At 34.6% G+C, this 72,089-nt stretch overlaps 1 protein-coding gene across 3 annotated transcripts; it reads left to right on the forward strand.

Moving 5' to 3' along the window:
* The first annotated feature begins 3,740 nt into the window (after window positions 1-3,740).
* LOC125778271 (allatostatin-A receptor-like) lies at window positions 3,741-39,177 on the forward strand. Of its 3 annotated transcripts, XM_049455062.1 has the most exons (7): window positions 3,741-4,380; window positions 9,123-9,408; window positions 9,506-9,656; window positions 19,269-19,387; window positions 35,813-36,364; window positions 38,211-38,584; window positions 38,953-39,177. In XM_049455062.1, the coding sequence occupies exons 1-5, from the start codon at window positions 3,996-3,998 to the stop codon at window positions 35,814-35,816; spliced, it is 945 nt and encodes a 314-aa protein (XP_049311019.1). In that variant the 5' UTR covers window positions 3,741-3,995; the 3' UTR covers window positions 35,817-36,364; window positions 38,211-38,584; window positions 38,953-39,177. The 3 variants fall into 3 exon arrangements, with proteins under 3 accessions (XP_049311019.1, XP_049311018.1, XP_049311017.1); XM_049455061.1 differs by lacking the exon at window positions 38,211-38,584; XM_049455060.1 differs by lacking the exons at window positions 35,813-36,364; window positions 38,211-38,584.
* The last annotated feature ends 32,912 nt before the right edge of the window (window positions 39,178-72,089 follow it).

Genomic DNA, 72,089 nt, shown 5'->3' on the forward strand with positions numbered 1-72,089 from the left:
TAGCTCAAAATTTTGCTGTCAAACTAAAATTTTCATATTTCGAGCTACAATACTAATTTCAGCAGCACTAAAGGTCACTTCATTATGTTTCCTACTAATTTTGCACCTAGTTGCAATAATTGCACAATTTGCTTGCTACTGTTTTGCAAATTAGTGTGTGTGTGTGGGCAGCATGGTATACGTTGTTTTATGTTTCAGTATAGTACAAGTATGTATATCAATGTGGATCTAAGTTGCATATGTGAACCCGGCTATCAGCGATAGTAACCAATTTATTCATAGATGCAGCTCACCACTGTGATGAACAACGAAATAGCTTAATGAAGCCATTTGTAATTAATCAATGTGTAATAATTTTACAGGAAGAGACCAGTTATTTCCAAAATAGTATTTAATTATCCATAGTATGTACAACAAGAAGGGTAAAAAGGTTCATAATACATTTTTGAAAATAAAACCTATTATTTAAAAAAAAAAAAATCTATTCATATCATATCGTCAACATAGTTGCCACGAGACAAATGACCTGTTGTAGCCAAATTTGATATTATTTCATATCGTTTTAATAGTAAGGCAAAAAAGCAAACAGCAAACAGTTACAAACATATAAAATTAAATAAATCTACAAAAATGTTTCCACTGAACCTAGAATTTTTTATTAATCTTATACAAATATTTTTGAAGTAATTTATGCAATGAAATTCAAAGATGTGTAAATAAAAAATGTTTGACATGCAAAATTTCACTGAAAATTTTTTTAATTTTTTGCCACACATCGCTTCAGGCGATTCTAGTCTGCCTCTATTTATCTAAACAACAAAGGTAACAAAGAACGTAATAAATGCATGACGGAATGCCAAAATGTACAACATTATTTACTTTCCCGGATTTTTTAATTCAAATGTTACCTATTCGTGCTTATTATTCGTCATTTGTGGGATTAAAAGCAGTGAATAGAAAATTTCTTTTATTTGGCAGAATGTTTGTATTAATTTTCTTTATTAAAATGTTTAATATTTCTCACGCTATGTACATTTTTTACTTCCTGGTTGTTTGCACTACATCTGGCTCAAAAATTTTTGGTTCAAAATGTAATTAAATATTAGAGTTTTTATTAAAAAGTAATTAAAGTAATTCTAACGCAATATACTGGGTACTAATACGCATATTCAAACAACAAATAAGTCTACATGCTAATAATCTTCATACAAAGAGACCACAAGTGTGCGTTGCATGCTACGTATTGTGTACGAGTATGTTGAGAGCAAATGAGCAAGCAAAACGCTCAGCTGCCAAAGGAGCAAACGCGAACAATGAAAAGCAGCTGACTAATTGGAATTGTTGAAATTATTACATCGAAATGACAGCTGAGCTAAACCGATAAAGACAATGAGGCAGCAAACAATTAAATTAACAGGCGCTTATGTGAAAGACTCGTAAAATGTCAATCATTTCACTCAAATGTACGTCAACGGCAGCCACTAAAAATCATAATAAAATCCGCAGCTTGTTCAATTTGCGCAGGAATTTCGCACAAAAAGGATGTGTAGAAACACACTGGCAACAGTTTAATTATTTCAGGGAACGCATTCTCACATCCTTTCCTTTCTCTATTCGCGCTTTACTGCCACCCAGGCACCAAAATTTGTCAAGCTATAATACCAAACTCATTAATAATAATTTGAATGCCAGTATAAGGGCAGTTACTTAACAAATACTAATGAAAAAGCAAATCTGATGTGAATAATTTTTCAGCAGTTTTTTCAAAATAGAAGGAATGTCTTTAGATAGAAAGATTATGAGTTACTGTTGAATAGAACACGCTTGTATGCTTGACAGACGGCAGCGTTAATCCGGATTAACTGCATTAATCCGCGTGTCTGCCCCTGGGTGACAGAAATGAAACAAATCTTTGATAAAGTAACCTCTCATACCTTAATCTCCAGTGACCTTAAATTGGATTTGAAGAAACAAATTGACGAAATTTTCGCCTCTGCTAATGATAATACCTTCCTCGTGAAATTTTTCTGTAGAATATGTGTACATCTGAAAACAGCGAAGACCATAGCCTTAGAAATGCTTGCAAGCCTGCCCATGGGTATTGGCAGTTTGGTGGGTAGACCTATCATCCGAGCCCCAATTCTATCTGCCGTTCCCGAGCCGTCTGTATAGCATAGCATAGTGCTCCTGACGATGTACTACTCAGGAATGGCTCTAGAGACGAGTACCTTCGATAGATTCTTCTCAATGACTCTATGCTTTTATACGCTTACTACGAAGTTCTTTCCATGGTCCCAGCTGACCATACGAGGTATGACAATTAAGTAATGAGATCCATAAAAACCGTATATTTGAAAATTATTCTACAACTCTGCCATCCCCTTCAAACTAGTCCCCTTGGGCAGCTATACAGCGATTCCAGCGCGTTTTCCATGCTTCGTAACATTTCTGGACGCTTCGACTGTGATGTCCGCGAGTACCCTCATCACGGCCGCCTGGATGTCCGTAGTGGACTCAAAATGGGTTCCTTTGACCACCGATTTTGTTTTAGGAAACACACACAAGAAAGCCACAGGGTGACATGTCGGGCAAATAAGGCGCTGTTTGCAACACGGCATTACCTTTAGAGGCCAAATACTGAGACACGCTGAGGGCTGTGTGGCACGGCGCGTTGTCGTTGATGAAGGATCCAGTTACGAGCAATGTCTGGGCGCACCCTATTGACTCATTTTCGCAATCTTTCGAGTACTTGGCAATAGTAGACTTGACTCACAGTTTCCCCGGTGGAAACGAATTCTTTGTGGACGATTCCACGGCTATCAAAAAAGGCAATAATCATCGTTTTCACCTTCGAGTTGCTCATGCGAGCTTTTTCGGGCGGGGGACGGGCGTAGACAACTATTGTGAGCTTTGGCGTTTGGATTCCAGGTCTAAGAGCACTATCACCATACACTCTTACAATCTTAGCGTACGTTCCGAAGCTGTTTCGCCCAATCTGGCGAAAAATTTTTATCGCGACGCATTGCTCTTGATTTCGTTATTCCATTTTCGTGACTAGCACTACAAACACACGTCTACTCAACTTGACGCAGCAGGCCAACTAAACAAGCTAAAGCGATGGCACATACATCAATGGGAAGGGAAGGGATGCCGGAAAAAGAGAGGAAGTGAATTTCCAAGGCCACAGGTTTTTACCACAAGCGAGGCAATAAAATAAGTCTCCTTACTTAATTGTCAAAACCTCGTGTAGTCTTTCTAAAGATCAAAAAGTGATCCCTGGCAAAATACTTCGCACAAATGAAGAGCTTAAAATGAAAAGAAATGGCTGTTTTAAAGGCTTCGAAGATCTACACTATCAAACCGACATCGAAATATAGAAAGAGCGTTGTAATACAACTTCTCTCAATACTCTTCAGCCTATGAATATGTAAAACAACACAAAATAAATAAAAGTACATTAATTAATCATTTGGAATAATAATAAATTTAATCACCATCGCCTCCCTACATTTCATAATACTGATTAGAAATGAACGTGACCCATTAATCTCCAGCGAAATTTATTTTTATCGTTTATCTCAATATTCAACGTGACAGTGAAAGTCAAAATATGTTTATTGCCTATATTCGTTAAAATAAATATTTATAATACCTATGTATATTGATATCGCGATTTTATGCCTCTTAACAGAAGATTAATTTTATTTACTGTTTTCTCCCACGACTTTTCTTCACAGCAATATAAAATTGGATCAAAGAAACCCAAGCGAAATCTGCTCCTCACACTTACAACCGAAATTTGTCGTAATTATCAATTCTGGTCACGGCGCAGACCCGACGCAAAACACACAACCAACTAAGCATTGAGTTTCGGCGCTCTAACGCTCTACAGCTCCCACTATCACTAAATACCTTTAGGCGTATTTTCGCATTACTTTGTAGCCAAATGCAAACAAAGCACCATCAAATACGAGGAATACACGAGTAAACGAAATATGCTGCACAATCAGAGCGTCGCGCCCACATTGAGTCCGACGGCGCCCGTTATGGTCGCGCTGACGACATCGTTCGTTGTACGCCCCACCATGGCAGTGCTGCCGGGAGTCTGCCCGCCCAATTGGAGCAGCAACAACACCTATGACTGTATTAACGCGACCATGGACAATGGTGTGGGCACGGGAGGCACTAGCGCAAGTTTCACCGGATTCCCTGGACAAGATGGCGCAGCGGTGGGTTATGATGGAAATTACTCTTTGCCACGGGATGGTCTGTTCGAATTCGAAATGGACCCATTGGAGCACGTTGTGTCAACCATTGTGCCCGTATTTTTTGGCATCATCGGCCTCGCGGGCCTTTTGGGAAATGCGCTCGTCATTTTAGGTGAGTACAATAATGAAATAATGAAAATCAAGTGTATGCCGCATACAATATTTGCGTACGTGTGTTGACTGACTGAATCTATTTGTTTGTGCTCATTTGGATAACTGACCTTGCAAACACTCATCTTTATGTACCCATATGTTTTTATAGTTAAGAAATGAATGTAGGCCGTGGGTGTGTGAAATAACAGCTTAATGGATTTGTGGTTGCCAGCCCAAATCCAAAATCAATAAAAATATTATCCCACTCTGACTGTATTACATAAAATTGTAAATTTTTGAATGGGTTCATGATTTTCCATAATTCTAAGAGTTGCTTTGGTATTTTAATCATAAAAGATCTGCGGTTTTTACGCGGCGATTATAGAAATTTTAAATGAAAATACAATTTTAATTTATATACTGGCTGCTCTTATAACTCGACACTCGAACTGACAGCTCGAGAAGACTGCAGAAAATGTCCAGGAGAAACCACCAGGAAAACAATGGAGCACCTCTTGTGTTCTTGTCCCACATTGGCAAGACTACGCTGTGAGCATCTAGGTTCCCCACTGGAAGAGGTATTGATAGTGAGTCTGTTGAAATTTTTATCAATCGCAGGCATCCTAAAATATGACTGCTCCTCATGGACCTAATTTCTGAACTCCATCTGGTTTCGCAAAGGGTCAAAACTGGTCTGTGCGTGACTCATTGGCATACCAGGTTACCCTAACCTAAGCCTTGTTCCAGATATGATATATACTTACAAAAGAAAACGAAACGTTAGGACCCAATATTTATTCTAACTTTTACCATTACATTCCAACAAATAATTGTTTGGCATTTTAAAGAAATAATTAAAAAAAAGTGTTATAAAATGCAGCCAAATTATCCCTCGGTCCTTTAATTTCTTCCGTTCGCAATCAGTGTTGCTCAGCAACAAAAGTGAATGTAATGAAAATTGCAGTAAAATATGTGTAATAAATGAGTGCTTACGTAAAACGCAGGTGTAAAAGTGTTCAGGCGTGTACAAGCGTGCCGACGTTGAGGGCTCTTCACGTGTAGAACCTACAAGTACTCAGGTAAAAGAGGATGTATACTACGGATGGAACAACTGTCAGTATATACCCCACATGTTGTGTACTTATGAACGCATGTGTGTAAGATTGAGTACGTGAACGGGCTAGTCAGGTATCAGGCTACAAACCAACCGCGCTTTGTTGAGCACCTACGTTATTTTGGTAGCAAGTGGGAAGTCAAGGCCATACAGTAGTAATAGTCTCTTTGTAATTTCCTTTTTTTGCAAACCAATTCAACCGATAGCCATTGTGCCTTGCAATTGCATGTAGTCCACCATGGTATATCGATTAGCCTGGTACTTATCACAGTGGTTGTTTTCGGCCATTCAAGGCAATCCTTTGTTGTAATTGCATTCTTGCTTTCACACAAGTCTATAAGTTTTATGTGTACAATTGCAGCTTGAAAAGTCGGAACATTTTCGAACATTTTTTTTTTTCAAATCGAAAATTTGGTTCAGATGACTTCCTTAGAGAGGAACTCTTTATTTACCACAAAAACTATATTTATTACAAAAAGAATACATATTCACTCATTTTAGAGTCACATCTCGTTACTGGAAATAATGACAAAATTTTATTCAACACGAAATTCGCAGGTGTACATATGTATATATTAAATGAGCCAAAAATGGATTTCTGGCCACAAAACAGCACTTGCAATTCACACAACAATCCCTGGACGGGAGAGTGTACTTCCAAACGGATGTGAATGTAGCCACAAACATATGTCCCCTTAGGTACATACCTGCACACAGATTTACAGTGTGGGCTACTAACATACCATATAGCCTATATTCCATCAAACTTTTACTAGTTTATTGAATTTTTCCCTTCCTAAAAGAAGCCTTGGAATGCATATTTTTCAACGAAGGTCATTTAAAAAACAATTTAGAAAAGTTCATTGCATGGAATAAGTTTAAAAAGCCGGGGAAACCTAAGGGAAGTTAGTGAATACACAAGAGATCTCGCTCGAGCCATAGAGATCCGAGGAAAGCCACTAAGGGACGCGGACAGCCAGTGAGAGCTCGGAGAAAACGAAAATGCCGATAAGAGCTGAGGACATAGCTCAGTGCAACGCAATCCTATGACAGCAGAGTAGGGTGAGCGAGAGCAAGTGAGGGCCGGTGAAAAATACATAGCCCCAGTGAGAAGCACAGAAAGCCGAGGGAGGCAATGAATATCGGTAATGGTAATAGAAGCCGCTGAAAGGCAATAAATGAAAGCTGATAAGAAGAAAAAAGAAATTCCTTTTTTATAGTAGGATGCAAATTTACTAAATTCGAGCGTAGTCAAAGCCGATAAGAGCCACTGGGACCCGGGAAAACCGAGCGAGTTCAGTGAGATTTTATAACGGGTGATTCAAGTAGAGATACTTTTTTCCATAGCCTTTCCCTCATCTTAGAGTGTACACGAAGACCGTGGAGGGCCGACTTAGGGCCTCTTAGCTGCAACTCGGACTGACGTATGGAACGACTTGTGGCAGTTTAAGTCGAGATCTTAATTTGAAAGCGTACAAAATACAGATTGTGCAAGAGCTGAAGCCGCTCGAGCTTCCCAAGCGATATCGCTTCACTCTATGGGCTTTTGAAAAGTTCAAAGAAGATCCGACGTTTCCGAGAAAACTCTGGTTCGCCGATAAGACGCATTTTTAGCTCAGTGGCTATGTAAACAAGCAAAAGTGCCACATTTGGGACGAAGAGCATCCTGAAGAGCCGCGATTTCATCCAAAAAAAATAACGGTTTTGTGTAGTTTGTGGGCCAGTGGACTCACTGTATTTCTTCAAAAAGGATATCCGTGAGAACGTAAACGTCAACGGGGATGATAACTGACTATTTGATGTCTGAAATTGTAGCTCGTGTTCTCGACAAGACGGCGCCAATACCTACACATCGCATCAATCAGTGAATTTATTGAGAGAACACTTCGGTAAGCAGATAATTTCAAGTTTTGGGACGATCGATTGGCCACCAAGACCGTGTGATATCGTTAGATTCACGCCTTGGCGCAAAACAGCACGCGTGTCTTATGCCAGTTACCAGTCATTTCGACTCGAACGAGTCATCGAAAATTGAATTCAACAGATGGACCATCTCAGACGTAGAATATTCTTTCGAATGATAATAAACATTTTCTATTAAATTTGAAGTTTCTGTTTTTTTTTTCATTAAACAATTAGAGAACCTCGAATTGGATCGCCGACTGTATGCTCTTGCATTTTCTACCGGAATACGTATTTTATTTTGTTAAAATGTTACAACATTTTAGAGCGTCACTTGTTTTTACATTGATTTCACACTTACATACAACACAAATGGATGAGTTCCTGTCATATCTGCCGATGTTATAATTAAACACACACCATGAAATAGTTAGTGATACATAGTACACATGTGTGTTAATATAAATATTGAAGGACTTAGCCATGTGCGAGTAGTTGCTTTAACTTAAATGACTTAGAAATTTGTTTTCATACTATCTCGTTCCACTAAGTTTCCGAAAAAAGTTCAAAGTGAATTGAGTTTTATAGTTCGGGATAACCGAAGAGTTGTAACAGGTTGTTTTAATTTACATAAATTCGTCACATATCTATGGAGGTACTATATACCATATATAAAATTAATATATGCAGTATATAACGACACATGGATTAATTTGTTTACATGCAACAAAAGATCTTTGGGATTTGAAAACCACAACTTTGACATGGCTTAGCTTGTTTTTCACTCATGTCCTCTGGATACATACATATGTTCATATATCGTTGTATGTTTGTATCATCCTATATTTGCGTAACAGCTTATACGAGTAACAAAGCAAAAAGTTTAAATTCGTGTCAAAACTTGGTTGAAATTAGTATGTTTGTGTGGATGCGTTCGAGGACACAAATAAGCCCAAACAAAAAACTGTCAACGCAAAAGTAAAGTAAGCGTTTTGTTCTCTCTAAGCACTCTTAAAAACTCTTCTGACTTTGTTTACAATGACGCTGAAGATGTGTCACTCAGCGCAGCATGCTTTATGGGCTCTCTAGGAAAAAATTAGCATTTGGTTAGAGGAAAAGTGGCTGCATTTCATCAAGTAGAGTGGTCATATGGTAAATGACACTTCGACTTAAAAATTTTAATATCTACGAATATTTGTATACGCTGACATAGTGGAGATAATACTTTGAGCAAAAAATATTTTAGTAAGACTTTGCTCATAATTTTGCTGGTCTTACTAATGCCTATAGTTGTCTCAATTTCACGATAGGTCACAGGATGATGTGTCAATATCAGATTGAGCACCGTTAATCGTCGTCGAAAGTTGGAAAAAATAATCGCTCGAACATTTTCGAGATTTAATTCCATTTTTTGGCTGAGAAGAATATTTTAAGTTACTGTAAGCAACACAAATGGCGGTCGTATGTCATAATGATCTGAGCATGTATACCATTAAAAATATTAAACTTTACGATAAAGTTGTGAGTTGCCAGATTGCAACATTAGGTTTGCCAAATTACGAAATATAAAAGGCAACCAACATAGTGTAACGCTTACTGAAGGTGAAACTTTTTTTGAAGTAGAGGTAGAGTATATATCCTAGTATATTAAGTATAATTAAAAATACTGTATTTCTAACCTAAACAACCAATAAACAGAGCAATTATGGAATAAATGCCAAATTCATTTTATCTTATTTTTACAGTGGTCGTCGCCAACCAGCAGATGCGCTCCACCACCAACCTGCTTATTATCAATCTAGCCATTTCCGATATACTCTTCGTGATTTTTTGTGTGCCCTTCACCGCAACCGATTATGTGTTGCCCGAATGGCCATTCGGCAACTTGTGGTGCAAATTTGTGCAATACATGATTGTCGTCACCTGTCATGGCAGTGTCTACACACTGGTGCTGATGTCTCTCGATCGTTTTTTGGCTGTCGTACATCCGGTCACGAGTATGTCCCTACGCACCGAACGCAATGCGATGCTGTGAGTACAATACAAGACTTAAAACAACCTACATACCGCTAATTGAATTGGGTACTAGGAGAGAGAAAATGTCATTAACACATTTATCTTTTTGCAGTGCCATCATTTGTGCTTGGGTGGCCATTGTGACATCGGCCATACCCGTGGCGTTATCGCACTCCGTTCAACTATACTATTTCAAAGGACGCAATTACACAGCGTGTGTCTTTTCATCGCATGAGGGAATCTGGAATCTCGTTGCTTTTCAGGCAAGTGACATACTTTTTCTCCTTTTCTTTTCCGCTGAACATCGACACATTGTTCTTGCGTTAGTGCCGATTTTCTTTAGACAAGTTAGATTTAGAAATAGATGTAAGTTTTATTTCATTGGTGTATGACACAAGCAAGTAACTTTTAACAAAAAAACCGTCGTTTTTCTCAAAGAATTTTCTTAATATGTCGGTCTCAAAGTTAAAATATTTCACCTACGAACCCGATATCTACACTTATATACAACCTACATCGGGATTTTCTGTTGTAGATAATTCTTTCAATAGGTAGGTTAGGAGTGTCTGAAGATATAATCTCTTATTGGTTGTCATCAAGTTCTCAGAATGAGAATACATAGGCGAGTAAACTATCGATCAACTGAGCATAATGCGACTAATGAAGGCGAAAGTGTGACGAGTTGTTAATAAAAAGGAAACAAGTGTCCTCGATAAATAGCGTAGACCTTTTGAAAATGTTTCGATGGGGAAAATAACACTGCAGAGATATCAGATAGAATAGAATAATTTACAAGATCACTCGGATTCATCGCGCGCGACGCCGTAACTTTTAACCAACGCACAATATGTAAGAAATTGGTGGAACTACTGAAGCAGAAACATTCATCACGCACATTTCTATACACTCTAAACTACAACAAACAAATAGGACGAAATATTGCTCCATGTAGAAATCAAATCATTGCAGATAAGTATATTGACTGAATTGCCAAGAGTACTTGCTACTTACTACTACTTAAAGGCACTTGCACAGCTGTGGCAGCCACTTGTAAGCATTTATATGTACGAGTATACATGGATTTGTGTCATTGGAGCTTACTATAAGCATCGTGGCATTTTTTGCAGATTATTCGCACAATTGTCGTGCTGATATCGCTCTTCTCAGCAGATCAGTAAATAATCTAGGTTCAATATATGTATATAAAAATTGTTGACTTTTCATTGAATTGTGACGTTTGCCGAAAGCACTTACAACTCTTAGCAAAAGGCTTATTTTTTCTTAAGGACACACAAGCATTCAGCTGTAAGTGAGCAAAACACTTTCAAATACTTGCGGATGGTAAGGGTCAATAGGAGAAAATGCAGAACTCTAATGTAGTTAAGTGCTAATGCATGTCATTCGACCAAAATTTATTCTAGTTTTGGTTTTCTCTTTCTTATATTAAAGCTAATTTTCGAATTTTAGAAATTATACACAGCCTATTATGGGGTCAGTTAGTAATAAGCCTGTGTTAGTCGAACATAGCTATTCTTATAATTACTAGGTGCGTTGCAAAGTAAACAGGACTTTTTGAATTTAGCCCCTCTAGTGGAGCCATCTATGTATATGTCGACTGGTGCGTTAGAATCTGTATCTTTATCGATTGTCTCGTGAGAATTTCATGACATTTCATCATTTTACCAAAACGTTTCAATTGATGAAACAAGTTTGTGGCGATGATTGCCCCGTAGCAGAATGATCGTGAGGACATAAATGACGATCAACATGTGGGCCAATCAAAATCAGTGATCATCGGAAATTCCATTGAAACTGTGCGTGAACTCATCAAAAATTGCTCAGAATTCAACATTCTACGGACGATTCTTTGACCAAAAATCACATTTTAACCATTAACCACTACCGGTATTCACCTGATGTGGCACCGTGCGACTTCTTCCTTTTCAGCAAAATGCATTTGCCCATGAAAGGAAAGCGTTATGCAGATGTGAGGCCATTCAAAAGGCTTGCACCGGCATACTGGCGACCATACCGGCCAACACTTGGACTGTGCAAAAAGCTGTATTGAAGCGGAGGGAGACTATTTTGAATAAATAAATTGATTTTGTCGAAAAAACCATTTATTCCGTTTTTTTAAGTCCTGTTTACTTTGGAAAGCACCATGTATACCAAACGTAATTCATTACAAATTAACCAATAAATCAAAAATAAGTGCCAGCTTAATTTTAAGTATAATAAGCAAATACCTACGGGACTATCACCAAACGCGCTGCAAATACGATTATAATACCTTTCAAATGTTCATATTCTTCTTTGACAATTTATTTGTAACTTCATGTAACTTCATGTTTGCGAGCCAAACAAGCATCCGGTGCAAGGAAATGAAGCGAAGCGAGGATAATAAAACAGACATTCTAACTATTGCCGCAAGACGAGCGTTTGATGGGTATCAATAATAAAAATGGTAAAGTGCCTGACATACCGGAAGATATAGGTGTTATTACGCCAAACTGAAATCAACAGAACCACTGTATTTTTTCCTTACAAGCAGCTAAAATCTTTGTACCTATTCGAGATGTCAAACGTCAAATTTTAGTATTTTCAAGTTCTATGCTGATTCAAATCAGATATACTACTGTGTGCTTTAATTTCTCTCAGTTCCAAATGGTTCTGCTCAAGTCTCCATATTTTTAATAAAATAAGTGCGACTCCGCATACTTAAGAAAGCTTTTCATGTAATTAAACTTTCTAAAAATCAACTTAAAAAGATCGGTTCTCTTTTAACAAGTTTTATTTTAGTCAGTAAATTCTACTTCTAAACTTAAATTTTCTCACCGACTAACTTGTTGTTTCCTACGGGGAACTTCATTGCATCATCGATACACAGACAACACACAAATCTATAAATACACGCGCAAACGCCTGAAGGACAGTTCAACAAATCTTCTTGAGCATTCAAGTATATTGAACATCCGGTTGTCATAACCGTCAAACCAGTAAAAATGTCGAGATTTCCATTTTCAACGCAGCTCCATGCGGTAGTATGTAGGAATAAATCGTCGCATCTTTTGTGGTTCTAATCGCCTTACTGCAACGTGGCGCTGTGCTGTCTTTACACTCTACTAAGTACATACACACATACATCACTTGCCCCCCCAACCCCTATTAAAAACTCATCGAAACATTACATTTTCCGCTCAGCAATCGCTCGTATTCAAAAGGGTGACACGGTTAATAAGCTATAAATTTTTGTAATACCACAATTTTTGACACTATGTAGCTCCATGTCACTATTAAACTGGACCTTAAGAGCCTTTTCCGATTACTACAAAGATTACGACTACTGTTTCTGCCATTTAAAAAACTTTATCATTGAACTTAACTTGTCTTCTGCAAAGGAATTACTCGTCGAAAGAGTTTTATATTTCTTCTGGCCTGGCTCTCACTGTCTTTATGTAATAACAACTTTGCATTATTTTTTTTGTTTTGTTTTGACGACCTTGAACTTGTATTATCTTTCCCTTTTTATTGTTGCCAAGTTTATGTTACTTATTTGCTTGGGGAGTTGTCGCGTATATTTTAAAACTTTATGATGACAAGGAAGTGAAGTTCTTAGTATATTCCACAAGTACATTAAGATGAAATATATTGAGATAGGTTTGAATATTGAGAACAAGTTTTTGCCATAACAAACAAAAAATTCATGATTTGTGAGCATTCGAAGGCCTTTTTGAAGACCGAATTCCGCTAACTAGTTTCTTTATGAAGTGAACTGGGTTACTGTCAAGACCACTCTGCAAGTACTTTACTTTATGCGTGTGATCTTGCCTTAATGGTAATAATATTATCTGATAAAACAGTTCATGATTTAAGAACTAAATAATTTATATTTGAAAAGTTAAACCTCAGGATAAAAAGATGGGTGTATTTGTTATTAATTATTATTATTTTTTTTTTGGACACTCCATTCCACAGGATATGTATTAGCTCATAATTCAATTAACGAACTTCTTGTTGCGCCTTTGTGATTTCTCAAAGTTTATCCTCAAACTTTTCTCAATGAAAATATTTCTTTATATTCTACACTCGCACAATAGCAGTTGTCATTTCATTTTTAGTTCATATATTTTCATATCCACATAATTGTATATTTGAATATACAAACGACAGCCAAAACGCAATGAACTCTGAAAGTTATTAGCAAGTGTTGACAAAGGAAATAAGTTGGCATAACTTGCTTATTTATTGTTGACATTTATATATAACTGCCAATAATTCATATACTGGTAAACTCGCAAACATCTATGAATATTTACTTGTATTGGTATGTGTGTCGCGAATGTGTCGATTATGAGCTTTCACTTTCAATTAACCCCAGGCGAAGGCGAAAGTCATTTAAAATGTCTTAAAAAGTTTTCGGAACTCAAAATTATTACTCGATTGTTCGGAAGGAGAGGTGGTTGCAGGCGATTTTAATGCATGTGAGAGAGCTTTTAAAAAAGAATACGGTAGGACGAATTTTGAAATATTGGAATGGAGTCATGCAACATCGTCTCACTAAGAAAACTAGAACTTCCTTAGAATCATGGAAAATATATAGTATTAAAGCGACTTTTGAAAGTCATAGGAAGCTTTTCGATATTAACGGGGCGCTACAAAAGTTTTTTTTTAAATAAAATCATTATGTATAGAATTCGATTTCTTTTGCGTGGCCACTACGAACACGCTTGCAGATGTCCTGACGCTGAACCCAATTTTCGACGGTTTTCAAGCATAAACCGGCCGATACTGCTGAAATTTCGATATTCGTATGAAGTTCATCACAGAGATGCCCAACGCTTGAGAACGACGTGTGAGAGATTGATTTGGGTCTTCCTCAATTGATGCACGAGCGGCAGCAATATTCTCGACACTACGACCACTTCTTCGTCTCACTGGCACGTGAACATTTTGTACTGTGCTTGTGGATTCGAACTTTTCCACTAGACGCTCATTCAATTATTATGGTCGTCATAATTGGTCGTAGCGCTCTTAAAGTCTAGACCACTGACTCCGAATTTCGGTAGCAAATTTTAATAATTTGGGCTCATTGTTGGATCGCATGTCTTTCCATGGAAAAATGGCAAACCTTGCCGAAAAGAACTGTCAAAAGATTGGGAAAAATATCGCGTCATTTCCTGCCCCTATCGGTCTACTTTTGTAGCGTCCCTGTTGGAATTTTGTTATTTGAAGGGGTGTCCCATTATCTACCGGGGTGCTATCAACATTTTTGTGGTTAACTGATTTCCAAGTATTAATTTGTATGTAATGTAACTCTTACTTTCCATTTAATTTTTGTATCACTATCTTTTGAGCCCAAATTTGAAATCATTAATTGGACCTTATTTCTTATCTGATTTAGCACTATTTGGGAACTTATTTCTAAACTTAGAGGACAGATAAAAATAGTAAAAAAATTTTATTTCCACTTTTTACTTATTTTAACTATTGTATTAATTGCTGGCTCGACCGCACTTTTCAAGTGCACAGCAAATAGTTGAAACGGATTAACGCATGACTATTTTCAATATTGTTGGCAGTAAACTTCCTCCTGTTTGAATAGCCATCGGTGCTCATGTAACGCTTCGCAATTACGGTTATATCCACTCAACCGCTCACCTTTATTCTGGTACAGTAAACCCATGACTCTATTGGTCGAGAATAAAGCAGGTTTATTTTATTTGAGTTTATTTAAATTGAATGTTTCCTCAAGAAGAAATAAGGCGAATTAAAATCAGACACAAAAGAGCTATATAGAATTCTTAAATTTTAAAGCAATTGAAGCGCTCTGCCAGAGAGAGGCATACATAAAGAGCTCAGTATAAAATCAATAATACAGAACTTAGAAACACTTAACGGGGTAATTAATTCGCTCAGTATCCAATATATGGAGCTTTAAACAAAGCGTCCCTAAATTCCTCATTTGCGGTCCGATTTCATTGGAAAAACTATTTCAATGGATTTTGATTTCATTAAAGAAATTGAGAGTTATGAATAGTATACTTTCTACTAACATTTTGTATTTATCATTGTGGAAATATGTTTTCGAAAATTCTCTCGAGGCTCGAGGTGTTCCAAAATACAAAAACTTTCAAGAATAGTCATAGAATAGAAGTTAAAAAGGAAAAGAAAACATGATAAAATATATATCAGAGTTGACTATACATATATATACAATATGAACCCAATTTTACTATTTTTCTTCCGCCTAGTCAACAATAGCACATATTAAATCCAAATAACTGTAAAACATTTATGGCTCTACGCGTAAGCTATTAAAGTTTGCTGCCGTTTAAGGACAAACAAATAAATTCAGCCATAAAATTCCGAGTAAAGTCAAAAATAAGTTGAATGAAGCTAGCCCGCAATCGTCAGCATTTCGAATTCGAAAACAAAATGACAATATCAAATTCAATGAATTGGAAAACGAAACTCCAGGAAACCCATAAAGGCGTGCATAAAGTGCGAACGTGCAAGCGTATTGACGCTTACAACATCAGACGAGTAAAACTGAAATGCAAATGGAGCGGCACTTGCATCCATATTGGCTGCGAGCCGTCAAATAGAGGAGACGGAGGCAACATGTAAAAACACCTGTATGTTTTCCCGTTATTTTTACTGAATTGCAAGCGAACAACGGTATTGTGAAACAATAAATTTTGCAGTATGAAATAACAAGCGAATAGTCAGGTTGACTGGCATGGTAACTGTAAATAAATAAATTGAGGTTATGATGTTATGGGAAATACTTTTCAAAAATTCAGGTAAATTTATTATTGAAAATACCTTGGAGTACCGAAAAGTAACCTAGCACTAATCCTATGAGGATTAGTTCAATATCTGATCGGCTTGAAGCGAATAAAACGACGAAGCTTTTATTTCTCTATTTGGATATAAAAATGTTTCTGATCCATGTATTTGATCCAGAAAAAGCTGAGCTTAAAAGCAGTTTGAACCCTCTTTACATAATTTGGAGTTTATGATTAAGCTTATTCTTCAAGAGAAATAAGTACTTCATTGTGATTGGATAATGAAGGCTTACAAAACCAAGTTAGAATAATAAGCGATGAGGTCCTAGCAGACATTCCACTAAAATGTTTTTATATGGGCCTTTTTCTCATGGTTTTTTATTTTCACTTAACTTACTTACGTAAGTAAGTATGATTATGCGACCTTTTAAGTAACCCTCTAACTTGGCCGTGTAAGTTTCATATGTGGGACACAACTCTCTTCAATTGACCGTCCCAAGTACCTTGCGTTAGTCTTGGACAGCCGACTGCTGCGAAAGCACAATGTGGAAGAAAAAGTGAAAAAGTCGTGCAATGCTTTATATGCTCAGCACAACCTGAGTAACACCAATTCTGCTTTACGGTGCAGTAGTATGGTAGACAGGCTCCAAAATCCATCTACCGGAAGCCAATGTGAAGAGAGTTCAGAGGCAATGCTGCGCTGTGGATAACCTGTCCTTTACGAACAACTTCAACGGCGGCTCTTGAACTGATACTAAACCCGCCACCTCTTCGCTGAAAAAATGCTCAGCAAAATTCGACGGGACGACTACTGGCTGCAGGAGAATTTACTGGTAGAACCATCGGGCATAGCTAGGTGAGAAAATGCGGGTTTTGGTAAGTCCCGACTTCATGATCTCACTTTTCATCTGGGAAAGAAGATTCAAAGTAAACACAGAAAAAGATGATTGGCGTAAAGGTATGTTAACTACGTGCAACACTCTAAACTCGGATGGCTCTTCGGTGTAGTCCAATTAGACATAAAGCAGCCTTTTAAGTTGTCGGACCACTGCAATTATTTTAAGATGACTCATATACGTAAATAGCCAAGTAGCAATCAAGGCAACAACATTGTATCGCACATCGGCTTGAAGTGTCTTGGGAAGCATGACAGCAGTGGAAAATGTTGGCCAGAAGCAAGCAATTGTTGGCTACACACGCCCGCAGAATGGGGCTGACAGCTCGAGATGACTGCCGGAAATGTCTAGAGCAAGGTACCAGGGGAAAAGTGGAACATCTCCTCCCGCATTGGCAAAACTACGCTGTAAGCATCTGGGTTCCCTAATGGATCGCAAAGGATCAAAACTAATTTATGAGTAACTCACTGGCGTACCATATTAACCAAACCTAAACTAACCTTTATATGTGGTTTGCACAAAGTTCATTAAATTTTCGGAACAAAGAACAGCTATTTCTCAGATTATTTGCTACTTTGGCTTTCAGTTGAGCTAAGGTCTTTGGCTTATTAGCGTATACCTTGGATTTCAAATAACCCCACAAATAAAAGTCTGGTGGCGTCAAATCTGGTGATCTCGGTGGCCAGTCAACATCACCATTTTTCGATATCAATCGCCCGGGGAAAAATGGTCGCAATAAATTGATTGTTGGTCGAGCTGTATGGCATGTAGCCCCGTCCTGTTGAAACCAGAAGTTATCCATGTCATTTTCGCGAATAATGGGTATCACAAAATCCGTTATCATGGCTCGATAACGCTCACCATTGACTGTTGTCGTGGCTCCATCATCGTCTTCGAAAAAATACGGTCCGATGATCATATTCGCGCAAACACCGCACCAAACTGTTACTTTTTGGTCGTAAAGAGGCTGTTCTTCAATTAATTGAGGATTTTCGGTGGCATAAAATCGGCAATTTTGCTTGTTTACGCCTCCATTCAACGAGAAATGTGCCTCGTCTGACATGATGAGTTTTCGCCAAAAGTCAAGTTCGTTTTCAGCCATTTCGATGGCCCATTTGCCAAAATTAAGGCGTCGCGGATAATCAGCTGGGTTTAGTTTTTGTGCCATTTGAATTTTATATGGAAACATCTTCAAATCGTTATGAATTATGCGTCGGAGAGTGGTGCGAGAGATGTCTAATTCCTGAGAGCGGCGATAACTCGATGTCGATGGAGTCTCCTCAATACTGGCTCGTACAGCTTCGATATTTTCATCAGAACGTCTTGTGCGTTGTCTGGATGCATGACTGGCATTACTGAGATTACCGGTGTTCACAAATTTTGCGTATAAAGACTTAATTGTGTTCTTAACTGGAGCACTTTTCACTTTATTTTTTTTGCGAAACGCACGTTTGAGTTAACACAATTGAAAAGTTATTTTGAATATAAAGCTGAACAATTTCAGCGCGTTCTTTTGGAGTGTACTGTTCCATGGTATAAATTGTCTTCGAATGACGCTTCTAACGCGGTATGACATTAGCCGATTTGTCAGCGCTGTTAAAAGTTACAACGCTGCCAGATGGGTCAACTTTAAATGGCCTACCCTGTACTAGAGCCAATCGCATCGTAGAACTTTGATCTACGAAGCATGACAGCTTAATTTAACACTGTTCAATTTGTTGTTGCCTTTATTGAATTAAAGTGGATTACGTCAGATTTGTCAGGGTGTTTGAATGCAGCGTTAATTACACAACAGTTAGCTGTTAACTAATAAATGAGCGTGCAAATGACTGGCAATAAAAGTGGCTAGCGAATAACTAAAACAACAACTTAGAACTTTTACATAAGTAAATGTCTGTGTACACGTAATCTTCAAAGCTTCTAAGCGCTAAAATGTCTGGCTATCAATTTACAATACAAACACATAAAGTAATGAGTAAATGAATGAGCTTCCGGGAATTTTCCATGAATATTTGTGTATCATGCATATAAGTAAGAATTTAATATTTATGCATATAGGTTATAGAATTAACTATATAACATATTTAGTCAATTTTATTTAATTGAAATGTCTGTTTATATGGTATTTTATGTAATAAAAGCGTTTCTGCAGCAAATGTGTTTCATACATACATATTCTCTACTTTTGCAGGTCTCTTTTGCTGCTTCATCATACGTTACACCACTAACGCTGATCTTCTTCTTGTACATGTGCATGCTGGCACGCCTATGGAAGAGCGCGCCCGGCTGTAAGCCATCGGCAGAATCAAGGTAAGCAAAAGCAGAAAAAGAGTTTTAAGCCAAAAAAGTGAATCAATGAAAGCTGAGCTTTTGAGTAGAAGGCTTTAATTACGCATACACATTCGAACACACACATACATAAACCGGATTGCGAAGAGAAGTTATAAGCAAAAGTTACGCAAGAAAATCCTTAACTCATTCAATCAAACTATCTTTCATACATTTATTCCTTCGCGTCGGTATGTCCGCGACAGGCTGACAACCAGTTGAAACGTGCCTACGCATCAAATTAAATTACTTAACTACTGATGTACATATAGTCGCACAGCCACGTAAATATATATAACATTATTAATCGGTAGATAATTACTACCCGTTTCTCTTAAATCCCAGCAAACCAACGATATTTGTGCGTAAGAATCAAACGGAAAAGTTCGAGAAGAACATAGAAACAAAAGATATAGCCTGGAAAAAAATTGAAAAAAATAACACAAAAAATTACTGAACAAGAATGTGGAAAACATTGATGAAAGAATAATAGTTAAGAGAATGAAAAAGTGAAAAAAAGGTACATTAGTGCAGGAAAAGAAAACCAAAACTGAAGCAAAGCTATAAAAAATCAACAAAAAGGAAATGGAGAAAATGGTGAATGCTGAAATGTTTTCAGCAGGTTTTTTAAGAGTTTTGTGAAAACGTCACTGTTTTTAGCACTTATGATCAAATTTGACTTGGACTCGGATAAAACATTTTTTTCTAGGTTAGTCAAACTTTTTATATGTTGTGTCTCTGCGGAGAGAGCCACATCTGACGAATATGGCGTCTGTTCGATGACTCTGGTTTCATGTTTCACCAAAAACTCAGTGTTTTGATATGAACCTATCGTTGACGCGCTTCATACCCAAAAAATTTACTATGTTGAGTCGATCCGTAAGAATTGTTGAGATCCTCTGCTATCTCTCTGATGTTAACAGACTTTTAACATGACAAATATATAACAAGTTAATTGACATATGGAGATCAAATTTATTAAATTTAAATTTACTATATGGAGCGCCGTTTCGCAGTGGAAAGAAAGCAGACTATCTGGGAAGGTTTAAAGACCGGAACATAGTCCTGTAGAACCCCTGACGTGATCCAGAGACTAATGCCCAGAGCATACTAAAATTATGGAGAGAACACTTCTCCAGCCTACTGAATGGCAGTGAAAGTATAACGTCAAGAGAAAAGGAACCCGACTCCCCAAACGAGGACGATGGAGCACCGACCATGAAGAAGTTCGAATAGCAATTACCCGTCTGAAGAACAACAACGCGGCGGCGGCGAAGAACTGATAAGGGTCATGCTTTTGCTTCTTTGTAGAATACTATATTCGACCGAAAGCATGCCCGTCGATTGGAATTTAAGTGTCTTCTTCTTAATCCACAAAAAAGACCTTACAATATGCGCCAACTATCGTGGGATAAGCCTTCTCAACATCGGATATAATGTTTCATCGTGTGGCCTTGGGCCTTTAAATCAACAACGGACCAGATACTAACCATGCATACTTCCTCTTTGTCGATTTCAAAGCTGCTTTTGACAGCACAAAAAGAAGCTGCCTTTATGCCGCTATATCTGAATTTGGTATCCCCGTAAAACTAAACTGGCTGCGTTAACTGACGTTGAGCAACACCAAAAGCTCCGTCAGGATCGGGAAGGACTTCTCCGATCCGTTCGGTACCAAACGAGACTTCAAACAAGGCGACTCCCTATATAAGACGACATTGATATAGTTCAAGAATTAAGAGATAGCCGCTACGCTGGCTGTTTTCCTCAAATCTCCAGCTTTCGCTAGACTGAAGTCGAACAATTTGTGATCTTAGACTAAGACGGAAAATCAGGCGAATTAGCCTAATTGACCCGTATCTTCTAATAATATAAGGTTATGTTAGGTTGCTTTGTTAGGCCAACAAGAGACCAGTTTTGCTACTTTGCATTACCAGTGGAGTTCAGTTGCTGGGTTCATGAGTAGAAATCATCCTTTAGGATGCCTGAGCTTGAAGCAAATTTTAACGGACTCTGCGGCCTCACTATCGATACCTTTTCCAGTGTATCATACCGAGGAGACCACAGATACTTACAGCGTTGTCTTGCCAATGCGGAACAAGTGCATAAGAATTGATCCGTTGCTTGCACCAGACAGTTACCAGTTAGTAATCCGATAATTATCTACTATAAAGTACCCACAGAAAATCCGGGATCAGCTTGCAATGGCTATGAAACTAGTATATCTATCCTGAAAATTGATTTGTGGCTTCAAAATTTTATTTATCGTGGGCTAGAGAACAAATTACCAACAAAAAAGTGGCTAAAATGTGTTCGCTTATTCTGTAGGAATAGATTATAATATCAAAAACAATAAAAGTGATTATACTTGGTCTGTGGCCAATTGGAAACCACTTCAATCAAATAAACAGCTGTGGGATGCTTATATCCTACTCTCCTAGAATTGGGCAGACCTCGCAAGACACTGTTTTGCAATTTTAATTACTTCAAATAGCAGATATGCTATCTGTTATATAGTTTATAGTTTTCCATTGAGTCTAAAGTCATTTTAATAAAGTTAGCGGTGGCCACCTAATCTAGATTAGAGCTATACGCCAGAGCAAACTGCACTTCTTTAAATTTGAAAATACCTACCGGAACAGGGATGCAATTTTATGCCAACATTATGATATAAAACTCTGTACGGGATATAACTTGATATCCTGCATTAAACCCGTTATTTAATATTTATTCCAATACTCAAATTATAAACTTTTATGCCATACGCACTTCTCAAATACATATAGTATACACCCAAGCTACACACATGCTATTTTTATACGCATATAAATCAAATGACTTCCAAGAACGCACAATTACATCTACTTGGACCCTTATGTAAATACACACAGCAGAACTCTCGACAACTGCTCATAATAAATATGAATATTTTCTGAAGTTTCGTTTGACTTTCCCTCCTTACATGCGCAATATTACTGCGAGCTAACGTTTCACTTAGAGAAAGGCTATAAAGTATGAAATTGAATGAAATCACTCAATAAATCACATGCGTAGCGCATGTGGCTAGCCGTTCGACATGGCGTATGAGTGATATTAAAGTCAACATAACAATACGAAAACTTTTTACATGTGTTTTTGCGTGTGTAAGTGGGAACTTTGTAATGCCTTCACATTTTTGCCGTCAATGGTCATATGCCATTGGTCTATTTGTATACATATTTCTGTACAAATATACATTTGGCTTTTGCCAGAACTCAAAGACAACTTTATATTCAATTTTTCTTTAATTAAAATAGTGAAAAATCACGAAAATGTTCTCTGAAAGAGACAATGGAGGAAAGTTTCGCAGAACTGATAGCCAAAAGGTATACAGTACAAGAAATAGTTTCATTTTATTGCACAATGACGGATGAAATTTTTGCTGGGAACACTAGACATTGGCCGGCAAAGTTTTTGCATGAAATATAGTTGAAAATATTGTGTCGCTTGAGCTATGAAGCTTTGTCAACTGCTCCACAAAACTGCTTGAGCTGAGCGGGAGCCAGCAATATAATGACTTGTATTTTGTTTAATAAGACACCATTTGCTCTTCTACGTAGCCTCGATCGCAGCTTTTCGCATACTTCCATGAAAATATTTGAAAAAACTATACATTTTTGACTATCTTGAAGTAGAGACAAAAGAGAAAATATCTTTAGAAAAGAATTTAGCTGAAAATGTCTTTTAAAGTTAAATAATGTTGATTTTTCTAACAACATAACAATTTTCCACAGGGTGCATTTATAGAGTTTGCGTAGTAAAAATGTCGCATTGGCACATATGTTTGCAAATATTTATGCATAAAGTACGAGTACAATGGAAATATACTTTGTAAACAAACAAGAAGTGTAATATGGGTGCATATATTGTAGTACTTACATATATATTTTTGGGTTGGTCTGGTCATGCTACTGGCAAAACAAAAATACTGTTCTTAAGTAAATACATACATAACATATATAAACATAGGTATGCAGGCCAAAAGCTCAACAATGCTGACTTCAAGAAGTTATTAAATTTAGGTGTGCATATGTAAATGAAAATATATGTATATAGTACATAAAATATGTGCTGTTTGTCTGTATCTCTATGCAAGTGAAAATAAGCTTGGATGAGCTGAAAGAACTGAATCATTTGGTTCACTTTTGTTTCATATAAATAAATATTTTCCGAAATTCGAATTTCACCGAAAAACTAGAAAAAATTCTTTAGTTTGAGTTCATATGACCTCAATTGAAAAGCTTTTAAGAAATTTGAATTTTATAGAATTAGCAAATATAAAATAGTTTCTCACACATAGAAGTTTTCATTAAATGATAAAAAAAAACTTTACTACACAAAAATATGCATCTTAAATAAAAATGCACCGAAATTGAGAATGTAGAGCATGCATCTCGCTCTAGAAGTGGAATACAATAAAACTAATAACTTTCAATTGAAATCGAGTCATCATTGAATGCCATTTAGTTTAACGAAAAGTAAGTGGAACAAAAAACATGAATTTTAGCTGAATTTAGGGAATTTGTAGTGCTACTATATAACAGCGAACACATATGGACCGTATTTTAAGAGCGAAGTAATACGAACGTCCTTTCATCGTGTCTTAAAAATGTATAATCCCTAACTATAACCACAAAGTTGATAAATGCTCTTTTCTTTCAAAGTATTTGCTCTATTTATGGTTTGTTAATATTAAATAAAAACTTGCCGTATTGCTTCATGATTGTTCTTTCATTTACTGGCCCGTGCCCTGTTTTAACAAAGTTATTTCTCTAAATGCGCCCGTAGTTTCTACATCCGGTTATCCTGCGCCTATCATTACAACACTCCGCGTGACTGGTGTGACCAGGTTAAATTTTTATGTATTTTTAGGAAAATGCTGTTGACATTTCGTTTCTATTTCTAAATTTTGGATTTTAGTGCCAGATATTAATATTTTAATATTTAGTATGATATTAATGTTATTATATATATCTACGTAAATGTAAGGTAAGGCTTATTACCACTAACATTTTTATTACTAAATTTTGAACTTTAATGCCAGAATTTAAAATTTTATGTTTATAATAATATTAATGTTTATTATATATCTATAAATGTAAAAATCTTTACTGCTAACTCAATCTATTTTAAGTGAAACAAATTTTTGTTGTCTCGTTTTCTTTATTTATTTATATCCTTTACCTTACTTACTTATTAAGCACAGACCATATACTTTCATTTTATATTCTTAAGGTTAATTACTTATACTATATGTATGTTCAATACTTCATTTGCTTTTGCTAATAACATTATTTGTATTTATTTTCACAATATTTCAGCTGTGAGTAATCAGAATTCCTCATGCAAATAAGCAATGTTCGTTGTTTCGCGCCCATCTGGCATCACCTTTCTAAACATATGTTTGAAGCTTCATGGGCAGCACTTACATATGTGCTTGCTGTCAAAGCAGCTTCCGTTTTATCTCTCTCTTCAATAAAGGAACTCGACCGCATAGCACGTCTTTTATTTCAATCCGCGTTAATATAATTCATCTTCCGCGAGCGCTATTAAACCGCAACATATTTTGGTCCTTCGAGCCGGATATCATCGCATATTAATGATATTCGGCAAATTCGCTATTATTCTCAATATTTTTCCGCATTTTTAATATTAATCATGTCTTCGGCTAAAATTCGCGACTCCGCGCTAAATGCTATTAAACGCTATTTGCAATCTAGCAAAGTCGATGCTCTGTCGGTAGACACTGAGGTAATATCTACTTACCTCCAATTGTTGGAGGAGCAATGGATTCGGTTTGGCGTAGCACAACAAGAGGTGGAACTTACATGTGGTGACGAGAACGTTTCTATGGAGGAGCAGGCACGCATACAAGGTGAGGAGTGGTACAGCACCGCTAAAGCTAACTTGAAACGCCTGTGCGTAACTCAAAGGCAGCAGACATTGCAATCTACCGTTCCTGATTCAACTGCTCCTGTACCGCTTCCAAAGCTACAGTTGCCGTCATTTAGTGGTGATCCCACTCAATGGCTTCCTTTTCATGATGCCTTTTGCTCACTCATTCATACGAATGTCAATTTGTCGGACGGACAAAAATTACACTATTTACGAAACTGTTTGAGTGGGGAAGCATTCGATTTGGTGAGTAGCTTAGCAGTATGTGATAGCAATTACGCTGAAGCTTGGGACTTATTGACCGCGAGGTATAAGGTCATGCGTGTCATGGTGGACAGCCACATCAAAGCACTCATGGCAATTGGAAGTGCAGCCAAGGATACTGCTAAGGGAATAAAGCAAGTGCTTAATTCTATACTTCAACACGTTGGCGCTCTACGTGCACTCCAGCGACCAGTCGAATTCTGGGATGACTGGCTCGTTCACTTAACTGTTTCAAAGTTAGCACACGAAACCCGCAAGCAATGGGAGTTATCGCTCGTCATGGATGATCTACCATCTTTCTCCGTTCTTCGAGAATTTCTTGAAAACCGCGCACGCTCACTGGAGATGGTACCATTACTCAACACTACCGCAAAGACAACAACAACAACAAAGAATGTTTTCCACACGGCATTTACAGAGCCAGAAGTAAATGTCGCTACATCAACCGCTACTAAGGGCCCGCATTGTTCTTATTGCAATCGTGATCATAAAATCTACGTCTGCTCACAGTTCAGTCAACTCGACTCCAAGGGTAAACTAACTGCTATTAAGAAATTAGGTGCATGTATAAATTGTCTCAGCAAAGGGCATATCCTCGCTAACTGTCACAGCACATCGTCGTGTCGTATATGCCAACGACGTCATCATACCTTACTTCACGAAAACTTTACCAATCAACCGGCAAGGCTCAATGCTCTTTCAAATGAACAACGTTTAAATGTAACCGCACACTACGCCGACGCTAATCGCGTCATTCTACTAGCAACCGCTGAAATTATGGTACAAGACTATACCGGTCGTTGGCAACCCGCTCGCGCACTTCTTGACAACGGTTCACATGCCTCATTCGTCACCGAGGCGTGTGTACAACGCCTTCGTCTTCCCAGAACGCTGTCATCCGTTCACGTCACTGGGATCGGGTCACTACAAGGAGGCCGCGCAAAGGGAGAAGTTACACTCTCCATATCAACACGAACGCTTGATACTAAATTTCAAGTAAGTACGCTCATCTTACCGAAAATTACTAACGATCTTCCAACCTCCGCTTTACCGACGACTTCTTGGCCGCATCTTACGGATTTGCCACTAGCCGACCGCTATTATTCCCAGCCCGGACCAATAGACATTTTAATTGGAATGGATGAGATGGACAAGTTTCTACTACACGGACTCCGTAAGGGTGAACGGGGTACACCAATGGCACAAAATACTGTATTCGGATGGGTACTGTCTGGCAACGCTGCCAATTTACAAAGCCCACCGGTGAACATTTCGACTCTACATTCCGATCTTCATTTAACTCAACTCATCCACAAGTTTTGGGAGCTCGAAGAACTACCCGCTCGCAAATTCCTCTCACCTGAAGAATCTATGTGTGAGAAACTATACGACGATACGACCGAACGTGCACCGGATGGTCGCTACATCGTGCGTTTACCTTTGAAGAAAAACGTATTGATTGGTGAATCAAGAGAAGCAGCTATTCGAGCATTACTCCGCATGGAAAGAAGATTTACAGCTAACGAACAACTTCGCAAAGAGTATACTATGTTTATGGATGAACTCACCTCTATGGGACACATGGAACCAGCTGAGACGACAACAGATAAACTGTACTATATGCCACATCATGCGGTGGTAAAGACCACAAGTCAAACAACAAAACTTCGAGTCGTTTTCAACGCATCTATGAAGTCGACCTCTGGGAATTCTTTAAACGATGCCCTCATGTTAGGCCCACAGCTGCAACAAGATCTATTTTCCATTTTGGTTCGCTTTCGCACTCACCGTTTCGGAATAATAGCCGATATCGAAAAGATGTACCGCCAAGTTTATGTCGCTAAAGAGGACACAGATTATCAACGCATAGTTTGGCGTTCGAATCCAGCAGATCCAGTTCGTGATTTTCGTCTTTTAAGGGTCACGTATGGAGTCGCCTCAGCATCACATCTTACTGTTAAGTCACTACATCGAGCCGCACTTAACGCGTCAAACACAAATAAGGAAGTCATTGAAGTTATAATGTCGGACTTTTATATGGATGACTTATTATCAGGTTCAGATACATTTGATGAACTCGCTTTACTTCAAAAAAACGTCTCCCATGCGCTCTCTGAAAGTGGGTTCGAACTACGCAAATGGGGAACTAATTCTCATATGCTTAGAGATATGATACCACACGAATCTAAACAAATTTCGCATCTCTTAGCCGATGGAGACCAAATCCGCACTCTTGGTACCATATGGCACACAAACAACGATTGGCTTTCTATATCAGTGAGTTTTAACGACCTGCCTCCTAAACTTAAAAAACGAACGTTTCTCTCCGAATCAAGTAAGGTATTCGATCCACTGGGTTTGATCGCGCCCTGTACAATCCACTCTAAGATTTGGTTACAGAAACTTTGGCGCTCAAATGTGGATTGGGATGAACCAGTTCCTTCAGAAATTGCGAGGGACTGGTTGGCACATCGTCGTGAATTACAGCAACTATCGGCGCTAAAACTAAGCCGCTGGTTAGGAACTAGCAAAACTTCTGACTCTCAGTATCACATTTTTACCGACGCATCAGAAGTCGCATACGCAGCCGCACTTTACTGTCGCACACAATTTCCGGACGGAACGATTAAGGTCGTACTAGTAGCAGCGAAAACAAGAGTAGCGCCTCTGAAAACTATTTCGTTACCACGACTCGAGCTTTGCGCAGCTCATTTGGGAGCAAAGCTGGTGAAGCAAGTTCAATCGAATCTGAACCACACTTTCTCAAAATTATACGCATGGACGGACTCAATGATTACCTTAGCGTGGTTACAAGGCAACCCTAGCCGTTGGTCAGTATTCGTGGCCAATCGCGTCGCTGCAGTACAAGATATTCTACCAGCAACCCACTGGAGGCACGTTGCGTCAGAGCACAATCCCGCCGATTGCGCTTCAAGGGGCATATTACCATCGCAGCTTCTCAAACATCAACTTTGGTGGCATGGTCCGCAATGGCTACACGAGAACAACAGTAACTGGCCGATTACTGCAGAATCACACACTACAGATCTCGAGCTAAAATCTAGCAAGGCTGTAACACTGCTAACGCAAACTACTGACGATTGGGATTTTTTGACGAAGTATCATTCATTCAGCAAACTTAAACGCATCACTGCTTATTTATTACGCTTCATCAATAACGCAAAGACTTGCGCCGAGATACGAAAAACCGGCAGCTTGTCTTGCGTTGAAATTCAAAACGCTGAAATAGCATTGGTAAAGTATACTCAATTTATCGTTTTTAAAAAGGAAATTTCTAATTGCAGAGAAAATAAGCCGATACATACACGAAGCAGTCTAGCAAGACTACAACCTTTTCTAGACGCAAATGGTATCCTACGAGTAGGAGGCCGCATCAAAAACGCACCGCTTTCGGATTATGTTAAACATCCTATAATAGTTCCGAAAAAATCACCGCTCGCTAAATTAATCGCGGTAGAAGTACATCTTTTAACATTACATGGTGGACCTCAGATAATGCAAGCCGCGATTCAACGAAGATTTTGGGTGCCAGGCATTCGTAACCTCGTCCGTGGTATATATCGAAAATGCATTCGTTGTAGACGACTGCGTTGTCAAAAATTACATCAACTCATGGCTGATCTGCCTCCAAGTCGTGTCACTTCAACCAGAGGTTTTTTACATAATGCAGTCGATTACGCTGGGCCTTACGCCGTGAAGTTTACGCATGGAAGAGGTGCAAAATCCACAAAGGCATACATATGCTCATTTATTTGCATGAGTACTGGTGCAATGCACCTCGAGCTTGCTGGAGACCTTTCTTCAATCGCTTTCATCGCTGCTTTCAAACGTTTTACTAACCGGAGAGGGTACTGTCAGCACATTTACTCTGACAACGGCACTAACTTCGTGGGTGCTGAAAAGGAATTACGACTAGCCTATGAACGCTGCATTCGCGATGAAAGAGTGTCATCATATTTCGCAAACGCCCAAATATTTTGGCATTTCAATCCTCCAAGCGCCCCTCACATGGGTGGCTTCTGGGAGGCTGGTATAAAACGTATCAAATATCATCTTAAGCGGGCCTTAGATACTTCGCTTCTAACTTACGAAGAATTTGCAACAGTCCTGACTGAAGTTGAAGCCTGTGTAAACTCGCGTCCTATTTGCTTTATTCCTACAAATGTAAATGACTTTGAAGTCCTCACTCCTGGACACTTCATGATTGGCGAACCGCTAAAGGGACTTCCCGACCCTGACGTTGAGGTCTTCAAAGGAACTATATTTCAACGTTGGCAAATCATTGTGTCAATTAGACAGCACTTCTGGAATCGATGGCGAGACGAGTATCTTGTCAGTCTTCAACGTCGTTCGAAATGGATACGTTCAACGCCGAATTTGCAGAAAGATGATATCGTTATCATACATGAAGGCAACGTGCCCCCAACTAAATGGAAGCTTGGCCGTGTTATTGGCACTTCCCCAGGGACGGATGGTCAAGTTCGGGTTGTAAATTTGAAGACATCCGAAGGAGAGCTGTTAAGGCCCGTGATCAAGCTGTCGCTACTACCAACAAAGGGGGACATATTTTCTATATGATATTCTTAGATCTTAATTAAAATTGTACTTTTTTGAACTGTTGTTCAAGGCGGCCGGTATGTTCGCGCCCATCTGGCATCACCTTTCTAAACATATGTTTGAAGCTTCATGGGCAGCACTTACATATGTGCTTGCTGTCAAACCAGCTTCCGTTTTATCTCTCTCTTCAATAAAGGAACTCGACCGCATAGCACGTCTTTTATTTCAATCCGCGTTAATATAATTCATCTTCCGCGAGCGCTATTAAACCGCAACATTCGTAATCCTCACAATATTCAAGCCGGTAAATTATCTGGACATTCATGGAACACATACAAATAAAATATTAAGTAGCAAATACCCGGAATTGATAATGTAAATATATCATCAAAATACATATGTATTTTAACTGATATGCGTATGCGTTTATGAGGAATATGGTTATGAAATTGACGTATGTACTAATTACCAACGATTGTTATAGTTAAAAGATTTTTTATATGAAATTCATATGAAATGAAAGTTGCTTAAGATTGTCTTTAGAAAATTTTGAAGCAATAAATTTAAAACTTTTTATTATGAATGTCCAACTTTATAGCAAGAGGTTGTGGAACAACTAATTTGACAGCTGACCGACACGAATATTAAAGCGCACATAAGCTCTGAATTAATAGGCAACTACACACGCCACAATTTGTGTACAATATATTTGCTCAAAGTACGTCGCCGACACTCCCATGGGTGTTACCAAAAAATTGCTTTATTAGCCCAAAGTGAATTAACGAAATTCCAACACATTTCCTGGAAAAGCTCCAAATTATTCACGTTTACCGGTGTGTACCAATGTGTGCACACTAAAGGTGAAAATTGTTGTTGTTCTTTCAACAGATACAAGCAGCCAGAGAGGCAGGTCAGCAGCCTTATTACGCATGGATAATGAAAAGCAAACAGTAACATTTTAACGAAGGCGCGGTTCGCTATCACACCATCAACCAGAAAATATTAGTTACAACCTAAGCGAACTAAAAAATTCCATATAAATAATTGAACTAAGCTAACACGACAAATCTAATATATTGCCTTAAAATAAAGAAAATAATTTTGTTTAAAATGTAAGTAAATTTACCGGATTTCTATATCTTTAAAAAAAGTTTTCTAACTTTAAATTCGGAGATTGACATATGGTTTTTCGTGTCCATACGGAAACTTGCTTCGTTGCATTAATGACTGCAATTTGAAGTGATTTGATGACTGTCAAAGAAGTGATCTGTTTCTAAAGCGCATTGTTACTGGCGACGAAAAGTGGGTTGCCTACAAGAATATATAGCGCAAGTAATCATAGTCTGAAAAAAAGTCATCTCAAACCACTTCGAAGACCGATTGATATCAAAGAACGGTTATACTGTCCATATTCTCCAGACTTTTTTGAATGAGAGAACATTCAGCTCAAATCAGAACCTCAAAAACAACTTGTACCAGTTTTTTGTCTGCAAGAACAGTAAACTGTACCAAAAATATATTGTCGAATTGTCTTGAACAATGTTCTCGAGCCTCGCTGGGATGTGACTTTAAGTCAAAAGGTAACTTCAGGTAAAGCTGGCAGCCAGTTTGAATATATAGTATTATAAGTTATCGCAGCTGTTTAAATACAGTTCAAATTTACTTAAGAAGATTTTTCCTATATACGATAAATTTATGAAGTTTTTTGAAATGATTTAAATCATCATTTCCGTTAATATTCCATAAACTTTGCACCTTAAACTAAATAAATTTCTTCCTTGCGTACATTTGTTTAACAGCTTAATCGTATGAAGTAAAATACGTGAGTTCATTTAGTCATCATGCATGACTGTCACACATAAAATGGAAGGTTACGTATACGACACGTCAAACTAGCGAATGCACCGTAAATATAGTTCATACAATACTGCTTAAATCACGATTTGTTGTTTTATTTTTTTCTTTGCAAAAATATATTATCTAAGTCTGAACATATATTTAACATGTTTTACTGAAATATGAACGGCGAAGAAGGCAGTTTGTCGCAGACATGTGAAAGACTACGCCCTGGTTGAATTGGTGTAAAAAATTGAGGGCAATTAATTTTATGGACGATGATCCTTTGTTATATTTTCATATATGTATTCTTCATTTTATCATTTATCCACAAAAGGGCGAACATAAAATTTACATATTAAAATTCAACACCTAACACGTTTGCCTTGGTGTCTGTCATGTAGTGCACAAACTAATTGTGATATAATAACTATCACTAATCAGTCTGGTAAGACATATAGAACTGTTGACATTTTCTGAAATACATTTAAAAATCCAACTAGCTATTGCTTAATCCCTAGCTGTTGAGGCTGATCAATTTTTGGTAGAACTGAATTGAATAAGGATTTTTTATATAATTAATTCAGCGTTCAAGTCAAGTTATAGTTTCATTGCAAATAGGTTTTTTTACTTTATATTATTTTTATTTTTACAGAAACTCGATTTATGTTTTCCTTTTATTCAAGGATAAATATACATTTCTAATCAGTATATCTATTGAAAGATGATATCGTACAATCACTTCATCCATATCTTAAAAATAATTTCAGACAATGATTTATAAAATGTCACATCACTCAAATATGGTATTTCCTTTCCCATCTGTGGCAAGGATGCATAACATCAATAACCACGAACATTTACTTTTCGCCTATGTCAATGCATATTTCTTCTGAAGAGGCATTTAGCTCTCATAACTGATATCACAATCTACATATTTACATACATCAACCATTGACATTGCTCCAGTCTCCTAAAATCACAGTTGAAATATGACACTTATTCAATAAATTATGAAAATTAATACAAAAGGCATCCTATTTGGTAAATAGATATAAACGACAAATGTGTACACACATATGATTCCTTATTATTCTCTTCTTGGTCGTAGATAGAAATAAATGTATCGACTGGCAGATATTCATGGGGAATATGTTTGTGTTTAAGTTGTTTGTGAATTCTCTTTTTTATGTGAATGACTTTTCTTGTTCAATTTTTACTGTAAATGTGCGTAAATCGGTATATGTTTACAAACTTTTGTATTTCCGTTATATTATTTTACAATTTTGTTAGTAAAGGAAAGTTTATTCTAGCTTACTTTGCTATTTTGCATCAAATAGACAAAACTTTGTATGCGCTGAATGAGGTATATTTAGTTTGCGACGATATTCATACCAATGAGAAATCAGGCATGCATTCTGAGTGATTTCTTTGCTTCACAAATACATAAGATATTGTAAAAACTCATTCATAACTGTAACCTTAAATGCATGTTTTCGCTCAAATGGATACGCTGACCTCTTATATTCCTTAACATACACATAGGTATATATTAATTTTCAGGGACCAGCGGAGAAGTACGATTCGCTAAAACTGTAGCAACCAACAGATAATTTATGTTTTTACCGTATTCGCAATATTTATAAAAAATCATCTGATATTGTTCTAAGTCATGCCATAAGATGTGTGTGGCATACATGGCATATGTGACACGTAGTATCCATTTTATATGAAAAGAAAAAAAAATCATGTAAAATCCATTCATTTATATAAAGTGTTTCGCTCATCACTCAACACCATTTCATAGCTTTCCCTTACTTTCGCAGTCATTTGCAGAGGCATGAAATCGCAAAAAATCTAATTCTTTTCACTCAATTTTTCATTCAAGTGCAGATGAAATTCTTTTGGACAAATTTTGAAGGTGTTTGAAGTGTGAAAAAATCCAAACTGAGAAATGTGGCAAAGCAGAGCAGAGTCAGACATTTGATGATTTTTTAGAAATTAATGCACCTGACAAGCGAATATTTGTTATAAGCAGGGCAGCAAAGGAAGCGTAATTTTTTTGCTGTTTACATTCGGTGGAGTTCAGCTTAATCGAAAATTATTTTTAGTTCAGTTTATGATAAAGGTATAAACGCGGCGTCGCTATGTGTCCAACAAATAGTAATATTTTTTTACAATTACTGCACTGATTATAACATTGTAAGCACTTTTTCTGGCTTCCCTTGGAATTAATGTTTCCTCTTTAAGTTAATTTTCTTTTTCTTGATTATCATTTGTCCTTTAATTTGCAAAGAAAAACAAATTTTTTGCATTTTTTTAACTCAACCGTAAAATCTAGCTTACATTTTCATTAGAGGGTGGTGTAGCCACTGGGTCATGAAGTGTTTAGGCTTTTCTTTTCAGAGACACTTTCATTGATTTCCATTACGCTCACATTTATAGCAGTGAGAGCTGTTTTCAACTCAACCCTTGTCCACTTCTTGGTTATTTAAACACAGACATCCAAATATTTCCAACAAGGAATAAACAAAAGGGTTCTTTCGGTCACTATCACGTGCCAAATGGTCACTGAACTGCAATTAGTAAAGTCAAACCCTCCCTTTCCGCCTTAAACTTTTTAAGTTTACAAACTTTATGGACTCCAGTGTAACTAATGATACTAAACGAGCTGCAGCTTTATATTGTTAACACGCGAGATCTGTAAGTCAAAAATACAAAAAGCAAATGCAGGCTAACCTGCCCATATACTCGTATTCTTATATTTTTATATCACCGCCATTAGCTTGTTGCCTGTAAGTGCCACTTAACTTCAATGGTTTAATGAATGGATCTTTGGTATTTACCTTAAATTGACTATTGAGAGTTCTTGCTCTTAATTAACTTCTCTACTAAATTTTTTAGCCATTATGTGACCACTGACCGTGTGAAAACACATGAAAAAACTTGTATTAGAAATGTGGGATTTGGGTTAGACAATTAAGTTAATACGTGAACATTAGGATGTACATTTATTTTGAAACCGTAACGAGTCATCTGATAATTGATTGCCTACATGAAAGCAAGTCTAAGGCTGAGCTGAATGCTAAAGTAATTTGAAGAATAAATTTTTTATTGCTTGTAGGATTTTATTCCACACCGAGATGATGTTCATGTAAGAAATGGTATTTAATTTATTTAAGAATGCATAAATATCCATATCATAAAAGTGTAAATACCTGGGTTTCCTTTCAAATGCAGTTTCCGCAACGACTCAGAAACAGATTGCAGAAGCCAACATTTGCACGTTATTTCATTAATATATTCTTAGCAAATTGTAATTCCAAAAACTTCCATTATAACGCCATTCATGAATGCGTAACGTGCAATGCGAAGGATGTTTTAATTAAATATAATGGCTGTTACCCATATGCTAACATATGTATGCATATAATTATAAGCTCATATTGAGAACACCTTGTATGCGTTTCGAGTTGCCATTGTTATTTGAATAACAGTTGCACTGAAATATTGTGAGAACTTCCAGAAGCATATTCACTCAAATACACATATTTGAAGTTCGCCATTGTTTGAAATATAGAATTTTTGAACTGTAATCTCTCTGAAAGTCTTAGTTTGCATCTCATGATGATTTTGTAGTTATATAGCCGCATCTCTAAAGCAAACACTTATGTAATTTTATTTTTCAAAGAGAGGAAAAAAAATATTTCAAATTTCATTGCAATAATGCCTTTCCTACATCCTTTTTATTAAAATGAAAATTAAATCAATTTTGCAATTTCTCGTTCCGTTTTACAGATGAACAATTATTTCGGAGTTGCTGGCCTTTCAGAAGCAAAAAAGTGCAAGAGGAATAACCCAGTCAAGTGACCCGAATAAATACACACGAAATGGCAAATAAACTGTGAAAGATTGAGAAAAAGAATGAAAAGATAAAGCACAGAAACAATTTCAGCTAGAAAAAGGCTCGGCGCACATTTAAAACGAATGTCAATAATCGGTTGTAGAAGCAAAAGGGAAGCAAAAAGTAAATTCAAATACTCATGCGGCTCCATACAATATGTAACACCAAAGCCAAACTTCTATAGGAAGTAAAAAGGCCCAATCAGATGTCACAGATTTATTTCGACAGCCGTAGTATCGCTTATACCAGCCCTGAATAATGCTGATCTATTTAGCGCAATGGCAGAATATCATATTGCAAGATCAACCCTCAACCACGTGAATCGTTGAAATCATTGATTCTTTTAGCCAACTGAGGTGTGAAATGTGTAAGATGGCTGCACTTCTGCTTTGCGAGATCAATATGATAGACTGGATTCCTGATACTGATACGGTCGATAAAATTTGGTAAATACTAATTCCATGCGAAAATATTACATAGCAGCTTTTATAACTATTATGTTTAAAGCCATTGTGGAATCAGTACATATTGTTATTTTTTTATGCCGAGGCTCAATTGATTTCGATGTATATCATTATATCTGAATCAATCTGTACTACAAATTCAGAAGTGTTTTTCAATGAACTACCCTTTTAACCGCCAAGCGGCTTTTGGGACTTAAGGATTAATTTAGCAACCCTCAATTTACTTTAGTGGATCTTGAACGCAAAAGTAACAAGAACAGAAAATTTATCTAGACACGCTTTGTTAGACTGCTTAGCTTTAAAATCGAACGTCTTTACTATTATTTTAATTCCCAAAATTTTGTTTTTATTTTCTTTATCTTATTCACACGTATCACGGCTCATTGGTCGTAGTCGTCATAAATTTTAGGCCTAAAGAGATTATTCTGAGACTGTCGGAATATAGGAGCATTACAGCTTTCAGGCATACGGTATGAGTAACTGGCATTTTATGAGTTATGAGTAAACTGAAGCAAGCATATAATAAAACGGAAAAATAAAATTTGATATAAAGAGGGAAGAGTATATGCAAAAGGATTATTAAATTCAATTCAATTTTTAATAAAGACTCTGCCGTAGTCCACACACATATGGCTTCTTTACAGAAGTCAGAAATCTTTAAAATTACATCAAGCTGCGGATTATTATATACTCGTATTTAATGACACATTATGCAGGGCGTTTTCATAGAGAAAATCCATTTCTACAAAACGCAATCGCAGAAAAAAGTCATAAAAACATATTTTGAACATAGCCACCTAAGGTGAAACTAACTCTGATCAAAGTGTGGAGGTAGTATGCGTATTCCCTGATGTTGTTGCTTTTGATTCAAGTGTATCAAAATTGAAATCTCCGGCCAATGGAACGCTCTTTAACCAGCACTTGCACACCAACAATATTGCACAGTCAATAGGATACAGCTTTCATTCACACGTTCACCTACCTATATTCTCAGAAGGGTAATTTGCATTCAGCAAAATTCGGTGTGATTTATTGAAAATATCTGTCACAATGATGTGCTTCTCACAAAAATTGCGTTTTCAATCTAATTTTGGAACCAGCGCTGTAGTCTGGTCAATTATTATGATGACTGTAATTCAGATAGAATTATTCTTTTTTCCAGGTTGATTCACCATTAAAAGTAGGCGCGTACTATCAGCTAACAACAACAGTGCTGTAGTTATGTATGTGTGAGTCTCAGGTATATATGCTGCGAATTAGTTTTTGGGGGTGTCAGTTTACATTTTGTGAAAGCAAAAATGCATTAAGAATCCGAATTAGTTTTTCTGGTAATTGCAAATTTTGTGTAAGTTGCTCTTCCTAAAAGATCTATGATTAATTGACTTTGCTGGAACTTAATACATGGCGAAATTATCTGTCGCATGCAATTGCAACTGATTTCTAAACTCTTTCTAAATCAGTCATTACAGACATACATCCATGAATGCCTTCAGATTTAAATTATACAAAATTAATTAATACATTCTGGACGTTTGTGGAGAAAAGTGAAAATTATTTAACGTATGAAAAATTATACTCACTAACCAACACCGCGGAAAAATAAAAGATTATCATATGAATGTCGAATTAAGAGGATGTTAAAAATAAAGTTCATCCACTAGAGGCTTAAAATTCGAAAACACTGCAGTAGTTTTTGAGGCGTTATATATGAATTATTGAATTAGTGGATTATTTTCACTACAGGCACTCTTACGATTTTAGCTGATAATTTTATATGAAAATTATAATTATTTGCTTATTCAGTCATTCTTTATTTTCAATTTCACAGCCAAATTAATTCAACTAAATTCGATACTTTACTATTTTGGATAACGAATTGTGGTCTTAAGCAAATATTCGAAATTATATTTACGTTTTACATCTAAAATAATTTTGGACAAACCCATAGAAGATAAACAATCTGTCTGATATGAATTGAACATTAAAGCAAATCAAAATTGGAACAACTAAAAAGCAGATGTATGTAGATACAATTATATTCAATCGGTATGTCCACAAATATATTTACAAAAGGGTAGAACTGCACACCGGAAAATCTAATTAGAAAGGTATTAAAGCTTACTTATAAATAGACAGCTGCATAAGGATGTGTTTCGCATGTGCGTCAATAGAATTAATTACTTCGTTGTTAGTGGCATGAACGTAAGTAGAGCAACAAATACAAATTTTACGTACTTGGAGAGATTATTATTTTGAAAATTTCCGAAATCAGCAATTAAATTGGCAAATTAAAAATACATTTCAGATAGGAAGTATAGAAAAAATATTCGTTAATGTTCAAAAACCGGGATCTCATTCTTTTGTAAAATAGTTTTTAAAATTTTATCCAAAAGTCAGCTGTAAATATGTAACCAAGAAGGAAACTATTTGATTGTTGTTGAAGACTAAATGAATTAAATGAAACATACCAAATTACTACTTAATGTACATATACTTGTATGTATGTGGTTAAGGCATTTTTTAACAATTATTTTTCTAATCAAGCACTGACGTTTTCATCTTATTTACAGAATACACTTGAAGGCATAACTTGACTGTCTAAGTCTAAGCTAACAAAACATACTGCATCATATTCTTGAAGAGTATATGTATGTATACAGCAAACAACAAATGAATCACAAGGCCTTACAACCAGATTGCAGTGAAATTGATTGTGATATTTATGTGCCAGATCAAACTTGTGAAGCTTGTTTGACTAAAAATTTATACTTAATAAAATAAAATTGAAAACTCAATGTTCTGTGTTCATAAATATTTATGTTAAGGTCAAAAGTTTACTCAAAATCGGTAAGTAACTCTTTGGTCTCAAAAGTTCTGAATTTTCATTTAAATCAATATACATTTTTTTCTTCCAAAAAAGATTTTTCTGTTTTATTCTCTATATTCTATTATATCTCTATATTTACTTCTGAATTTTGCATATATAATTTACTGTAAGCACATACACATATATAATTGTGTATTTTACGCGTCTAATATATTCTCCCATAAAAATGGCATTCCTGAAATGCCGACAGTAAATTAAATATGACACATTCTGAATAATTAATTTGACAATACAAATCCAATTTCGAACAAATTAATAATTGCAAACGTTTGTGTCATATTAGCGGAATGAAAATATTGAAAAATAACGTCAACTCTTAATTTATTTGTGATTATAAATTGCTAAATGACTAAATTTACAATAATCGGCAATATCTGGCATGCATAAGCATGGAAATGGTGGTAATAAGCGGTAAATAATCTTAGCAGTATTGTCGGAATCGAACGGCATAAGCACATAAAGAAAAGAAATGACTTCCCTCTAATTATCCTTCTGATATAAATGACTATGAGTTGTATATAAACATACCAATAAGTTTAACAACACGAAGCTTTATGTGTACCAAATAACGAATCTAAAAGCAAACAGAACTTCAAATGAAATGCTCGCAGAAATACTCGTAATTCGCCACCAAAACTTTAGCAATCAAAATGACAACACGAGGCTTCCAGGAAAAAAGACAACTCATGCAACAATCTTACATATATACGTAGTGTAAGCTATCATATCTACGTACAGAGAGTAATTTATAAGCAAAATTTCTCTGCCATATTAACGACGGGCAGATAATAGCTGTGATCTTGATTGCAGCAGTTTGGTCAACACAAAATATGAGTTTGCTTCCAATATCTGATACAGTTGCGAATGGAAATCTCACACTTCCGCTGGTCAATCCGGTTTATTTCGAGCGTGTTGTATTCGCTATTGCATATTTGCGTCAGCATATTTGAATCACAGGCCACATCTGCCATTCATTGGTCACATTTAGTGAATGTGAAATAAAAGGCTCTGATATAGTTTATATTTGCAGGGATACTAGGCTAGAAGGAGTTTGCTTGATTTTAATTATTTTTAGTTTCATTTAACGAAGTGGTTCAACCATTTCGCAAAACTAATACTTACTACTTCACAAATTTATAGCTAACGTTTAAGAAAAAACTTTAAATGTATCAAAACTCTAGATTTACTTTACCTTCGGTCAAAGCTAAACTATTTCTTAAAGTTATATTTTCGTATAGGTATTCGCTCTCTTAAGTTAAATTGCAGTTTTGCAAAAAGCAGAATTATTTTAGTCAAAGCAGCTCTTGGCGTAATTATGTTGAGCAGAATTTGGGCATTCCATGACACAAAATTAAAATGTAAGGTGAGTTTTTGAGAACTTAAGATGGTGTTTTCTTATAAGCATTCAAATAAAATAATGTTGTATTAATATTTTGCTCTATCAGAGAACACACATATTAATTCACATGCCTTTGATAGCGTGCCTTTGAATTAAGAATAATATTCTGTGATTGCAAAGTAGTTATTTAACACTTTATGTATTTAAGCCTGAATTTTTTATCAAAATCTTATATATAAAAATGAATCGCAAAATGTGTTGGTAAGCGCATAACTCAAAAACGCCTGGACCAATTTTGCCAATTCTTTTTTTAAAATGTTCGTTGAGGCTCAAGGATGGTTTTTACGGCAAGAAAAATTCGAATAATTGCCGGAAAACCCCTAAAAACAGCCCTTTTCTTTTTCCCATACAAACGAATGAATGTTTGTTTATTAGTAACGCTAAGGGAACGACTGAACCAATCTTGATGAAATTTTCAGAGAATGTTCTGTATGGATCGGGGAAGGTTTAGAAATAAAAAAACCTGTATGCTTTTGTAAGGAAAAGTTGGAAAATTGGACAATTCCAAAAAGTTAATTTTTTCCATACATTTTTTTTCATTTTTTGTTTTTGTTTTGTTTTTGAATTATTTGAATCGTTCAAATTTGTCGTTTGTTTCAAAAATTTTTGAAAATTATTCAGTGAAAATATTATGTGTGTTGCACACAAAGTGATCAATTACAGATTGAATTTTGTTACGATGCCACGAATAGGTTGCGCTAATATCGGTCGGCGTTCTTTTTGGCATCAACATACATTAGCAGCCCAAGGCACATGACCGAGCACTCCCAGGATGTGATGACATAAGTGCGGTATTATGGATCGCGGTCAATCAGTAAGCGATCGTCACGATGTCACAGCAAGCTTTTCAAGCACAGCTTCGATGGACTTTATCTTGAAGCAACGTATGTGTGGTGCTGTTAGATGCTGGATGTACTCTATTCAGTAGCAAAAGAAAGGCTTGCCGCACGCATACATTCTTCTTTGGATTGTGGATGGTTGATGGTGGATACACTAGATCAAATTGATGAAATCATTCAATCATGAGGAAACCCCTGATGCAAAGAAAGATCCAGTATTATACGAAGTGATAAAAACCAATAAGGTTCATGGACGGTTTGTATGTCTCACAATAAATGCAAACAGTATCCACGTGCTTTTCTTTCGGAAACTCCAACTAGAAATGATGGATATCCCCTCTATCGGCGTTGCTCACCAGACGAAAATGGCAGAACAACGAAGTTGACAACACATGGATCGTACTATATTCACCATTATTGCCTACTTCACATTCAAAACTCATATTAATGTTGAGTATTGCAGTTTGGTGAAATCGCTAAAATACGTATGTAATAACGTCACCAAAGGAAGCAACATGGCGGTTATTGGTCTTGAACGATTATTGGTCTTGGTCGATACGTGAACTGCCTTAAAGAGCTTTGTAGGATATTTACTTTTGCAATTCATGAACGTTTTCCGACTGTTGTGCGTCTCGCATTTAATTTGGATAATGGCCAAATAGTGTATTTCAACCCAGGGAATACAGTACAGCCAATGGAAACACCGCCAGCAACAGAATTAACATTTACGAGTTTTTGCTCAACTTTCGTCAGAGATCCGTTTGCGAGGACATTCGAAAATACCTCGATATTATATATGGAATGCATCGTCGAAGAAATACTTACGCAGAAAGCAAGGCCAACCAGTAGATGAACATGCAGGTGTGTTATAAACTAATGCATTAAGACAAATTTTCACAATCCACCCGGTTATCGGTTGCCACCGGTGCGCGGTTCAACTTCATTTGAGTCATTGCGTACTGTGAATGATACGGTGCGTGCAACTTTTTGAGAAGCACACCAGCAATTACAATAGCTGGAAAATTATAATCACTGGAATGCAAATGAAGTTCGCAAACTTTTCACGATAATCATTTCGACATGTCAGCCTTCCGCGTTTATTATTGGATACGAACAAAAATGACATTGCCGAAGACATTTTACATCGTCTTCGCTAAAAATTCGCTACATTCCGGTGGTGTGATATCAATTCCATCCGCCGTTTATCGATTCACGAAAGATGATCAGGAATGTTTATCCGAGCATTGGCAAAATTATCTTAACTGCGATTCCTTGATTGCACGTGCAATGTTAGCTGCCAAAAATTACGATGAAGATTCAAAGTGAAATTCCGGGAGACTTGCGCTTATAACGGGTGATTTTTTTGAGGTTAGGATTTTCATGCATTAGTATTTGACAGATCACGTGGGATTTCAGACATGGTGTCAAAGAGAAAGATGCTCAGTATGCTTTGACATTTCATCATGAATAGACTTACTAACGAGCAACGCTTGCAAATCATTGAATTTTATTACCAAAATCAGTGTTCGGTTTTTTTTTTTCGGACAAATTTTGTTCAGCGATGAGGCTCATTTCTGGTTGAATGGCTACGTAAATAAGCAAAATTGCCGCATTTGGGGTGAAGAGCAACCAGAAGCCGTTCAAGAACTGCCCATGCATCCCGAAAAATGCACTGTTTGGTGTGGTTTGTACGCTGGTGGAATCATTGGACCGTATTTTTTCAAAGATGCTGTTGGACGCAACGTTACGGTGAATGGCGATCGCTATCGTTCGATGCTAACAAACTTTTTGTTGCCAAAAATGGAAGAACTGAACTTGGTTGACATGTGGTTTCAACAAGATGGCGCTACATGCCACACAGCTCGCGATTCTATGGCCATTTTGAGGGAAAACTTCGGACAACAATTCATCTCAAGAAATGGACCCGTAAGTTGGCCACCAAGATCATGCGATTTAACGCCTTTAGACTATTTTTTGTGGGGCTACGTCAAGTCTAAAGTCTACAGAAATAAGCCAGCAACTATTCCAGCTTTGGAAGACAACATTTCCGAAGAAATTCGGGCTATTCCGGCCGAAATGCTCGAAAAAGTTGCCCAAAATTGGACTTTCCGAATGGACCACCTAAGACGCAGCCGCGGTCAACATTTAAATGAAATTATCTTCAAAAAGTAAATGTCATGAACCAATCTAACGTTTCAAATAAAGAACCGATGAGATTTTGCAAATTTTATGCGTTTTTTTTAAAAAAAAAGTTATCAAGCTCTTAAAAAATCACCCTTTACAAATCGATCGATCGAATTTCTAAATTCTTTGGAGAGGCTTGGTATGCCATCGCATCATTTGCGTCTCAAAGTTGGATCTGTCGTTATTATGTTTCGCAATCGTCATGCGCCGAAACAGTGTAATGGAACCCGACTGATTGTGACGCAGCTATCGAATACAATGGGGCAGAGTGCTTGATTCTACGAATTCGAATAAATTTGGAACTGCTATGTTTTTCACACGGCCAAAAATACGTGGCGTGCTCACGAGTTGGAAAATTTCTCTGTACATTTACGCACCGGAACAGAAACCAAAAAATTTTGTTTATTAAGCTACATTACATTGAAAAAAAAACAAATGATAAATTTAGCATTCTCTTCATTTCAGAGCACATAATTTCAGGCAGGACAACGGCTGCGGGGTCAGCTAGTAATATTATATATTTTAGTCAAACAAAATAATCCTTATCTTATAAACTTAAATTGCTATGTTAAGTGGATAAGTTTTATACATTATTATTAAATAAATTCTAATAAAACATGTTACTAACTGTAATATATTTTATACAACCATTACTCTGAATATACAAGAGAGATCAAATACTAAATATTTTATTTAGATGTATTTTCTGAAGGGATAGCTGCTAACTAATTTTAAATCAAGAAAAATTGTTTGACAACTAAGTCAAATGTACTTTTTTACAAACACTCGTTAATAAAAATCAAGTTTAATAAAACCTAAAAAATAACGTTATTAACTCGTCACAACCCAACCATGTTTCGTATACATCTGCCAAAATTTTTAATGAAAAGCCAGAAATTATACATTTATTGTCTTCAGTTTTTCCCATATTCAGCAAAAAGAATATTTGATAATCTCGAACATTCCTACCAATTATCCAAAAACAAATTAAGATAAAATTGTGATGCTATGAAAGGTTTACATCGTAAATATTAAAATTTAATTCATGCTTTCAGGCCTATTATTCTTTCTCAACACGCGATAAGAATCCAGTTTCTTTTTTCAATCATAAAAAATACAATTTTTGGCGCATGCTGACTTGACACTGATCGATGTAGGCGATGTGGGGTTGAGCCCACTGTAAAAGTAATTATATATAAGAAGGTTGTAAGGATTTCCAAGTGCTATAATGACTGGAAAATTCATTGGCATAAGTGTATTCGCGGGAGGGAATTACTTTGAAAGAGATGAAATGGACAAATTTCACTTTTCAATTTGATTGCAGTAGTATATTGAACATATAGTGTAATTGGTAAATATTCATTTGACTGCACACACAATTTTTTGGTTTAGTTCTATTTATTTTCAGTGCTTGACATTCTTTCCACTAAAAGGTGGTTTCGGTGTGTAATCACTACTAATCAAATATACGTATCAACACTGTCACAGATGCAAAACTTTCTCTAATATTGGTTTTAGATGTGTACATATATTAGTGCCAAACAAAATCTATCTTTTGTCAAAACTGGTTGGCAAAGCTGTTACGAAAGCTTTCGAAAAAAAAGCAAACTAATAGTAAACACTACACATGTTTATTCAAACTTTTTTACTGACTCCTATTTAGAACTTTAGTTAACAGAATCCTAGTCTCATTCACGAAAATCGTAACCGTAGATCAGCAATATTTTTATTCCTTGTGCACCCATATATTATTGCTATTATTTATATAAAACATTTTCCTAGGAATCCTTTCAAACGTAATTCAGTAATTCATTTAAAAACATATCCTTCTTTCACCAAGATGAAACAAAAACAAAATTTACACAAGCGAACATTTATGATGACTACATTAATCACATCGGTTAGCCATGTCGTATACGTAACCTTGGCAACTCGTCGAGCTGTGTAACAATAATTAATTCAGCTTGTTAATTTGCACGTGCACTTTTTATTAACTGTACGCAAATCTATATATGGACATTTATTTTCAATGTAATATTTTTAGAGTTGAGTTTTCAAGCAAAAAATTTTGTAAAAAACATATATTTATTCTTTTACTAAAAATATAGCAGCAGAGGTTTAAAGTTAAAATACTGTTGGATTAATTAAAAACTTTTAATCACCATGGGAAATCGGCGAACATGTAAAAACATTCAGTTTATTTTTACAGCATAGGTGAAAAGCATAAAGACATACATATGTAAAACCAACATGCTATACAAAACCAATGTTGGATATATATAATTTTTTTCATATCAATTTAATGAAATAACAGCTTAGTAACTATTTTAAAATGTTAAAAAGAAGCGTAATCCTCTTCTGAAAAGTGCTTTACTCGTAATTGCTTTCATAATTTAATAACGGATTATTTGATTACTATGTAGTATGATAAAAAGGGTGTCATTGAAAACATATTAAAATTTTATTGCGCAAGAATTTTTGTTATAAAGTTTTTAAAAAGTTGTACTAAGAAATTAAGGATATGTTTAAGGCAAATCTGTTATTTACAGATAATGTTTCGTTTATGTTTTTGTTATTTATTTAAATCTATTTTGGTTACACTTCAGTTATGAAAAAACTGCCACTATGAATCTTACGAAAAGATTAATACATATAAAACTTGTAAAACATTTGAAAATCTGAGCTGGATCTCGTATACTTTACATAAACAACAGCAGGCTGAAATGGTTCGTATGTTTATTTAACTTCTGGAAACACGATCGCGAAAGTTCTTTACATCTTTTTTACATTTTTATCGTGCTGTTGAGCTGTCATTGAAACGTGACTTGAACTCACTGATTGTTTGAAAGAATGTACTACTACAAGAATATGTGCTGAAAGTAGTACTGTTAGTTTCACTTAAATATATTTTATTTTCAAAACAATTTCACATATCTCTTCACAAGAAATGGCAAATTTTATAGAACTACAGGTGGGTTTTCTTTTAGTATTATACATAAAATATTATATTTGAGTAAAATGCTGAAGACATAACGAAATACTAATTTAAATAAGCATAAACAGATATTTATGTTTGCGCATATGGTGAAGTATGTGTTCTTATGTGGCGTGTTGTTAAAATTAAAACAGTACAATACCAATATTATTTCACCAAAAAATCAAATCAAAACTTCCAAAAAAATACCACACTGGACTAAAATTAAGTACATGGTAAGAGCAAAGTTAAAATAAAATGTCGGCCATGGCCAGAACTTACAGCCCAAATGGTTTTCAAAGGACATATGTATATATACCCCTCTATCTTTACACAACTGATTCACATGTAGTAGTAGAGAAACTTTTTAGCAGCATTAGTGGGATATCTGAAACCCCCAAGTGCCGGTTAATTTATCGAATGAATTCAATCTGATTCAGAGCGGCCACATACTAACCAACCATCAATCAAGCATGTAAACACAAGCAATCTATAACATTTGTTTCTTATCTCTTATTCTCTCTTATTTTTCTGATGTTTCTTTCACAATGTGAGTGTCTGACAGAAATGTCTATTATCCATTCACAACATGTCAGTGCAAGAAAATACATGGTCGCTTTCAAATTCCATTGTTGCGTATACGTAGTGGAGCTGTCGTAAATCTGCGCACTCAATGTGTTTTACTATATACTAAAATGTCTGCAAAGGCATTTTAAAAATGGAATGAAAAGATGAAAATATATGTAAAAGGCTAACCATGGTATACCAAATGATTTCAAATGATATTCCAATATGGAGAATGTATCATTACAATTGTTACTTAATGTTAACATACTTAACTCAATCAAATTAGCTGTTTCTCCTTCTTTTCAGTTTAAGACTGTTTATATCCTCTCCAGTCTCACAGTTTGTATTTAACAAAACGTTTAAAGAAGTACATAAGCCAAGTCTAACCCTATATTAGTTCCTTTGTTGTGGTTATCACTTATGACTTTCTACTCACCTTCTCTTTTGTGCTTTGTCAGCACTAATGTAAATATTTATTAATCTCTTACTACTTAAATATTCGAAACATGTCACTCTTTTTAGTGTAAAATTTTTTCATGAAAAGTCAACTTAAGGTACTGGGCTCCACATATTTGGTACCTGGAAACAGTATTGGTTTGATTTGGACTATTTCGAAATTAGTCCGTCCAGTTCAGAGGTATATGATTTCACTTAAAAGAGGGCGGCGACACGCTCATCGTACAGTTTTTACACCGGCCCCCATAAAACTTTCTCTTACCATCTCGGTTGTAAAAGTTTATGTCTCTGACATATTTAGTTATTAACTTAACGCACATTTATGTCGGTATTCTGCGTGAGACGATTGTCTCATGTCTCTAATAGTGACTATAGTAATTTAGTGATTCTGTTAGTCAGGAGTCTCATTTTGGTATTCTGGCAGTTACAGTATAGTAGTATACTGTAAAGTAGTATACTCTATTTGCCAGAATACCAAAATGAGACTCCTGACTAACAGAATCACTAAATTACTATAGTCACTATTAGAGACATGAGACAATCGTCTCACGCAGAATACCGACATTAGTCACTTTTAATAGAACCGTTGTATGGGGAGGAGACGGGATTTTCTTCTGATTTCAGCCTTTTTTATAGTGGCAATAGGGGCCCTGAAGGGATTTGTCATGAGTAAATTTGCTTATTGTAGCTTATACAAATGGTGCGATATCTTTAGCTGCTCTGCGGTTCTTGCGGTGGCTTATAACCCCCAATTTCTTCACCAATTATCGCATCTTTAATGTAACTTACAATCAATTATACGGAACGTGTTGATCTTATCACTTTGCAAATGTCGTAAATTACTGCGTTACTGACTTGACGTGTATGAAATTGTCTGCTTCTTTCCTCCCAAGCTTTTGATTTTCACATATTCCTATATCCAGCGCTAATTGAACCTGAAAAGGCAAAAATAATATCAACGCCCACAAGCCTAAAGATAATGAACACAGTTTTCACTGTCAATGAGCTGATGGAGTTGCATATGAAGAATTGTGTACACAATTCTGCCAAAAATTTTATAAATACTTCTTTTAGTAGTTAATTTTTACGAGGGCAAAGTGAACTAATTGAATACAGTTCGTACATATGTTTCTTACATATAAAAATTAGCAAAACAATTTATTCCAATAAAAGTAATGCATCCCCAACAAATATGATATTTTTCATACAATAGAAATAGAATATAATAGAATAACATTTTATGTAGTTAAAAAGTATAATGCAATTTAAAGTGTTAAGTGTTCATACCATGCTACATTTATACATATAATTATGTAATAAATAAATTTTCTGTAAACTAGAAAAATAAAATATTAGCATGTATTCATTTAGCAGCTTAAACGTATAAACTAAAATCGTTAGTTTATCTAATTGTCATGCATGACTGCAACACATAAAATACAAGGTTACGTATACGCCATGACGAACTAGCAAATGCAGCGAGAATCTTATAGAATTTAAGATTATATTATAATATCGTTAAGCATGTGATTTGTTAATACAATTTTCCTATTCTCAGTGGAAAAGCGAATATATTTCTGCAATTGATAAATTGCCAACCAACATGCTAATTCATATTTGCAAAGCCACGTGTTGACTTAAACACCAATTTGATGCAGGAAATTTTGTGCATTTTATTTTAACGAGGGTGTCTGGAATTATGTATGGTGTTGTGATGCAGATTATATGCAGTCTGAATTCAATTTTTCTCAAACTAATGCCACGAACACTAAAACAGTTTCTCTCTCTCAACTACTAACAACTTAATTTAGTTTTAAACCCACGCTTTCTTAATTCTTAATTTTTTCTCTCCATTACCAATACTTTGCAAGTTTGTAAAACATAGTTTGGCTTTTAGTTTAATCAACCCACATCAAGTAACATTAAATAAAAAAAACTTTTTGCTTTTTATGCACGTTTTAAAACAAGAGCGACCACAATCTGACCAAGATTGATTACCTGCCATGATATACTTAGGCATCATTTTACGTCTAAGTTAATTTTTGTGTACAAATAAGCCTTTCCGCCTAAGTCAAGATACATGTTTTCTAAAGTGACATTTAGCTGTGGTATTCATCATCATAAACTCACATTGTAAGAAAATATGACAATTTATTTTCATACATTAGCCGCTGACATTTCTTCGGTTTTTGTAATGCAGACAGTCACAGTTGAAATCGAAGCTTGAGCCAATAAATTATGGAAATCAATGCAAAGGGCATCACTTTTGGTAAATAAATGTAACTGGGTGGTGAATATTATACAATATATGTGGTAAGATAGAAATACATATATTTGCTTGCACATATTTGCAATTGTAGGAAAGACCATTTTTAGAAGTGAATGAGCTTTTCTTTTCAATTTTAACTACAACTGTACATGATTATATTTATTTGCATATGTAAGTGTATCCATCTGCTTAAATGTTTATACTCTTAGATTTCCCTAAAATTATTTGAAACGTTTGATAGTGAAAGTAAATTTTATTTGGTGTACTCTGCACTCTTTCATACTAAATAAACAAATTATTTTGGCTTCATTCTTATACCTAGAGAAATAATATAGCCATATTTTTTCTACCATATACGAAAAAAAATTCATACGAAGGGCACTCATTTATAAAAAGTTTCACATCCGTCCCATTACATCAATGTCTCTAACTTTCAGAGTCATTCACAGAGGCGAGCATAAGTAAAAAATCAAAAATCTTTTACACTTACTTTTTTATGTTGCTGCAAATGAAACACCAAATGTGAAACTGATTGAAGTGTGACAAATGCAAAACGAAAGAATAAACAGAGTAGAGAAAAGTTAAACTTTCACCACCTTGTCATTATTCCCAAGGTGATTATACTACTGTCCTGGTAGGAAATATTAACTAAAAAGACAATGAAGTTGTTTTAATGTTCAAAAATGAGTAACATAAGTTTCTAAAGGCTTCTATAATTAGTACATTTATTTTATTATCTAAAATATGTAAATTGAAGTACTTTATTATCTCAAAAGTTTCATTCAAATTCAAAGTATTAGGTATTTTTAATGATAAATGTTCCGTCTATAAATTGTAACTAAAAAATGTGAACGGATTATAATTATCAGCACTTTTATAAAATAAAAGATTAAATCCAAATCAGAAAAGTGTCAAAAACACTAATGTTCTTGACTTGACTGTTCTTGATTTGAAAGCAATTTTTCGAGGAAGATAAGTTGCGTGACCCACAATATTGTTTACATATTTACTTTCTCCTAAAATTAAGAATTAATTAATTCAAGATTGACAGACCCGTTGCAATGCAAAAAAAATGCTGTTCGCTTCTTACGTCTAAATTTATCTATTCACTATTCAAAAATCTCATCCCAAAAGCTGGCGGAATTGTAAATGTAAAAGTATGGGCAATTAACTTTTCCATTCGCCGATATATTCACAATTGCTTGGTTCAACATTTACATTTAAATTTAAATTATTCCCGATTGAGCAACAAATGTCGAGCGCAAACGTTGCTCATACGCCAGAGTGAACAATAATCATGCGGCAAAACTGAATATTGCAATTCCCTTACGACGTACCTTTATCACAATTGTTCAAGTGTTCACTTGAAATATTATTGAATAGTTTTGCAGACGGTTATGAATTACAAACAGTTGGAAAAAGAATTTATTAAAGAAATGAAAAAAATAGAAGAACATGGGCGTCGAAACTTCTTTTCATATACAAATTTCTTGAAACAAATTCTCAACGTCAGTTATCTTTAAACAAATTGCACAGAATTCTGTTTAATCATTTATTTCACTAATGAGTAGGTCAACTGATCTTTAATAATACCAAAATCATTTAGAAAATTAATTGATAAAATCGAGGTGTTCACATGGAGGGAAGTGCATGGAAAATACAAAGAGTATAAATGACTTAATTAGCCCACTAATTAGCTCCGCGCTCAACCCAAACTGCATGCATGGATATACACAGGATGCCTCTGTTAATATAATATTAATAATAAGGCGCATACTGTGGAGGCTTAAAGTACGCAAATCGCAGAAGGAATTATTATGCTGGATTAACTTCGCTTTATGCGTAACTACGCTGTTATCTTATAATGCAAAAAGACAATCGTATATGAGGAAAGACACAATTATTAGCAGAATAAACAAGTGTTTACTTCAAAACAATACCAGTTTGCCACCAAATGAATTTAATTAAATTTGACATTTCTGGTGATTCTGAAAACCTGAAATATTCGAAAATGTTTATGTATTGTAAAATAAACAAAATTTTTTTTTTTTTATAAAATAAATTTTCGTAATAGAAGGCACGCCTCCTCAAAGTCGTGAGTTGAACTTTAACGCAAATCAGTTTACGAAACATCTTGAATTGTACGTGCAATACAGAGATATCCTGTTTTGTTTTTCAATCAATATGCTCACAAATATATTTACAAAAGAGTGGAGCTGCATTCCGGTAAAATGTAATTAGAAATGAAATTACACATTGTTGACGAATAATATGAAGTGCATTGCATGCTCGCTAATAAAGGGTGATTTTTTAAGAGCTTGATAACTTTTAAAAAAAAAAAAACGCATAAAATTTGCAAAATCTCATCGGTTCTTTATTTGAAACGTTAGATTGGTTCATGACATTTACTTTTTAAAGATAATTTCATTTAAATGTTGACCGCGGCTGCGTCTTAGGTGGTCCATTCGGAAAGTCCAATTTTGGGCAACTTTTTCGAGCATTTCGGCCGGAATAGCCCGAATTTCTTCGGAAATGTTGTCTTCCAAAGCTGGAATAGTTGCTGGCTTATTTCTGTAGACTTTAGACTTGACGTAGCCCCACAAAAAATAGTCTAAAGGCGTTAAATCGCATGATCTTGGTGGCCAACTTACGGGTCCATTTCTTGAGATGAATTGTTGTCCGAAGTTTTCCCTCAAAATGGCCATAGAATCGCGAGCTGTGTGGCATGTAGCGCCATCTTGTTGAAACCACATGTCAACCAAGTTCAGTTCTTCCATTTTTGGCAACAAAAAGTTTGTTAGCATCGAACGATAGCGATCGCCATTCACCGTAACGTTGCGTCCAACAGCATCTTTGAAAAAATACGGTCCAATGATTCCACCAGCGTACAAACCACACCAAACAGTGCATTTTTCGGGATGCATGGGCAGTTCTTGAACGGCTTCTGGTTGCTCTTCACCCCAAATGCGGCAATTTTGCTTATTTACGTAGCCATTCAACCAGAAATGAGCCTCATCGCTGAACAAAATTTGTCGATACGTAAAGCGCGAAACACATTTCGAACCGAACACTGATTTTGGTAATAAAATTCAATGATTTGCAAGCGTTGCTCGTTAGTAAGTCTATTCATGATGAAATGTCAAAGCATACTGAGCATCTTTCTCTTTGACACCATGTCTGAAATCCCACGTGATCTGTCAAATACTAATGCATGAAAATCCTAACCTCAAAAAAATCACCCGTTAGAAGTAATTTCTTTGATGTTGGAGACCTAAATATAAGATTTAACAAATCTGTCTTATTTGCTTACAGAGAATAATTTTCTGGATATGGAGAGAATCCAAGAATCGGATTTTAAACCTGGGGGATAAGGGGTCACTTACAGGACATTCTGCAGCAAACTAAGTTTATAATTACTATATACAGAAATTACCACGTAGATTTCGTGAAAGTTTTTGATATTGCACAACACGAATATGTATTATTATAAATATTCAAAAATTTTAAAGTACTGCGTGAATACAGCAACAGTTGACATATCAAGTCTGGGTATTTAACAATAAATACACTCATATCATCAATTTTTGTTTACTGCAAAGTATTGCAAATCTGGAAAGGAATTAAGTACTACAGGTGAAATCCACAGTGTCTTTGTAAACACTGAATTATTCATGGGAAATTCTACAGGACGCCAAATTACTAAGTGCTAATTCCATTTAATTTAAATGGAAATTTATAATTCAAATTCGTACGAAGAGACCACATTGCGTAAAGGAACTATATGGTATGGTTGTGTTTGCAGTCGTAAATTCTGATTGACTTTTTTGTTGCTAGAGTTTAAAATTCAGTAAAATTTATATTCGATTTTAGTTTTCTTAATTTTATTTTTCTGTTATAGCATTGGGTTTTCAAACGCTGTATGCAGAGAAATGTATTTTCAATAAACATAACAAATATAAAGCGGTGAGCCAGTTAGCTTCCGATCTTACTTTAAAATTATGTGTATAAATAAGGGAAGGCAAACTTTTTGCTGATAAACTGAAAGCCTATTTGGTATGCAGAGAATATGTGTACTAATTTAATACTCCCGGTTGAAAGGTTTTTCGTTTGTACCAACTGTGACTAATCTAAAGAGACCGCAATTTCAGCATATTTCTATTTACAAAAATTTTTCAACTTGAATATTAACCGAGTCTAAAGGATTTCATACTTAATATGTAAGAAGCGTTACCGCTATTAGTTCAGATGTACATGGATATAGCTGCCTGTGTGAAAATGTTAAAAATTTGGAAAAGAAGTAAGCGTGGTAAGTGCATCCCAGCATTTTGAGTGAGAGAAGGAATGTAAATGCTATATTAAATTTTTACGGGAATGAATATAAGTTATACCTGGCAATACCAAAGAACTAGAGAGCTTTACTTTTCTGCCAAGGACTACGAAGGGAATATTAATAATAAGGACCTAAATGTCACTTTGTTAGCGGTTGAATCCTTTGTCAATTATTGAATTTTGTGTGATTATGAAAGTAATTTTCATACTTGTATTAGCAATGAGTTAAATATAAAATATATTATTTATGTATATACGTTTATAAATATATCTATAAATTCAGCAATAATAAAACTTGTGTGCATCAAATAACTAACAAGAAATAAATAGAACATCAAATGAAACACCCGCAAGCACAATCCGTCACTAGATATTACGAAAACACCACTAAATCTTTAGCAATCAAAGTAAGAACTCGAAGCTTCGAGGAAAATACTTCAACACATATGCACAAATATGTATACGTATATGACTGATGGCTGACGGTGTAGATACTTCCACATTGAGCTAATAGCCTGACTCATCAGCTTTTCCGAATGACAAAAATGGCTGCATTCAATTGGCTTACTTAAACAGTTTTGTTGAACACTACTCATCAAAAGAGATCTAAGGACTATATAAAGTGAGCCAAGCCTACAATTATATTAATCCATACACCGTAATGAATGGAGAAAAAGGATATTTATACATTTTTGCATAGATATAATGTTACGTAATCGTTACCCGTTTCATACTGGAAATGACAAACAGATTTGTTTCCAAATGTTCGCTCTGAATCCATTATTTTAAATTTTTTTTAGCTACAAACTGGGTAGAAGTGGAGTAATTTTCTCCATAGATTAAATACCAAATGTAACAGGACTTACGTAAAAATGTGTATATATACGTATGATTACCATACCCGCATCGTATTTAGATAAGTTTAAAATTGGCAAACAGTTTTCACTTTTTACTTCTTCACCGTTTTGTTGCTTTATCTCCTTTTTACTTTCTCAGCGGAAGCAATTAAATGAAAATTGCTGCCAGCGTGTTTGTGGTTGACCAAAGTAGTTTCTTTGTTCTCTTGTTTTGCCAATTGTCAGGCATTTATCATAGCAAGTCTGCAGTGTTGTATGTGACGAATATCTATATTTGTTCGTTTGAGCAATGTTTGTGTGTACAAATACTGGACGTACACTTAATTGCTTCCAACTTATCTATTTAAGTAGTTGCATTCACTGAAAATATATTCTTGCAAATTTTCTCTTATAATTTTAGTTTCGTCTTCGAAGTATATAAATATAATTTTTTTGAAAGTTGGAAAATACAAACAGCAAAATTATATGTGACGTAATATAATATTTAAATTTCACATCTTGAGAGTTTTATTTACTGTACTTATTATTCAGTTGCTATTAACACTAGTGAAATTTCTTTTTTTATTTTATTATTTGCAGTTAGTTAAAAATGAGGTTAGCTGATATTGGCTTTAAATACGTTGTAGAAAAATGCCTATATACACAACAGTATATATGAAAATTATAAAAAGGCAAGGACAAACTTTGGAGGAGAACACAACTCATTTTATGCCACATAGTGCGGAACAACATTACCCAGATTGCGAATGGCACACAAAAATGTAAGGGAATAACAAAGCATATGTGCTTATGTATGTATGTAGCAGGATTTTTTTTATGATCATAAAAAATACCGTAAACTCATATTTTCTGCGTGTACACGTTGCCAAAATGAAAATGTATTTGTATATACAGCCACTTGCTGTAGGGACACAGAGCATTTGATTACAATATTCACATTTAGGGAATCACTGTCATGCCAACCTAAACATAAAGCATAAAGCTAAATTTGTTTTTTATGTGGCTATGAGGCTATGATGGATGCTTTTTCTTCATATACAATTAATATAATTTGGTTTTATTATTTACAGAGTTATAGCCCCCAGCTGCAAACACATTATGTCATTTTATGAAAAATTCAACCGGAGAAATTAAAGAGATTTAATAAAAATATATATTCTTGTTTTTATATATACTTAACACCCAAAAAGAAAATTTAAACTGCGAACCAACATACATAATTTCCTATGAGTTGGCTGAAAATGATTTGCAAAAACATAAAAAAAGTTTAAATTTCTTCAGTGATACCCACAAGAATGTTATTTTGACTGTGAAATCCAATAATTTATACTTTGTTGAATTAGAATATTTCAAGGGTATGATAGGTAATAGAAGACTATGGGACTTGGCTCTGGCTCAAAATTTAATCAACATTGAAAATTATGAATACAGTGAAAGCATTAATAAGACATTTACTTTTTATTCAAAGAGCTTCAAAATATTACGTTTTTTCAGTGGAATAGTTAATTAGAAAAACAGCGAAATAAGTTACACTCTCGAAAATATGTATTAACATCAGACGAAGTTAGCACTTGAGTAGAGGAATAATAAGTGAATATATAGCAAAGATCTTCAGACAAGGACATACATAAATGGTTTGATGTTTGTGTATGCAAACATACATACTGCCACATGACAGACATATTGAGACAACCGATTTAATTAAAATTTCCTTTTTTATACTACGAAAATCATCGATCCAGATAGACCTAGCAAATATTGTGGAATAATTGTAGATTAGTTTATATAAAATAAATAAAACATTATTACTCACTTATGGTCTGTTTATTACTTCTGGATGCGTGTTTAAAAAATGCAGTTATTTTAAATACATGTAAAATTTAGAATATTATAATACTTTTACCAGACAATTTTTCTTAAAAAAATTAATTATTTTATCTTTTATTACGTTTTATTATCCTACAAATCTTTAGTTTTTCAGAAATTAAGAAATATTATTCCCACCCTCGCCCCTGTGCAAAATAAACCTTTGCTAAATGGTTAATTTACTGGTTTTATGTGTGTCTTATAATAATGCCAACTAATGAGCTACTTATAACTCCCCAGTAGGTTTAAAAAACATAAAATCACGGGACTGTTAACAATTACGGATCACTGTTTAATGAGCCCGCACGAAATGAAATTTTAATGTCATAATAACATATAAAAACTAACTTTTCAAATATTTGAATTAATGCATCACAATAAAGCTATAAATTCTAATTTCACAAAGTTTAAGATGTATTAAAGTATTTGTCTTTCTTCATATTGTTGTTTGCCTTTTGCCTTGTCTAGTACATTTCTTACAAGTCTTATCGTGGATTATTTACGAGATTAAAAAGTCAACATCCGCTTACGAATGGCGCATGCCTTAATTGCCAATGCCAGGCAGCTGAAGAGAGATTATAAGGTTTCGTTTTTCTCGAATCACTATTTTGTTGCTAAGCAGTGATTGAAATTTCCCGTCAAATTGGGTTTAACTAAGTATTAATTATGGTGCTTATTAGTGTAAAAAATGCAGTAAAGCAAATAGGCTGTTAGGATACCTCATTATACTTCACTTACCTTATTGTACTGAGCAAAGTGTTATAAATATGTATTTTGAAGTAGAAGCTCTGCTAGTTTCAATTTTCGAATTAGCTATAAATTATAAATCGATGGCAGTCAAAATTTAACCTTTATAGCTCATATTACTTCACCATAAATCTCTGTGCTGAATTACCAAACTGTATAGAGTTGCTGTAACACAATAAAAACAGAAACGAATTCACATGGTGTGGACTTGAATACCATTCAATCAACTACTCATTTGCATAAGTTAACAGGGATTAGTAGGCGTAACCAGAAGTCAAAAGGTCGGCAGAAAAATAACGTGAGAAAAAAGTAAATATGCATACCCTAATTTACCAATTAATAAACATCAATGCTACTATGGTGGAAGCTTAAGGATGAATGTTAAGATATCCAAAAATGTCAACTTTGCAAAAATAAAGGAATAAAGATGAAGACCTAACGAGAAAACTACTTACAGTTTGATTTGAAGAGAGCCCGTAAAAGGGAAGATTAGAATGCTTTCTTTTTAATAATTTTTATAAAAGCATAGTTGGTGATTTGTTAACATACTTTGGACTATATTGAAAAGCTTTTCAGTAATCCACATTGCAAATTATATTTGGTAGCTTACCACTACTACCTACTAACTTATTGAATATGCGTGCATTCAATTGGTAACAGTAACTTTTATCAAGGCAATAATCCGGCTATAAATATAATTGAAGCTGCCAATAAACTGGCAATGAACTTTATATGCAGGCTAGACAATATAATACAAAAGACGCAGTAGGAGATCAAGCACAACAGATCCAGAAATATATAATAAGCTTCATGCAATAAGTTCACTACAGTTCGTTTACACTGCTACTACGGCACTTATAGTAAATGCAAACTTTTTATCGTGGCTTTAGGTAGGTGGTTGATAAATATGAGATTTTATTCAAATATTGATATACACATATGAATAACAAATATTCTGCCAATATGCCTAAAGGGATGCCAAAATAATCACAAGTGATATAAATAACATAGAAGTATGTAGAGCATTTATATATTGGTAGATATATTTTTCTCCGCATTAATTTGAGTAATAATATAAGAATAAAACAAGAAAAAACGTAAACTTCGGCTGCACCGAAGCTAATATACCCTTCACAGGTGCATTTCTTTTAGTAATTATGTGTCCAGTTTGTATGGAAGCTATATGCTATAGTAATCCGATCTGAACAATTTTTTCAGCGATTACATTGTTGCCTTAGAAAATAACCTGTGCCAACTTTTGTCAAGATATATGTCAAATGTGAAAGTTTTCCTATAAGAACTTGATTCCGACCGTTCAGTTTGTATGGCATCTATATGTTACAGTGATCCGATATCGACAGTTCCGTCGAATGAGCAGCTTCTTGAAGAGAAAATTACGTTTGCAAAATTTCAAAAGGATAGAAAACTGAGGGACTAGTCGTATATATACAGACAGACGGACATGGCTAAATCAGCTCAGCTCGACACACTGATAATTTATATATAGTATATACTTTATAGGGTCCCCAACGCTTCCTTCTGGGTGTTACAAACATAGTAATAAACTTAATATACCCTCTTCAGGGTATAAATATAGAGTTTGACATGTCGTATACGCAACGTAAAGTGCGGTGCCAACTGATGTTAAGTACATCTTTATATGTATTTGATAAATCTGACAGACAAATTAGTTAGACTTAGAGGTTTTACGTAATTACACTTTACGGTTATATAATATTTTGGTATTTACATATTTTATTTCAATTCCTTGTAAACTATACAAAATATATTTCCTCTATAGAATATTGGGGTCAACCCAGTAGATTTAGAACTTTAAAAGTGATCCTGAGAAAAAAAATTGTTGTTTGTAGATGATAGAAGTTTAAATTGGATGTTAATAAAAAGAAGAGGAGAATATAAAATATTAAAAAAAAAAAATATTTTTTAAAACTTACATAAAAATAATAGCTTTCTCTTTTTCGACGTTCAAATTATTTATTTTAACACGAAAACAAGAAAAAAACCTAAAATTTTGGCTGCACCGAAACGAGAATATCCTTCATAAATACAAGATATTCCATATATGAACTTGATTTGATTGAGGGATTAGTTTGCGTATATACAGACAGACTCGATCGGCTCTGTTTATTTATTTAGTATATAAATATATTTTATAGGATTTCGTACATTTCTTTCTGACTGCCAGGTAGGATATAAGAGATTTTGTAGACTACATATGCATATGTACAAACATTTATATCATTATATTTATTTAGTAAATACGAGCGGAATAAAGGAATAAAATATAAACAACGCTGGCCCGAAATTGCCATGAAGTTCATTCGAGCAAACCGTAAGCAATTGATTAGTTGTGACATACGACTAAGGCTAAGAGCAGAATATCGGCAGCGAAGAGAAAATGGAAAAAGAAAAAAATATAACCTGAAAGCAAATAGTGGAAATAACGTATATGTTTGTATTTATATACGTACATATGTACATATTTCCTAACTATTGATATTTATTGTGAGGCATGAATAATATTTGGACTAATTACTGTTTCTGTTGTTGAGGTTTTTTGAGCTATGTGTTTGGGAAATGTCTGTTACACACAAAATGTTTATAAAGTTATAAATGAATTTACCTGTGCATTGATAACAGAAACAATTTTCTTTCAGTATAGTCGATATCAATAAATCAATTAACCCAATAAGCCTCATTTTATGGAATATAATGCATATAGCATTTCTAATTATCGAATTATTCTAGCTTATTCAATCTGAAAAACAAAACTTTAGATACTTTTCATGTATATAAGTGCTTCTTGTTCAAATAACTATCAGTTTATGAAACATATTGTAGGGTGCTTTTTTACGCAGTTCAGGCTTGTAACTCAAAATCAACACCAAAATAATAACAGGATTTTTTATATTGAAAAATCGATTTATTCTAAACTTCTTCATCTTTTAAATATGAAAACTTGCAATGACTGAGATTTGTGATCAGATTTCAAGAACTGGCACGAGTAGATTTATTACTCTAATCCCCATGGACTGAAATTGTCAGCTGTTAACATATTTTCTTAAAAACTCAAACGGACAGTACGTGAACGAATTAGAGAATATCGTTGAGGTATTACATGAACAATTATGTAACATTAATTTATACATTGAATTTGTAAATCCTTGGTAACTGAACGCAAGTTCAAGTAACAAGATACGTAATTATAATATTCTAACCACATCCTCAGAAGTCCGTTTGCTTATAAGGGACCCAAATTATTTGTAATGATAAAGCAACCACATTTAAATGACCACACCTACATAAACCACAAGCATTTGTGTGGGGCGACCAATAAGTTCCACTTGTCACTCATATATATTTGCTGCAAACACACTTTAATACTCCAATAAAGGAGAAGAAGAAGAGACACTTTCTTACTCACCCAAATGTCATCAAAAGTTCAGATTGTAATCAAAACATGTATCGGTATGATCTATCGATAGGATTAGGGAGGAAATCACGAAATATTTTCACACATGCGAGACAACTAAGAAAATATGCATCAAATGCTCATTAAATTTTTGTGGATGAAATTCACCAATTGTTAAAATTGAATATTTTGGGCAAATTAAGAAACACTTGAGTTTGAATTGGTCTTATTACATAATTACCGCAAATACTATTAACATCAGAAAATTGTTAAGGCACATATGCGCAATTTGCATTAGATCTATCGCCTAAAGAGGTAAAAAGTTGGAAATGTTTATTATATAATTTCTAAATTTTTTCCTCTGCGCGAATAGAAAAACGGAGAACTTATAAACCCTTATAAACATCCTGTGAATATTTGCGACAGCTATTCGCCCTCTTATCAGAACCATGGATTGACGAATATTCCCAAAGTTAATTAATAGCAATACAATGCATACTCAGTCGAAGAATGTCTACTGATTATTATTCAGCAGATGTTGCCTACGCTTTTTATTAAGCGCTTTGAGACTTCACCGGCTTTTGTCTTCATTATTATGATTATGTCCTTTATTCCTCATTGTTTCCAAGCTGTTATATTAAGCATTGTTATATACGATTTACTTCAAGTTCGAAATTATTCTAATTATTATGCAGTTGCCATAGTAATAATAAGTGGGAATATGAACACAGCGTGTTGAAAAGAGGCAGCAATAAGCTTTACATTTAATCAAGTATAGTTGAATTAAATATATACCATTGTTCCTGAAATATAATAAGTAAGTAAGACAAGTCTTTTTAATAGGTTAATATATTTTAATGGTTTACTCATCAAAAAATACTTAACAATAGTGCGAAATTTAGCAAATCCTGATCGAACGATTTTTAGAAAAATGAAATCAAAACAACACCTTCAGCAGATTGCAAATTATATGGTATTGGTAATGTCGATTCAATGTGAATCACATGCACCTCTTTATATCATAAGGGAATGGGTTACTGGGACCGTCACCATTTACTCTTCAAATGCACTACTCAACAAATTTTAAGGAAAACTTGGCGGCTATTGTGTTAAGAGTTTTGAGGTGTACGGTTACGAATTTGCGTTCAAAATTTTCTATCAGGCACAGCTATTTTTGTCATTTTAGTAAAAGGTGGCCGAAAAAAATATTTATTATATATCTTGGGCATATTTTTCATGCGAACGGAGTCTACGCTTAAAATAATTTCAATGAATATGTTCCATAACAATTCTGAAGGGAAAGATTGGCGTTGTACTATATGCTGAAAATATATTCGAAAAGGATGTTTACACACGTTGAAGCTAAAATGTTTAAGAGGAAAGCTTGATTGCATTAAATATTTTAAAATTATCTTATGTACACATTTTAATTTTAATTGTGGAAAACTGGCACCTAATGTAAATACGTATAAAAATATGTGAATGCCAGTACTTCAACTTTTTACCATTTTGTTATTCAAATAAAAATTGTTGTTATGAAAATTGTCGAAGTGGAATGCAAACAAATTGTACATACGAAGACAGCTTATCGTAGCATCGTATCTAATAAACATAAATGCATAAATATGAGCATCAGTTATAATTTGCTATACTCATTTTATCTTTCCTACATATCAATGAAACTTTGATAAGCAAATCCTTGTTTGTATGTTGATAAAATTCGCTTTCGGGAATTTTTGCAAATTTCTTGCCATGATGAGCCGTGAATGTGGCTTCCGCAAATAATATTATAGCAAAAAATATTCATATGATATGATATATACAAGCTACGGATCCTAGCCTAATTAAACATAGCCTATAAGGTTCTATTAAAGTTTATGTTTAAGAGTAATGTCAAAAGTACGTAAGATTTATGCATTTCCTAGTCTATTAAGGTTAATATGATAGTGTGATAATATGATTTCGAACCTGCCTGTGTGTACTTTCCTAAATTTGGCATTAAAAGAGTTGACTTAAAATTGTATACGAAATGGATTAAAAAAGTTTAAGGGCAAAATGGGAGGCAGCTTGGAAAATTCTGAACAATTTGTTATTTATAATCTATTAAATGCACTTAGTAAAATTTTTTTAAGATATAAAATTTTAACCTATTTGAAGCAAATCTAGTTTTGAAACGCTTAAAAATAGTTTAAACAGACTATAAAATTTCGAGAAAGTATCATAAACTTCAACGATTTAATAGCCATTTTCCTCATTGTTGAACGGTTTTATGATATTTTATGAACATTGTCAACTCTGAACAAAAAATAATATTTGGGTGAACTAATCAATTATTGACTTCATGGTACTTGCCAGTATATTCCAAACTAATAATAACTTCTATATTAATATAGTTAATATATTATATGGTAAAATATTACCCTGAGCTGCCAAAACGTGTCGGTACCTAATGCTACAGAGTATTTAGTTTTGTTCATGGATATATTTTAAAGAGTCTCCGACCTTTTCTTCTGGGTGTTACAAACTTCGAGAAAATACACTGTTAAGGGTATTCATTCTGGTAGATTTTTGAATTGGTTAACAAATATTGCATATGGTATACGCTGTGAGAGAAAATCAAATTATTATGCCAGGAGTTTTCAGTTTCATTAAACTACAAGTAGATGTAGAGTATCTTATATAAGATGAATTTCGCACTAGAGGAAAAATAAGATTTTATTATGGGTTCAGTTACCATCCACTGGGACCATAATACTCGTACGCATTCAGATGGTTTTAACAACCAGAATAGCGACCATAGCATCCCAAGTCTATGAAATGTCTAACAAAATTCAAAAGGCTATAATGTTGTAATGTTAAAAGATTTGTAAGCGAGTTTTTAAATTGCATATCACATACAGTTTTGTATACACATACGCATAGGTACTTATGTACAAGCTTAAGCCCAATACTTGTACATTATGTGGGGGCCAATTAAATTCTGCTAAATAATCTCTATAAGGAACTGCACTTTACAAAATGCGTAGCCAAGCCTCACATACATATAAAACTTTTCTGTGGGTTGCCACAATTATGAGTATTTAGATGCACACTTATTCCTGCAGCGAGGGCGCAACGAGGACAATGTGAGAAGCAAACACATTACAAAAGCGTTTTCCAGGCCACTATTTGCCGCGAACTCTCTGTATAATTGCCTTACCTCATGTACATATGTGTACTAAAATGGAAAAGCAGTAGTGCAGTTGAAAGTTCAGCAATAAACTTGAGTGTGGATAAGTAGTGAGTACAGTACAGTGAGTGCTTATAGCAACAATGCTATGAAGTTGGAGCAATTATTTAAGCTAAAGGATTATTACAAATTATGCGCGCAGGTGCGCTAATGTGAACATATAGAAATGTACTTAGCAGGGCTTAAGTAAACGTGGGTCGCAAAAACACTGTTGAAATTACAAATGGAATATGAAATTCTGTCACTGAAAACCCATTTCTTTTAAATAGTCGTGTTTTTTAATGTAAAATATCTGTTCATAGACAAAAGTTTTGTGCCGCCGGTTGGTTTCGAAACTGGAACTAAGTATAGAGCATCTTTTGGTCGAGAAAGCGCCATAAATGAAGCAAGTCATGCAAAAATAGAGTCTCCTGATCATAATATGCCTTAGTATCCTCTCCAAATATGAATTTTGCTCGTGATACATACCGACATCGTTTTCATTAGTAGGGGAATTTTATTTATATATATTCATTCTCCAATAATTTTTGCATTTATTTATGTCAAAAGTAGTATAAAATTTTACTCTCGATAATTGTGTATTCACACATTTTGTTATTTCATTAAAATCACCAAAAACGGACAACATAATAAATATACTAGGAAAGGAATTAGTTGACAAATATCATACGTTTTACTCAGGTACGGAACCGAAATCAAAATGAAATTACAAAGTACTGTTTTAGCGAGAAAATTCAGCACTTTTCCGCAAGCAAAGCTTTGAACACACTTTTTAGCATTTCATTTGAATTTTTAAAAAGCAAATTCCGATGTACAATGCGTGTACATACTCGTACAACCACGCATGCTGACATTGAACTTTATTTACTGAAACCCGAAGCATTTTTATTTTTTATGTTCTCAAACTTTAACTCGCCAACAAACAATTGAACATTTAATTGCCAAACTTTCCATTGACTATGAAATCACCGCTGGCGAGAAAAACTAAATGCATTGAGTGGTTAGAACAACTAGGAATAACATTAAATATTAAAACAGTTTTATAATACATCTGAAATAAAAGGCATTGTATATATGTTAGTAAACATATTAAATTAATTCTTTAGAACAATTATTATTGTTACTACCAGGCTGCGTGTCTTGCACTGCGATACGTCAATGACTTCAAAAAAATGTAAGTGTTTATAAAATAAGATTTTTTTTGTATAACTATCATAATTAACTTTTTGGTTCACTAGCTGCCTCTTTCAGTGTCAATATCTTCTACCACTTGATCGATTGTGGTCAGTTTAACTTTCATTTTTTTCTATCCCGTCCATCACATTCACTTATTATTAACTGCATATGTACACTTTCGCCGTCAATGAAGCGAATAAAGGGTTAGAAGCCGCATTCAAAACTCATTACATAAGAGTCCAGCGCAACATAGTTAGTATGTATTTCGGGTGATAGATGGGCTCTTTATGAAAATGTCATGTGACCGAATTTTACTTGAGTTAATTGGGTCTTTCTTATATCGAGGAAAAACCAATTTTATACTTGTATAATGACACAGGAATGTGTCTATGGTTTGCTATACTCGTATTGGTTAATAATACTACTGATAAACTAAAACATTTGGAGCCATTACCGCAGCTATGTTAATAAAAATTACAACAGCTTAGTTAGAACGACAAAAAATACGTCGACACAAATCTCAAGCAACCCCGTTAGTTTTGAGCAAGCTACTGCGACCCAGACCACACCAACTTTGATTGCTGATCATTTTACGTGTTATTCGTGAAAATTTGTTTCTGTTGTAAAAGATGGTTTTCTGAATCAAACGGATCAATTTGGTATCGTTGGGAGCCAAACGAAACTGAACTGTAGCGTGAGCACCCATGTCAAAAATTAAAGAGTCTTAATAACACTAGTTCACAGTCATTTTGCGACTGTGATTTTATAAGCTGTTTGATTTGAAATGATATGAAAATTTCTTAACGCGCAAGATTTTTTGTATTGTAGTCAAGATGCATACCAACACTATTTGCTTAGTTATGCTGTATGTAATGGAAAATGTTTGAACTGAAATTCAGCAAAACATGTTTGTCTTATTGTAAGCCATTCACTATTATTATAAAGTTAATTTAACGTCATTCAAGCATAACAAGTAAGAACCCTTTCATACTCGTTTTAATTACAAAAGCAAATTAATTTTTAAAAAGATACTTTAATACAATTTAAACGCAATTTATAAATGTTGTAAGCCACAAAGCTGCATTTGTTATTTTAGATAATTTATAAAGAAACAAAGGACACAACTTTTAACAAAAATCCACAATTTAATAAAAAACTTACTTGCATTTTTCATGTGGTAATCGTAATTAGTACTAATTATACTGCCAAGTATTTTTTTTAACACATCGTTAATTAAAATATAAACAAAGGTAAATAACTGTGCACGATAAAATAAAATTGAAAAAAAAAAAACATTGTATACGAAAACAAATATGCTCCTGTGTTAACTCAACACAATATATAATGTATGACATTATAAAAAATAAAAAAAAAGATGCAGTTTACATGTTTTATCGCACACACAAAATCGCTTACAGGAATGCCATTACAAAGCGACTTCAACGTCGAACCGCAAGTATGCAAATAGTTCTATTTAGTTCGCGGAAGCGGAATGCGTCACTGAAGGCGAAGCTGTGAAATTTATAAAAGAAAATATAATATTACAAATTTTCTAATTATGCAAATTAACTGTGGTTGCATGCCACAAACAATTTTATGCACTTATTGTTTATTGCACACCACACATTTGCTTGAAATATGAGTGTATACATGACTTTACCGTATGAAGATATAACATTTATATTTTAGAAAATAGTAGAAGCAAGATATAAGTACTCAACAGATTATGCTAAATGTTTCTTCGAAATTATTTTAGGAAAACCAGCACAATATGCGCTTTCGCAAATTTTGGAAGTAGCGAATAATGAGCTGAAGAAGATAGCAGAAAATAAGCCAGCCCATTGTAGTAAGAAGTTAGGTTAATTAAATTTCATGGTAAATTTATACACACTCAAGCTTACATACGTAGAAATCGTCTTATGTAAGTAGCTTACTTTTAGCGCCCTCAAACAAATTAGCGTAACTCAGTTTTCGAAAATAATTAGCTGTAATTTGCGAGCAGTCAAAGTAAATGAAAACGCGGGAAAAAATTAATTGACTTCAGCGAAAAGGTTTTGTATTCTTTTGAGGCGAATGAAGCCCTCCCATTATATACAATATATATGAAGACAGATAATTTATAGAACAGAAAAGTGAATGAGTAATGTATATTTGTACGAAAATATTTCTTTAATTGAAAATGAATTAAATTGATGTTAAACGGTCAGATACTTTATAGGAGGAGGTGTGCAACATAACATTTATAACACGACACATTATATCACAATCTATAAATAGTATATGCAATAACAATGAATCAACTCACTAGCTTCGAAAAATAACATTGTTATTTATTTTTCTGTTAAATTAGTAAATTTTTTATTAATGCACACTCAAAGCCATAAATTAAATTTAAATAATTTAGTATTTGGTTGAATAGTGACAAACAATTGCTATTTTCTATTTTATTTCATGTCTATTCATTTTAATTGCTTATTTGAAGTATTTAAATTCATTTCTACTAGGTTATTAAAATACCATTTGAAGCGAAATATTTCAAATTTTCAACCAAACCAACATAACTAATTTAATAATATCACATTAAGAAAGTTAAAAAATATTTCAAGCCAAATTATAAAACTAAAACTAAATGAAACAGCAGACAATTTATCAAATTATTTTTTCACAGAATAAAGCCGTCTAAAAAACTCTAGCATGCAAATATAAAGAAATTTAATTCACTTTCATTTTCAGTTTGTATTCTCCAAACGGATTACTAACTATTTTATTTTTTACCGTAAATGTGCCATATCACGCAGCTTCAATTATCACCACCGCGTAATTACTTAGTCTGAGCCAAAGAGAGTCAAAGTGGAGTTTGGCAAACTGTGGACATCAGTTGAGATTGTGTGAAATTATTTAATATGGAAATGGGAAAATGGAAAAACGTGCTAAAAGCCACAGCTGCCACAATGTAAAGAAGCCGAATGTTGAGAAGGAGAACGCACTAATACTGTCTGTGCTAACATTTCCCCCATGCATTTATATTATCCTTGATTTTGACTAAGTCTGAAATTATAATACCATTTTAATTGCAAAACACTACCCAAACAGACGTGTAAAATGTAATGCAAAGAAGAAAACTTTATGCTAGTTGCAGGAATATAGTATGTACAAACCTATAATATGTATTTTCACTGATGAAGGAAGAGATACATAAAATATGAAACCCTTTTTTCATAAATAAACAGCTCTGTAAAATGGAAGGATTAAGAGTAGTAGCGATATTTTAAGTTCTAAGAGTGATTAAATGTTTAAGCTGGAGGTATCTCAAGTTTTTGTTAACAGAATGAATATGAATATAACACTAGATTTTGATAAGATTAGACTAAACCAGTGGTTATAGTTAGTATGTAGTTTAAAAGTAAATGTTAAGACCCATGCTTAAAGTAGAAATCGATGTGGAAAATGCAAAACCAAAGAACCTGTGACTTTTTAATTTTAACTTATATAAAATAATTATGCAAGTTAATTCTTTTAAATTCTTTGTTTTTTCCAAACTTTTAACTACCTAACAAACATAATTTAAGGTACTTGTTCGGTTTCACCATCAGCTGTTCTGTTCACATTTCACATTGAACCTTAACTTATGTTCAATTTCATTGACTTTCTTTACATTCTCATTCATTTACAATACCTGTTGTCCAATCTTCGCCTCGTACAGCAACTGACAATAAATGGGAAACAGTGAAATGCGGTGGCCACTGGGCGTATACGTAACACTATTTCATTCACAGTAAAGAAGTTGGCAAAGATATATAGCATCTCAAAGCAAACAGAAATGTGAACAAATAATTCTGCACAGAAATATACATATGCAGCTATATGCTCTAATTATAGCAAAATACAGATGTGAGCTTAAAATGTTGGTGGTACAAACACTTTCGGAATAAAAGGGAAACGGGAAAAGTAACTAAGCAAAGGACAAATGAGGCACATTGGAAACAATGATGGTGTTAAATTCGATTTAATTTTGTGGCACTTGCTTTTTTATTTATTTTTGTTCTCAAAAACTTATAATTTTAAGTATTAGTTTAAAAAACTTTATTTCTTAAGAACATTTAATTTTTTTATTTTAATTTTATCAGGCTTGCCAATTTCCTAATAGACATTTCATTTCAAAAACTTAAATTTATATATTCAATATCTTTAAATACTCGTAAGTATATAAATACTGAAAATATCATTAATGACAGGGACAGCGACCCTGGTTAAGCTGACAATTTATGGTATTTCTAAGGTGTGACAAATGGTCTCCAAATTGATTTAAATGAATATAGTAGATGGACGTTACATACTCGAAAAAGTATTGAAAAAACTATGCAGACATACATATATATATCCGAATATATACACATAAAACAGAAGGGTTAATGCTAACACAAATAAGTTCTCCCTTCAGACAGGTTGTTTAGTGTGAACAAGCAAAGTATTAAAACGATTTATTGTGGAATCTGCTAAAAATTTTCACAGTTGTTGTGGTGTCACATTACAGAAATAACAAAAGTAGAGGTGCAAATGTAGTAAAGAGAAGACTGGAAGTTCCACGTTTTAGCAAATTTATAGACTGTAAGAAATCATATAACCGTGTTGTAGGGCAGTTGAATATAATATACACACATTTTAAATATATATACAAGTATTTTCTTTATTCGCCTGTTCAACGTACGAACAATGAGATAATAAAGTTCGTCACAGATTTAGGGACACTAATTGCCACCAACGACTATGAATAAAATAATTAAAAAAGATATTCATATGGCTAATTATGAGTCTTTACAGTAACAATGACATCTGAAAATACTTATTTTCCAATATGCTAAAACAAGTGTGTTCACGGTTTTCTATTTGTTTCTGTAAGATATGGATACGTATGCCATAAACATAGCTATTTGAGGCTATCTGACTATATAATTGACATCCAAAGCTTATCAATCAGATACAAGCAGTTTCTGTATGTTATAGGCTTAAACTATTTTCTTTCTTCTTTAGTTGTGTGACCATTTTTCAGTTACACGAATTTTACATTTATATTTTCTATCAAATTTTTTTTTACACTGATACAGTAACTATATTTTGAACAAAAATACTTGCCCAGTTCGAGCTTACGTGAGTTCACTACGGAGGCAACAGAGCAAATAAAAGAATGTCACTCGCTAGCAACCGAAATTGCTTGAGCGAGCATATATGTAGGTGTTGAATACTTAAGTAGAGATATGTATATGTGGATCACATAACATATTCTTTTGTTAGAAGTGTACCACGTTTATAAACAGTAGGCGTCTAGAAAAGTGGAGTTTCGTAAATTGTAGCACTTCACAAATCCTTTGTAATTTTGCTGTATATTTTTGAAGCGTATGTAGTAGGAGGCGACAAAATGTTACAATGGTAGTAACTATGGAATGAGCAGCAGAGTTTTAGTACAGTTAATGCATAAGTATATCGTATATTCCAAGTATTTGAAATACGCCAAAGGACAAAATTCGTAAAATAACATGTCGAATTATTTTTAAAGGCGAGATTAGCTAATCGCATATTTATAGGCAGGTGCATATTTTGTGGTGGGAAAATGTGAATTTGTTTTTGTTTGTCTGTCAGTATAAAAATATGAAAAATAGACAATATACACTTATGGTTCTTTGGTATGATCGCTTGGTTAACAATAGGATTTATGGTTGGCATGAAAACTAAAAGTCTGTCACCCAGAATAACTGCCACTTTATTTTGAATTTTTTCCTGCTTTATAAAAATAAATTTAAACGTTTTTTAGTATACCGTATTATTTCAAAACAAAATCCCAAAAAATCCAATCTGAAACTTTTCTTCAATTAAAAAAGAGACAAAAAATAAAGGCTGGTAACGAAATTACACTATCAGGTGAGAATGCAATTCAATTGCCTTTAAGGAACAAGAACATGGTCATGTTGAAAAAATGTATAGCTGGTTAGAAAAAATTTAAAAAAAATGCAAAAAAAAAAAATATTGCATCTTTGGCTTAAATTCTTTTCCGTTCAATTTATTATAATGGGGAATCCAGATAGAAGTACTTTTTTAATAGTCTTTTTTTGAAAGCTCATGTATGAGTCGTGTCAAGCTGTTATTTATGTTCATTATTGTTTGGCATTTTGGCATAGGAACCTCGAAATAGATCACGCTTTACTAGTAATCCATCCGTTTCTACTCGAGCATTTTGGTATAGCTGAAAGCTTCTTCATCTCGTTGGCTAAAAAATGTAATGAATGTAAGCGGTGATTACTATGTAAAAGTTCCTGTGCATAATTATTTAAGTTAGTAGTCGAGTTAGTAGTGTTTAAAATAATGGACTTTCTTCTAGTGTCTTTGAGTAATGAGACATTTAAATAAAAATTAAGAATCAATAATTCCTGAAGAAGCAATCTTATTTAGTTTTAGAGATTATTTCATGTCAACTTCTGCTAAAATTGAAAACTCTATATC

The sequence above is a fragment of the Bactrocera dorsalis genome, chromosome 4 (genome assembly GCF_023373825.1).
Source record: "Bactrocera dorsalis isolate Fly_Bdor chromosome 4, ASM2337382v1, whole genome shotgun sequence".
Taxonomy (NCBI): domain Eukaryota; kingdom Metazoa; phylum Arthropoda; class Insecta; order Diptera; family Tephritidae; genus Bactrocera; species Bactrocera dorsalis.

Coding starts and splice junctions, on each gene's coding strand:
- LOC125778271 (XM_049455060.1), top strand. CDS start 3,996: ATGCTGCACAATCAGAGCGTCGCGCCCACATTGAGTCCGACGGCGCCC. Junction 4,381..9,122: donor AAATGCGCTCGTCATTTTAG/GTGAGTACAATA, acceptor TTATTTTTACAG/TGGTCGTCGCCAACCAGCAG. Junction 9,409..9,505: donor ACCGAACGCAATGCGATGCT/GTGAGTACAATA, acceptor ATCTTTTTGCAG/TGCCATCATTTGTGCTTGGG.